Genomic DNA, 72089 nt, shown 5'->3' on the forward strand with positions numbered 1-72089 from the left:
AGGTAGAGTTTATCGCATAAGTTTTGCAGCAGATGCTATCACTCAGGCATAAGTTAGAAATAGGCCACCATGTTATTCAGCATATGGCAAGTACGAGTTTAGGGGTGTTCGGTCAGTAGTGATCTGGCACTCGTCATGGCCCATTGGTTTGGGTCGTGACAAAAGTGGTATCATAGCAGTTCGTCCTAGGGTTGTCTACAGACCGTGTCCGGTAGAGTCCTATTTATGGGTGTGAAGCGGGCCACACTTATAAACAAGAGGCTACGGGGCATTTAGGATTCATTGACCTTTCCTCCTATCTTAGATCGTGCGATAGAGCCGGAGTCTAGGAAAGATCGTTTCTGACCTTCTTTTCCTGTAGGTAGGTACAACCTGATAAGAGATGAAGAGATCGACTTCAGATAGTGGGGGTGCCAGGAAGGCCCCCAGGGTGGATTCGGGACCCCAAGTCCCAGGATCGAGTAGGGGGAGTCCTAGCTATTCTATTGAGACGGACCCTTCCGAGGACATCAAGACGATCCCCCTATAGTTCGTGACTTCCATAGAGGAGGATCCGTCGGAAGATAGTTATGAGACGGACCCGTCTGAGGGTTCGTATCAGACGCCGGTGGAGGAGGCTCCCTGGGCTATACCAGAGTCGACCCCTCCAGCTTCTACTATGGTGGAGCACTATGTTAGGGCAGCTACACCTGTGAGTGTTACCGATTATTCTAGCCCTTTATCTTGGCCTTCGGTAAATCAAGAGTTTCCAGGATATTGGTACCTCTCGGATTCGGATGGGAGAGATGAGAAGGGCTAGACCAGTAGATGGCGGGAGATTATTGAAATATTTTTTCATATGTGTACAATTATTGCAGGATATCATTAATAGTTGATAAATGGGAGTTTTAAAGGAACTGATAACCAAAGTAATTATAGATAAGTGCGACTAAGATGTTTTTGGCCACCACTAGGAAACTTAAAATTAGGAATGGAAAACAGTCGTGTGTGCTGATTGATCGTTGTTATTGGAGGTTCCGAAGACTAAGCCAGCATTTGCGCAGTCGGGAGAGTAAGGGACCTTTCCAATCCGGAAGGAGATGCATTATTGAATTTTTGTTGGGATCCGTTAGAACTTCAACTTGTTTTAGGTCAAAAAAAAAAACCACACAGCAGGACAGATGTGATCCTTATCAATAGGGGCACCTCGAGTTATTAGACAAAGGTAGGATTGAAGGGCAATAACAATGAATAGGGATATGAATGGAGAAATAATAAACAGGTTCTGCGAATATGCTAAGGGGTTTTTTGTTTTGTCTCTTGAGGGGAATCCGAAGAGGTGAATGCATGGTCATAATAACACGCCACAAGTACCATAGAAAACGGAGAAGCCCTTCCAAAAAGATGACTTAGAGATAAAATGGATTGTACTTCTGAAAGGATATTCTATGAACTTAAGGGCCAATGCTATAAAATGACAAGTGGAGAATAGCATTTAGGAGTAAGAGAACTCAAAACCCCTGGGACGAAAGTAAGAAAGGCACATTAATGGGTTAGTTGAAGGAAGTCGAGCAATCACCAAGGACAAGAGAGAGGATAATAAGTTAACAAAGCTGACCAGGAGGCAAAATATCAGTGATATGGGATAAAAACCTCTGTAAAGGGTATAAAGATTCGATCATAAAGAAAATAATGATACATGGGAAATATTTACAAATATGAGCTACCCGTAGCGACAAAAAGGAAGATGAAGGCTTGACCAAAAGAAGAAGGGAAAGAGTGTACTTTGTAAGGATTTAATGATAAGAACAAGAAGCGGTAGAACACTGGAAGAACTATGGTGCATAGCTTTGATGTAAATAAGTAGTTAAGGATAATTACGGGACAAATGAGCTAAGAAAATGAAAGGATGGGTCGTGGGAATGGATGGTGTGGAATGTTAACTTTAATGGTATAATATAGACGAAAATTAGAATTGGGAACCCAGAGCAAGAAGAATTTCAAGGGTGTTAAGAAGATGGTCGTGGAAAAAAGGCTAGGGTTGAAGGAGCGAGGTATATTCGGACACTCCATAAAGGGCCTAATTAATTCTGCTGTCCCTACTAATTTACTAGCCCAGGGAATTACTAGTCATGAAAGGTAGAAGTGAAGGGACAATAAACAAGGCATTTGAAGTGGATCTGATATGCACGAGTACGCCGATTGAATACAAAGACTTCAACTAGCAAAAAGGAAAATAAGTCAAACCATACGATGAAGGAACTCCGGTATTATAAGGAACGGAGGAGCTGAAGGATTGCTAAGGTTGACCAGGTAATTATCAAAGATGACTACTACCTAAAGGCTACTGGTGTATAAAAACATTCTTGAAAAGGTGGGAAGAGCACATTTAGTCCTGAAATGAATTATGACATTCCTAAAATTCCAAAGAAAGAAATGTATTAGCTTGAAGAAGCCAAAGTTTGAGATATACTAATATGTAGAGAATGTATCAGGAGGAAGCAGAAATGGATTGGAAATAAGTATATTATGGGGCAGGTACGGGAAAGAAAGTATGACAGAAAAGTAAGGGGATTAACGAGTCAAAGAGAATGATTCTCATTAATGTGAGATATGATGTTTCTAGATCGTAGTTCGAACCGCTCGTATTGGAGAAATACAACCGCATATAAATACGCAGTGATATATTCTGAAGAGTAACAAAGAGGATAAGAAAGGTTTGCAAGCCATCTAGGAAAAAAAATGAAAAATGAAATGAATACAAAGGACAATTGAGTTACAGCGAAAGGGAATCTTAGAGCCAGAAGAAGTGAGAATCTTAACAAAAAGGATAATTATAGGCAGTGCGGCGATCTCCAAAGAGGAGGAAGGTAGTGTGCTTATGGGTAGAAAGATAGCAGTACTGCCAGGAATTAGAGAGCATCTTATAGGTTGCTAGCGATATTGAATACGAGAGCATGCATTATAGATCTATATGAACAATCATCGTAAGGAACTGCCCAACAAAATGGTGTAAGGGCAACAAGGGAAAGCCAACGAAGAGTAAAGGCTAATTAAGTGATCACGGGTATAAGAGAATCAAGAATTAGTAGACTCGTGTTGGAAAAAAAATTGTGGTAAAGTAAGAGTTTACCTTAGTCTCATACTTATAGATCTACATTGCAAAATTTGAGGAGAAGAAAGTAAGGGAAAAGTTCCAATATGAGTTCGAGGATGTTTTGAGTCATGAATTAGTTTGAACTGTGATTATTAGCTTATCATAAGTGTAACCCTACTATGAGGATTAATAAAGATGGTAAGGGCACATTGTGTATATACGTATTTAAGAGATTGTGTGAGGGTATTGTTATGGTTAATCTCAGAAAGGAATTGGAATGGATAGTTGAGGTAAACAGCCATTAAGAGTAGGGATTCGTCGGCAATAAAAATACTATTGTAAAAGTAACTATGATGAGATTGTGAGGAATTAAGAGGCCTGATCAATAGACTACAAAGAGATGATGTGGTGCGTATACAAGATCGACGAGTATGAAAAGGGATGGCCCAAATTAGCACTAAAGAAGCAAGAAAAGGAAGGTGCCATAGTTGAACAAGAGAATTGTTTATCAACAAGTAAGAAGGGGTACTTGCAAGTCAATGGGTAGCCATAACAGTTGCGGGTTAGAACCACCTTAATGGAAGGAGAACGATAATCAAATATTAATTGATTCCTAATTGCATACATCAAAACAAAAGGCCAAAGAATTTATGGAAGAGTCCAATAAAGAGCTAAGAGAGAATAAGAAGAGGTTGACCAACTTATATTATAAAGATAAGGCGATCGGAGTCTAGGAGAAGGGAAATCACTTCAAGAAATCAATGAAAACGTCGTGGATTTACAACTACAACATTCGAGGACGAATGTTTTAAGAGGGGAAGGATGTTACACCCCGTAGTTCTGTACATTAAAATTCAAAAGTGCTGGTCGTTTCAAGTATGGACTTTGGAGTTGCCTTTAAGAGTATATATGATTGCATGCGTTTATCCTATGGTTATGAAGGCTTAGTTCATATAGTAAGTTGTGAGAGGATTGGAGAGCAAGTGAGTTGCAAAAACTAGGTTTGTTGGTCCAATTTGGAGGAAGAATATCTTTCAAAATATGATGTGTTTTGAGGCAAAGCAAAAGCCTAAAGTGAAGGTCATAAAGTCTAGTTTTCGACGCAACAAATCGCTCATCAAAACGGTATCGAAGTAAGGAGATATGGACGTTACAAGTTAGGCTGGCAGGCCAGAAAAATGGTCTGCGCGAACGCACCCCTAGTGGGTGTGAACGCGCTGAGCGATTTTTAGGTTAGTGCAGCCCGACCCTGGAACCTTATAAAAAGGGGTTTACCCCTTATTTCCTTCAAATCCCAAACCTTCTAGAAATTTCCTCCAACTTCCACATATCAAATTTTGATGCAAATCGAGTATAATCCCTGGATTCTGGTCCAGACAACATATAGTTGCTATTATAAAATCGTATAGCGACGAGTCTTGGCTCAAATTCAAGGTGGAAAGTGAAGATATTGCGGTTCTAGCGGAAGTAACGTATGAATCATCCTTTATTGATATTGAATTAGGTTTATTTACGGAGATAAAGTTATTAAATATTCGTATAACAAGTTGGATAGTTGAGGAGGTTGGAAAAACATCGTGTGGGATGTTTTATGGAGCATATTGGTATTGATAATGTTGTTATTGATGTTGGTATTGTTGTTGTTGTTTTTGTTAGTTGTTGGATTGTGATTTCGGGCTAGGCATATAAACAGGGGAGATGCTGTCCGACTTTCGGCAGGATATGAAGTGGTTTTATTTGAAAGTCTAGTGCAAGTATACGACAATAAGTCTAACGATAGCATGAATTCTCTCGAATGTTGATTTACAACTCAGGAGGATAAACGTTGAATCGCTAAGGAGACTGAAAGGTATGTTAAGGCTAGTCCCTTTCTTTCTAAAGGCATGATTCCTACGTTATGATTCCTTGCATGTCTTCCACAACATCCTTGTCCTGAAAAGCTAGAAGTTCCTGGTTCTCAAGGTTTTTATGATGTTAAAGATAAGATGTTTTCTATGATGACAATGATGACTCCTTTCTTGTGAATTCATACATATTTTCCCTGATGTCCTTTTTCCCACAAGCTAGAGATTCGTGATTCTTAAAGTTTCTTATGACGCTAAAGATGATTATGTTTTCATGATGATAATGATGATGATCCTATTTCTAAAAGTTTCAAAGTTTATGATTTTTAATGCTATGATGAGATTATTGAGTTTATTTCATAATTTCCTTGATTTTATTCATTGTTGTTGATCTCACCTTATAATAATTGTTACTTCAAGGTGAGGTATAGCGATGATGATTGTTCCATAATATAAATAGGAGGTTACCGACCTTACGTCACTCCGATAAAGTGGTAAAATTTATTTGGGCTCTCATGCATGCTGCTTATATGATAAATGTTTGTGATATATATATATAGACATACACACACACGTTTATAAGGGATATGGGAAAAGGGCGCGGTGTTATATACGCATAGCCACCTGATCCGTTGGTATATCATGACATCATCCCGGACGCGGGATATATGAGTATGGATCGGGCTGCACGTTCCGCAGTAACATAATATATTTATGGATCGGGCTGCACATTCCGCAACACTATTATGATATATGTACATGAGAAATGTTTTCTTTTGGAAGCTAAGCATGCATGATATCCGCCTTACGAGACAATCAGATGTACAGGTTATCTCTTTATCTCATGTTATGCTCCATACTTCTTGTTATGTTGTTATTCATGCCTTACATACGCGGTACACTGTTCATACTGACGTCCTTTCTTGCGGACGTTGCGTTCATACCCACAGGATCAGGTAGCTAGCCAGACGATCGAGACCAGTAGGATCACCCCTCAGCCACAGTCAGTGCGCTCCATTGGTCCGGAGCTATAGCCCCTTTGGTATGCTATCTTGCTATGTGGATATGTGGGTATGACAGGGCTTTGTCCTGTCTTTTCTACAGTTTATATTCCATAGAGGTCTGTAGACAGTTGTGTATAGTGGGAACGTCATATAGCTTGTGGTCTCTTATTTTATGTACAGTACATGTAGTGGCCATGTCGGACTGCGTTGTCATCCTTTGCACGTATGCCTATATATATATCTGTGTGTATAATTTATGAGTTTTCGAGGTAGAGTTTATCACATAGGTTTTGCAGCTGATGCTATCACTCAGACATAAGTTAGAAATGGGCCACCAGGTTATTCAGCATATGGCAAGTATGCGTTTAGGGGTGTTCGGTCAGTAGTGATCGGGCACTCATCACGGCCCATTGGTTTGGGTCGTGACACTCACCTTCTTAAGAGACTATCTTTATAGATCCGTACCCCAAGGTCGAACCTCAAATGCATCAAACCAGCCAACCGGAGATCTACATCTCCTACCATACAAAGCCTCAAAAGGCGCCATATCGATACTCGAATGATAGATGTTGTTATATGCAAATTGTGCTAACGGCAAGAATTGATCCCAATAACCGCCAAAGTCTATAACGCAAGCTCTCAACATATCCTCAAGCACCTGAATGGTCCGCTTGGACTGTCCATCGGTCTAGGGGTGGAAAGCTGTACTAAGATCCAATCGGGTACCCAACTCCTCATGAAAAGCTCTCCAGAAATGGGAAGTGAAGATAGTACCCCGATCAGATGTGATAGAAACAGGAACCCCATGCGATCTCATAATATCATAAACGTACAACTTCGCCGTTGTATAGGAAATATGAAGTGGAATGAAATGAGCGGACTTTGTCAACTGATCAACTATCACCCAAATCAAATCAAACTTACCTAAGGTCTTTGGAAGACCCACAATGAAATCCAAGGCAATCCTCTCCCATTTTCACTCGGGAATGGGCATTCTCTGAAGTACACCACCAGGTTGCTGGTTTAACTTGCTGATAATTACCACACTTAGCCACGAAATAAGCTATATCTCTCTTCATCCAACGCCACTAATAGTGCTACCTCAAATCACGATACATCTTAGTCGCCCCCGGATGAATTGAATATTGAGAGCTATGGGCCTCAGTCAAAATCAAATGAATCAAGTCATCAACACAAGGAATGCAGATGCGCCCCTTAATCCTCAAAGTACCCTCAGAATCAATCATGGCCTCCTTGGTCTCACCCCTCAGAACCCTGTCTCGAATCTTGCTCAACTGAGCATCCTCAAACAAATGAGTCCTGATCTGATCTAACAAGGATAAGCTCACCTCTACACAAGCCAAAACTCTGCCTAGGGCTGAAATATCAAGACGAACAAAATTGTTAGCCAGAGTCTGAACCTCTATGGCCAACGGACTCTCGGATATAACTAAATGGGCTAAGCTCCCCATACTTGTGGCCTTGCGACTCAAGGTATCAGCAACCACATTGGCTTTCCCTGTATGATAAAGAATAGGGATGTTATTGGTACACCCCTCGTGTTCGTAGTGGTAGAACCTATGGTTTCCTTGTCGGGTATGCCCATGGAATAGAGACCCGAGCCGAGTTTGGAGGTAGAAACTGTCTTACCCTATGTACGAGGGTACCAACAGATATTCTTGGCAATTTATAGAGTTAGAAGTTGAACGAATCGAATCGATGCGATCTGAACTGAATCAGAGAAATCTGCAGAATACCAGTCATCGTCGACGGGTCGTCGACATGGTCGACGGACTGTGCATGTACGGCGTCGACAGGGTCCCGCAACCTTGCATCTGCAGGCGCAGGTCAGCGGAGCAAGTCGATGTCGACAAGCCGTCGACCCGCTCGTCGAACCAAATCGCTGTAGCCTTTTTGGCTTCCAAGTATAAATAGGTGGTTCACGACCCTATTTCATATTTTCCTCATTTCCAAATAAGAAAAACCCTGATATATTCTCTCCCAATATTTTGCATCATATTAGTGAAGATTTGACAAGACCTGGACCCCGTAAACCCGAGCTTGTGAAGAAGAAGGTTGCTTCTAGAGTTTCTTCAAGGTTGTGAAGCTTAGGGAGTTGAAGTCGAAGTGATTCTTAGGATTTTTGACCCCTTAAGGTATGTAAATGATTTCTACCCTTGTATTTGAGTTTATTATCAAGAGTTTTAGTGATCTAAGTAAAGGGGAGGTATTTGTGGGAGTGGTAAGTTGATGAAGGACAAGATGGTGACATGGAGTTTTTTTAAGAGATGATCGGGGATAAAATTGAGTATATAATTATATATATATAAGCATTGTTATTGTTGTTGTGGTTAATGTTGGATTAAATGGGAAGTTGAAGAGTTGTAAGCTTATAAGGAAAATATTGTCTATAATTCGTTAAGCTCTATATGCATCTAAAGGAGGTTAGTAAGTGAGGTAAATAGTCTAACGAAGGTCTATGTTAACTTAATTGTAGACTTGCAAGTTCGGAGGTAGAAGTTGGACGATTGAGTATACTTCAAGGTATGTTAAGGCAATTCTTTCCTTCTTTTGGCATGATCCTATGATATGATCTAACAAGTGAGTAAGCGAGCTTTCATATTACTATACTTTTAGAAGCAATAGAAGTACTTCAGTCTTTGGTATTCGTGTAACCCGTTTATAAGTGATCCTTCTATTCATGGGTCCAGTCTTATGTAGCCAGCTCTGTGCATACAGTTTATTCATGCATTACATTCACTATATATTTATGTACATTGACTCGTGACCAGAAGGCATTATATACACGAATATTAAATATACGTAAAGTATGAAAAGAGATATAGGTGTTATACACGCATTACCACTATGATGATGATATTGATTATGGCCGGAGAGGAGCCGATATGATATGATGAGATGCTATAGAGGTTTTATAGGCGTTATGTACGCACACATATATAGATGCATGACCATCATTGATAAGCATGAGCATGCATATTATGTGCCCACAGAGGCATTGTCAGTTATACAGATTTATGCAGATTTAGGCAGCTACCAATTCATACAAGTACATGCAGTCAGTCATTTCAGTTTATGGTTTCAGATCTTATCCATGATTCTTATGTATCTATGTTGTTCTTACGCCTTACATACTCGGTACATTATCCGTACTGACTCCCCGTTGCTCAGAGGGTTGCGTTCATGCCCGCAGGTACAGGAGACAGACAGGTGGTCCAGCTCAGCAGGATCTCTAGATCTAGCAATGGTCAGTACGTTCCATTTGATCCGGAGTTATAATCAGTTTTGGTATGCCGCCCTTTTGAGATGTGTATGCATATGGGTATGACAGGGCCCTGTCCCGTCCTTTCTACAGCTTTTATTCCATTAGAGGTCTGTAGACAGTTGTATGTAGTAGTCAGACGATGTAACCTTGTCGGCTTCTATTCTTGTGTGTACAGTATATGTAGCAGCCTAGATGGCTTGCACTGTTCTTCCGCATGTTGTGGATATATATGCAGATTATACAAAATTCTAATGTTTCCCTCTTATGAGATCAGTTTATGCCATTTATGGGCCTTTGATGTTCCGTATACTTCAGATACGAGTTTAGGGGTGTTTGGTCGCTAGAGGTCAGACACTCGTCACGACTCATCGGTTTGGGTCGTGACAGAAGTGGTATCAGAGCAGTTTCGTCCTGGGGTTGTCTACAGACAGTGTCTAGTAGAGTCTTGTTTATGGGCGTGTTGTGCACCACACTTATAAACCGGAGGCTACAGGACATTTAGGATGATGTCATTCTTTCTTTCTTAGACTGTGCGATAGAGCCCTGTGTTAAGCGTTCGCTTTCTGATAAATTGTTCTGATTTCAGTGATGCCCCACAAGAAAGCTACAGCCGCCCAGGATGATATTCAGAGTGAGGGGTCGTTTCAGACGTCGCATACCCCGCCTCCAGCACCAGTCCCAGTCCCTCAGCCGGATGCAGAGGGCCAGGCTGTGCGGGATGCTATACGGTTGTTGACCAGATTAGTAGCCGCCCAAGCACAGCGGCAGGGAGTTGGTGTTGACCCAGCAAACAGGGCCAGTAGTTCAAGGGTTAAGACCTTCCTTGGGTTAGGTCCTCTCGAGTTTTCTGTGGTAAACCAAAATATGGACCCCCCAAGATTTCATTGATGGTATGCAGAGGACCTTGAGGGTTATGCACACGGATGAGGTTGAGTCGGTGGAGTTGGCTTCATATAGACTCCGGGATATTTCGATAGGGTGGTATCAGACATGGGAGTTATCTAGGGGAGAAAATGCCCCTCCAGCTGCGTGGCGAGAGTTTTCAGATGCTTTTCTCCACCATTATCTACTTCTAAAGGTCCGACAGGCCCGAGCAGATAGGTTCCTACGTATTGAGCAGGGCAGCATGAATGTGCAAGAGTGTTGTGTACACTTTGATTCCTTGGCTAGATATGCTCCAGCCATGGTGGCTGAGATGGAGGATAGAGTTCATCGCTTTGTGGCCGGTCTAGGGCTACACTTGATAGCAGAGTGTACGACTGCTGCATTACAGCCAGGCATGGATATCTCCCATATACAGGCGTATGCACAGAATTTGGAAGATCATAAACGCCAGCGGAGAATAGAGCGCGAGCGTGACCGGAGCCGTGGTAAGAGGGCTAGATCTTTTGATGTGGTTGGTGAGTACAGGGGAGGACAGAGGCAGCAGCAGCATTCCAGAAATTCTTATCAGGTAGCAGGGAGTGCACGTCCGTGGTTTCCAGGTTCGAGGTTTGACCGGTCTTCTTATTCCGGAGCGGGCTAGAGTTCTAGAGCGTCAGGCTCTCAGTACCGACCAGAGTCAGGACAGATGAGCCCCCCTTTGCCGCAATGTACCCATTATGGCAAGTTACATGCAGGTCAGTGTCGGCTGGGCTCGGATGGTTGCTATCCGTGTGGGCAGTCAGGCCACAGGATGAGGGAGTGCCCGTTGGGAGGTGGTACAGGTGTGGTTCGGCCTACAGGGTCTGTGGATGGCTCTTCTTCTTCAGTACGCCCCAGAGGGCATGTTTTTCAGATGCCAGCAGGGCGAGGTAGGGGGAGGAGTGGAGCATCCAGCTCGAGCGGTCCTCAGCACCGCATATATGCATTAACTGGTAGACAGGACCGCGAGGCGTCTCCTGATGTTGTTACAAGTATATTATCAGTTTCCTCTCATGATGTTTATGCACTGATTGATCCAAGTTCCACTTTATCGTATGTTACGCCCTTTGTTGCCGGCAAGTTTGGGATATAGCCCGAGTTGATTAAACCTTTTGAGGTGTCTATGCTAGTTGGTGATCCGGCTATAGCTAGGTGAGTATACCGAGACTGTGTTGTCATAGTTTGTGACCGCTATACCGTAGCAGATCTGATTGAGTTAGATATAATTGATTTTGATGTTATTATGGGCACGGACTGGTTGGCTTCTTGTTATGCTAATGTTGATTGTAGAGCAAAGATGGTTTGATTCCAGTTTCCAGGCGAACCATTCCTAGAGTAGAAGGGTAATGCTGCTTCGCCTAGGGGTAGGTTTATTTCCTACCTTAAGGCAGAAAGAATGATCAGAAAAGGGTATATTTTTCACCTAGTTCGAGTTCAAGATGTGCAAGCAGAGTCGCCGACTCTTCAGTCGATTCCTGTGGTTAATGAGTTCCCAGAAGTATTTCCAGATGAGCTTCCAGGCATTCCCCCAGAGAGGGAGATTGATTTTGGTATTGACCTATTGCCAGACACTCAGCCAATATCTATCCCTCCTTATAGGATGGCACCTGCGGAGTTGAAAGAATTGAAGGAACAGTTGAAAGATTTGCTCGAGAGGGCTTTATCAGGCCTAGTACATCACCGTGGGAGCACCGGTGTTATTTGTAAGAAAGAAGGATGGCTCTTTGCGAATGTGTATTGATTATAGGCAATTGAATAGAGTGACTGTAAAGAATAAGTATCCGCTCCCTAGGATCGATGATTTATTCGATCAGTTGCAAGGCGCTAAATATTTCTCGAAGATAGACTTGAGATCAGGATATCACTAGGTCAGGGTCAAGGAAAAGGACATTCCAAAGACAGCATTCCGTACTAGATATGGCTACTATGAGTTTCGTGTTTTGTCGTTCGGGCTAACTAATGCCCTAGTTGTATTCATGGATTTGATGAATCATGTATTCAGGCCCTTTCTAGATTTGTTCGTGATTGTGTTCAATTCTGGTTTATTCGCCGTCAGAGGCTGATCATGCAGAACATCTGCGGACAATGCTTAGGATTCTTCGAGGTAAAGAGTGGTATGCCAAGTTTTCTAAGTGTGAGTTATGGTTGAGCTCTGTGGCTTTTATGGGTCACATTATTTCAGAGGAAGGCATTACAGTGGATGCCCAGAAGATTGAGGCTGTGAAGAATTGGACAAGGCCCAAGGCACCAATGGAGATACGTAGTTTCTTAGGCTTAGCAGGTTATTATAGAAGGTTTGTAGAGGGATTTTCCTCTCTTTCAGCCCCATTGACTAAATTGACTCAAAAATCAGCTAAGTTCCAATGGACAGATGCTTGTGAGCATAGTTTTCAGACGTTGAAGGATAAGTTAAATTCAGCACCAGTTTTGACTCTTCCGGAAGGAGCAGATGGGTATGTGGTATATTGTGACGCTTCAAGTGTTGGATTGGGCTGTGTGTTGATGTAGCATGGTAAAGTTGTCCCTTATGCTTCTAGACAGTTGAAGAAGCACGAGAAGAATTATCCAACCCATGATCTTGAGTTAGCGGCAGTGATACATGCCTTGAAGATATGGAGGCACTACTTATACGGTGTCCATGTAGATATCTATACTGATCATAAGAGTCTCCAGTACATCTTTAGGCAGAAGGACTTGAACTTGCATCAGAAGCGATGGTTAGAGTGGTTGAAAGACTATGATGTGGATATTTTGTACCATCCTGAGAAGGCTAACATAGTAGCCGATGCCGTCAGTCGTAAATCTATGGGTAGCTTGTCACACGTGTCGCCAGAGAGAAGAGAAATGGTCAGTGAGGTTCATCGATTGTCTAGCCTCGGAGTTCGATTGATAGATTCAGGTGATGCAGGAGTTACGGTTCAAGACACAGCGGTATAATCCTTGGTAGTAGAGATAAAGGAGCGCCAGTATGAGGATCCTGTTTTAGTTCATTACCGAGATATAGCACCTCAAAAAGAAAAGACACCCTTTATGATTACAGGTGATGGAGTACTCAGGTATCGAGGCAGATTATGTGTCCCTAATGTTGCAGGGCTCCGTCAGCAGGTTATGGGGGAGGCACATTACTCTCGCTATTCTATTCATCCAGGCTCAACAAAGATGTACCATGATCTCAAAGAAGTTTATTGGTGGGATGGTATGAAGAGAGATATAGCAGAATTTGTCGCTCAGTGTCCAAATTGTCAGCGGGTCAAAATAGAGCAACAGAAGCCTGGAGGTCTATTGCAGGCTATGGAGATTCCGACATGGAAGTGGGAGGTAAATTAATATGGACTTTATTACAGGGTTGCCCCGTACTCAGCGGAAGTGTGATTCGATATGGGTTATAGTTGATAGGCTTACAAAGTCAGCTCACTTTCTGCCAGTCAGAACTACATATGCAGTCGAGGATTATGCAAGGCTTTATCTTAAGGAGATTGTACGACTTCATGGTGTTCCTACAACCATTATTTCAGATAGGGGAGCACAGTTCATAGCCAAATTCTGGAAGTCTTTTCTGCAAAGATTGCGGACTCAGGTGAGTCTCAGTACTGCGTTTCACCCCCAGACAGATGGACAAGCAGAGTGCACTATACAGCCCGTTGAGGATATGCTTAGAGCTTGTGTACTTGACTTTCAAGGCAGTTGGGATGATCATTTGCCTCTTATCGAGTTTTCATATAACAACAGTTACCATTTCAGTATTCAGATGACTCCTTATGAGGCCTTATATGGGCGGAGATGTAGATCTCCCATAGGTGGTTCGATGTCGGGGAGAATCAGTTAATAGCCCCAAATTTAATTCAACAATCATTTGATAAGGTGAAAGTGATTAGAGAGAGATTGCTAATAGCTCAGAGTCGACAGAAATCCTATGCGATAATCGACGACGTAAGCTAGAGTTCGAGATAGGTGATTAGTGTTCCTGAAAGTTTCACCTATGAAGGGAGTGATGAGGTTTGGCAAGAAGGGTAAGTTGAGCCCTTGATATATTAGGCCATATAAGATCATTCGTATAGTGGGCACAGTGGCATATGAGCTAGAATTGCCTTCTGACTTAGAGTCGATATATCCAATATTTCATGTATCTATGCTTCGTAAGTGTATCAGAGATCCTTCAAGAGTGGTACCAGTGGATGATATCCAGGTGACCGAGCAGTTATCATACGAAAAAGTTCCAGTGGCTATATTGGACAGACAGGGCCGTCGGCTGCGGACCAAGGATGTAGCCTCTGTTAAAGTCTCGTGGAGGAATAAGAATGTTGAGGAAGCGACTTGAAGAGGCAATGAAGATTGAGTTCCCGCATTTGTTCCCAGCAGTGCAGGAGGTTCGGTCTGAGGCATCATCGCCCCCAGGTATTATTTCATTTCAGTTATCATGATTGGTCGTGTGAGGCCATGGTATTGTGTGTTATAGTATGTGGCCCTGTGTGGCATTATTTTGGGTTGTTGTGTGCAGGTTGGATTGGTATAAGTACAAGAGAAACTCTTCCGAAATTTTTATAACCCAGAATTGTTCGAACATTCGAGGATGAATATTCCTAAGGGGGGAGAATGTTACACCCCTCGTGTTCATAGTGGTAGAACCTATGATTTCCTAGTTGAGTATGCCCATGGAATAGTGACCCGAGCCGAGTTTGGAGGTAAAAAGTGTCTTATCCCGTGTACGAGGGTACCAACAGATACTCCTGGCAATTTATAGAGTTAGAAGTTGAATGAATCGAATCAACGCGATCTGAACTGATTCAGAGAACTCTACAGAACACCATTCATCATGTCGATGGACCGTCGATGTGCGGCGTCGACAGGGTCCCGCAGCCTTGTATCTACAGGCACAGGTCGACGGAGCAAGTCGACGGGCAATCGACACGTCGATGGGCTGTCGACCCGCTCGTCGAACCGGACCGTTGTAGCCTTTTTGGCTTCCAAGTATAAATAAGTGGTTCACGACCCTATTTCATATTTTCCTCCTTTCCAAATCAGAAAAACCCTAATATATTCTCTCCCAATATTTTCCATCACATTAGTGAAATTTGACAAGACCCGGACCCCGTAAACCTTAGCTTGTGAAGAAGAAGGTTGCTTCTAAGGTTTCTTCAAGGTTGTGAAGCTTAAGGAGTTGAAGTTGAAGTGATTCTTGGGATTTTTGACTCCTCAAAGTATGTAAATGATTTCTATCCTTGTATTTGAGTTTATTATCAAGAGTTTTAGTGATCTAAGTAAAGAGGAGGTATTTGTGGGAGTGGTAAGTTAATGAAGGACAAAATGGTGACATGGGGTTATTTTAAGAGATGCTTGGGGGTAAAATTGAGTGTATATATATATAAGTGTTGTTATTGTTGTTGTGGTTAATGTTGGATTAAATGGGAAGTTGAAGAGTTGTAAGCTTATAAGGAAAATATTGTCTACAATTCGTTAAGCTCTATATGCATCTAAAGGAGGTTAGTAAGTGAGGTAAATAGTCTAACGAAGGTCTATGTTATATTAATTGTAGACTTGCAAGTTGGGAGGTAGAAGTTGGACGATTGAGTATACTTCAAGGTATGTTAAGGTCATTCTTTCCTTCTTTTAGCATGATCCAACAAGCGAGTAAGTGAGCTTCTATATTACCCTACTCTTAGAAGCATTAGAAGTACTTCAGTCTTTGGTGTTCGTGTACCCCGTTTATGAGTGATCCTTCTGTTCATGGGTCCAGTCTTATGTAGCCAGCTCTGTGCATACAGTTTATTCATGCATTACATTCATTATATATTTATGTACATTGACCCGTGACCAGAAGGCGTTATATACGCGAATATTAAATATATGTAAAGTATGAGAAGAGATATAGGCGTTATACATGCATTACCACTATGATGATGATATTGATTATGATCGCAGAGGAGCCGACATGATATCATGAGATGCCATAGAGGCTTTACAGGCGTTATATACGCACATATATCAGTAGTTATACACGCACACATATATAGATGCATGACCATCATTGATAGGCATCAGCATGCATATTATGTGCCCACAGAGGCATTGTCAGTTATACAAATTTATGCAGATTTAGGCAACTACTTGTTCATACAAGTACACGCAGTCAGTCATTTCAGTTTATGAGCTCACATCTTATCCATGATTCTTATGTATCTATGTTGTTCTTATGCCTTACATATTCGGTACATTATCCGTACTGGCTCCCCGTTGCTCGGGAAGCTGCGTTCGTGCCCGCAGGTACAGGAGACAAACAGGTGGTCCAGCTCAATAGGATCTCTAGATCTTAGCAGTGGTCAGTATGCTTCATTTGATCCGAAGCTACAGTCAGTTTTGGTATGCCACCCTTTTGTGATGTGTATGCATATGGGTATGGTGGGGCCCTATCCCGTCCTTTCTACAGCTTTTATTCCAGTAGAGGTCTGTGGATAGTTGTATGTAGTAGTCAGACGATATAGCCTTGTCAGCTTCTATTCTTTTGTGTACAGTATATGTAGCAGCCTAGCTAGCTTGCACTGTTCTTGCGCATGTTGTGGATATATATGCAGATTGTACAGAATTCTGATGTTTCCCTCTTATGAGATCAGTTTATGCCATTTATGGGCCTTTGATGTTCAGTATGCTTCAGATGCGAGTGTTGGGGTGTTTGGTCGCTAGAGGTCAAACACTCGTCACGACTCATCAGTTTGGGTCGTGACAGTTATAGTCCTTCAGGAGCTCTATCCATCGGCGCTGCCTGGAATTAAGATCTCTCTGGGTAAACACATGCCGAAGGCTATGGTTATTGGTGAAAACCTCACAATGGACACCATACAAGTAATGCCTCCAAATCTTCAAAGCAAAGACTACGGCCAACAACTCCAAATCATGAGGTGATTCTTCTCATAGATCTTCAACTAACTGGAAGTAAAGGCTATGACTCTACCCTCCTGCATCAACGCAGCACACAAACCCATACGGGATGTATCACAATAGATTGAGAAATCCTTACCCTCCACGAGTAATGCTAGAATCGAGGCTGAAGTCAAAAGAGTCTTTTAACTTTTGAAAGCTTTTCTCACAATCATCGAACAACTGGAAGGGAACATCTTTCTGAGTCAATCTGGTCAAAGACGAAGCAATAGAAGCAAGACCCTTCACAAATCGATGGTAGCAGCTAGCCAAACCCACAAAACTACGGATCTCGGTCACAGTAGTGGACCTCGCCCAATCCCTCACAGCCTCAATCTTCCGAGGATCTACCATGATCCCATCCTTAGACACAACGTGGCCCAAGAATGCCACATACTCCAACCAAAACTCGCACTTTAAAAACTTAGCAAACAAGCTATTCTTCTTAGACAACCCAAGTACAGCGCGAAGATGGCTCTCATGCTCCTCTCTACTCTTGGACTACGCCAAGATATAATCAATAAACACAATCACAAAGGAATCAAGGAATGGCCTAAAGATGACATTCATCAAGGTCATGAATGCAGCTAGGGCATTGGTAAGCCCAAATCACACCACCAGAAACTCATAATGTCCATATCTCATTCTAAAGGTTGTCTTCAGTCTCAGCCCTAATCCTCAGCTGGTGGTAGCCTGAACGCAAGTCAATCTTCGAGAATACTGAAGCACCCTGAAGCTAGTCAAATAAATTATCAATACGAGGCATAGGACACTTGTTCCGAATAGTAACCTTGTTCAGCTGGCGATAATCAATGCACATTCTCATAGATCCATCTTTTGTCTTCTTCACAAAAAACACATGAGCACCCCAAGAGGAGACACTCGGTCTAATGAACACCTTGCTTAATAAATCCTGTAACTGCTCCTTACAGGTGTCATTCGGTATGGTGGAATAGAAAAAGAGCGAGTGCCCGGGTCCAAGTCAATACAGAAGTCAATATCGCAATCGGGTGGCATACCCGGCAGATCGGACGGGAATACCTCCGCGAACTCGCTCACAATGGGAATGGACTCAAGGGATGGAGATGCAATAGTAGTGTCACGCACATGAGCCAGATAAGCTAAACACCCCTTGTTGACTAATTTCTTCGCCTGAAGGAAGAAAATAATCTTCTTCCGAGCAGAGCTAGGGGTACCCCTCCATTCAAGTCTAGGAATGTCCGGCATGGCTAAAGTGATTGTCTTGGCATGGCAGTCCAAGATCACATAATAAGGAGAAAGCCAGGTTATAACCAAGATAATGTCAAAACCCACCATATCAAGAATCATCAAATTTACCCGTGTCATACCCCATAAAAGTAACCAAACACGACTGATAAACTCGATCAACCACAACAGAATCTCTGATTGGAGTAGACACATGAACAGGTACAACTATGCTATCACAAGGCAACCCCAATCAACGACATGATATGCAGACACATATGAATAAGTGGATCCAGGATCAAATACCACAGATGTTGCTCTATGTCGGACAAAAACGGTACCTGAAATAACGGCATTTGAGGCTTTTGCCTCGGGTCTACCTGGGAACGAGTAACACTAAGCACTACCACGTCCAGACTGAGATCCACCTCTCGAGCCCTGGGACCCACCTCTACCAACCTGAGATCGACCCCCAGAAACCTGAGCACCTTCTCCGCTACTTGAAGATACTAGAGTCCTGTGGGACTGATGACCTTTCCTGGGTCGGGGACACTCTCTAGAAAAATGACTAAACTCTCTATACGCAAAACAGCCCTTAGAGGGCAGAGACTGATAGAATGAAGCTGAAGATGCGGCTGGAACAACCCGGCCTGCTGGTTGAGAGAACGAGCACTCAAAAGCTCTCTGTCTTGGTGGCCCACTGGAGAAAGCCTGCAAAGCTGAATATACAGGACGGCCGAAATATGGATGATACGGCCTAGAAGACTGACCGGCGCCTCTCGATCTAGAACCACCATAGCTCCCAACCTGTCGCTGCCTCTTCTCACTAACCCCACCAAATGCACGGGCCTTAACGGCCTCAACTAAAGAAGCATGTTTAACGATGGACTAGAAGGAAGCTGTCACGACCTAGCTGGGGGCCGCGACGAGTACCCGGGGCTAACCACCGAGCACCGCTCGTGCTATCATTTCCTTAACCCATTTAATAATCATTCATCGATTCCTTGTTAACCTAAAAAAAATCTGGTCTTCATTACAAAATATAATGCTCTAACAGAAGAACATATTTCAATATACTCATACACATACATATTATCCACATCATGGAACCACATAGCCCACATCGAGTATCTACGAGACTTTATAGGATGGCATATACCAATATACACAAAAGGATCAACCGAATAGCACCTCCGAAATAGTGGAGTGCTCTTGTAAATCTGTAGATGGGTCCTACGGATCTGCAGCTCTCCCTGTCTACCTGTGGGCATGAGCACAGCATCATAAAAGAAAAGGATGTCAGTACGAACATTGTACTGAGCATGTAAGGCATACATCAAGAAATAAAGGAGATAATAAGAAGATAAAGTAAGTGCAAGAAGATAACCAGTAATTGCTTGCCTCTTAAGGCGAATTCATGCATGCATACTCACAAAAAATCGTATCATATATTGTTGCGGAACGTGCAGCCCGATCCATATATCATCATATATCAATACAATGCCGTGGAACGTACGGCCCGATCCATCACCCATAAATCCCGCGTCCGGGATGAGATCATAATATTCCAGTTGGCCAGGTGGTTATGCGTCTATAGTGCCTCACCTTTCCCCATATCCCCTGAATACATATACATATCATATACTTATATAATATACATAGCATGCATGAGAGCCCAAGTAAAAGCTATGGCTCTATCGGAGTGACGTAAGGTCGGTAGCCTCCGACTATATTATGGATTAATCATGATCGTCATGTCTCACCTTGAAGGAACAATTATTATAAGGTGGGACTATCAATGAAGAATATAGATATGAACAATAACATCAAGAGGAAACATAAAATAGGGTCATAATCTTATAAGAAGTCAATCCATATGTTTTTGGAGTCTTAGAGAAAATGTAGTCATCATTCATGAATAAAATCGAGAAGTCAATAGATGGTTCAATATTCTCATGTCGTCTTTGAAATCGTAACATTGGAACCTTTAAACATAAAATCGTTCTCATCATAATGATATTCTCATTTTTGACATCATCGGTGTCATGGAAGAACATATCCATCGTTTTTATCATAAGAGCTCACATAATCACAAACTTTGGTTTGGAGAATACGAATATCTTGGGAAAACACTTATGGATTATCAGGAAGGAAATCATAGGCTTTTTAACTTTTGATAACAAGGAAAATATGGAAACATTTATGAAATCATAACCTAGGGATCATGCCTTTGAAAGAAGGGACGAGCCTTGACATACCTTGGACGTTTACCATTCTTATCGCTTGCTCATTTCCTTTATGTTGCACTCGTGTATACCTTCAAGAGAGTTCATGCCATCGTTAGCTAAGCAATTATAAAAACGGGCTTCCATTTCTAGGGAAAATTGGGCAGCATCTCCTTTGTTTCTATTACGTTTCTCATATTCTATTTCAGTCCCCAAACATTCACAACAATAATCACAATATAGAAACCAACAATCATCGTTTATATACATTTAGCAAAATCCACCAATTTCCTCCAATTTCTCCACATTTAGTGGTTTTCGCCTATCATCACATCTCCTCATACGTCACACTTATCCCATGGTCTAAACGTTAATTATAATGTATTCATGATCACAACATATCAACATTCATGATTTCCATTCAACTACCATTCAATTGTGACACTACTCATCCTTTTAAAAACTCATTTTCCATGCTTTTCTACAATCCAAGCATCTTAGACTTCCAATACCTTAAGCAACATAGTAAAATCATGAAACATACCTTAGATGATGGTGGAACAAGCTTTGAATGGAATTCTTCCTCTTGCACCAAAGTTTCACTTCGCCTCCTTAGGGTTTTCTTGAAGAAGATGAATCCTACTTGAGTTTCATATGCTTTGCTCCATGGATTTTATGTTGTTGATATTCAATTCCCCTTGAATTTTTCTTATGGATGAATGTTAGAGTATTCTCTAGAGGGTTCTTGAAGTGAAGAGTGGAAATGAAATGAAAATAAAATGGAAAGGGTCCCTTATATTTAAAATTGAAATCTGGCCGACCTACTTTATACGGACCAACATACGGTCCGTATAATTTTTACTGACCGTATGTTGGACCGTATGTTTGGTCCAGTGAGCTATATTGTGCTGGGACAAATCCACGGTTGGACATACGGTCCGTGGATTTTATACGGCCAGTATGTCTGGCCGTATGTTTGCCCAGTTTTTCGAGACTTGTTCTCGTCGACTCGTTTGATCTCCGATCCTTATAGAACCTTCTTAGTACTTGCTTAACACCTCATTACCAATCTTAGGGACGTTATAACATGTCTCTAACCATCATTATGCCATCACATAATCGTTACCCATTATTTTCATCTGATACACAACATATGGTTTGCTTTTCCTTACTAACTTTCGTTCCTCATCTCGGATGTCTTGATAATCTTAATTAGGGCCATTTACACCCTTATTGCTTGCCAAAACATCGCATATGTTATGTCCTTCGCTCACCCATTCACTGTACATTTATGGAGGATTTCCAAGGTGTAACATTTTTCCCCCCTTTTGGAACATTCGTCCTCGAATGTTAAAATACTCGGGAATTCTAGGAAAATTTTGCCAGAGTTTCTCCTGTAATCTGGCACTACCAACCTGTCACAACAATCCACAATAACACTGCCTCACAGGGCTACAACACAGCATAACATATCTATGGCCACACACGACCCAAAGAGTAAAAGTAAGCATGCATACCTTAAGATCTCGGCGTGTCATCGTGAACTTCTCCTGGAGATTTGAATAGGCACGGGTATTTGGCTATCTATATTCTCTTCTGCTCTCCAAGTCGTTTCTTCCCGGTCTTTGTTTTTCTACCAAACTTGTCTCAAACTACCTCCGTATTCCGAAGTCTTCGCACTTGCCTATCTAGTGGTAATGGGTACCTTTTCATAGATCCCCTTCTCTGTCGCTTGGGCACTATTTATTGACATGATTCTAGTAGGATTTCTAACATATTTAGGAAGCATCAAGTTATAAATGGTAGATCTAATTCATAAGCTACCTTGCCTACTGCATACGATCTCGTAAGACCTAATATACCGGGGACTAAGCTTCCTCTTCATCCCGTGATCTTATAACTTTCGTAAGTTGTCATATCCCAGGCTATTGTAGTAAGCGTACAGCATATACTTATGTCGTATTCCAAGTGATTGTCCTATTTGCCCTTAACAATAATCCCCACTCAACGTTCCAACTTAGTTTATCATATGTTTTCCTGGCCGGAGTATTATGACTCCATTATCCCTGTTTTACCTCTTACTCCTCATCTAAGTACTCACTTGACTTCATTGGCGACGCGTAAATATCTACAAGTTACATAATCTTTGTGTGATTCGCATTCGTACACATCTATCCATATACATGTATCCTTACCCATGTTCGCATTCATAATCATACTCATTCGCACATCGTATCTATGGTCATGTTCATATAGATATCAATATCATTCACAACGACTTTCCCGTCAATGTCTTTGTCTCAAGAACAGGGTAACCCCACAATAAAATCCATGTTAGTCTCATGAATTATTCTGTGTCTCAGGCCGGCATGCCTTCTTCTTGTGACTACCATCACCCTCTATATTTACAACATTCTCCGGTGTCATATCTTCATTTGGGCTAGAAGAGTATTTAATCCTGGAAGCAATTAAATCAAATATGAGGACAGAGAAATGAGAGTTTCCATTATACTGAAAGAGTAAAAAGTAACCACAACCAATTGAATAGCACTCTTTAAACTAATTCCAGCTCTTCCTCAGCCATGTCACACAATCAGAGTTTTACAGTTTTATTCCCCACTTTGCGCCACTTAGAACCTTAAGGGACACAACGTCTCACAGATCGGCCTTATATTTCTCTAAAAATTCATCTGAGATTTGTAATTTAGAGGAACGAGGAGGTGGTATAATCTTCAAGAACTGTGGGTCCACCCCCACCTGTCATCGATGCTTTACCATCTTTGCCGACTCACGACCCTTCTTCTTCTTCTTGCTTTTGGGTGTCACCTTATTCTACTGCCTTTAGTCAATACACTCCCGTAGGGTTCATTATTTCAACCCTTCACACTGGTATCCTCTCTATTCGCTCCCCCCCCCCCCCCCTTTTGGGTTCACTCGTACTTGTAAATCTTAAATTCACGTACTCCTGACTACACTACGTCTTCCTCATACCGTTCCCCACAATCTATGGCTATAACAGTTCATGTGTGAAGCCTTAGCGTACTCACCTTATAATCTTGTAACCAAATAATGCACCCGTTATAGTAATCCGAACAAACATGTATTTTACTTGGCGCGTCCAGTAATTATGAGTCAATATCTAAATCCGCTCCAATTAGCAACTCCCTGCCCCATAGGGATGCTTACATTAGTAGTAGGTCTAACTATCCATGCCACCCATCTAATGTCACTTGCCCTCTTCTTTAGCGCTCAAAATTTGCTTGTAACGCCATCTTCGTTTCTTTAGGGCTTAGGTCTCTTACGCCGCTAATGCGCCCCATGCCTCCTTATTCTTTTACTCCGATTTACTCTTGGCACCGATTTCATAACCATGTTGTACCACTATCGTTATTAATTATGACTCTGCTCCATTGATTCATCGTCATACAGTAAACTCATAACTCATGATCATATTTCCTCTTCAACTCTTTACTTCATATACTTCACTCGTTCTAACTTGATATAGGACCTTCGTAGGAAATACTTTCTCCTTTGACTACCACACAACTATTCTTCAGGTACGCATACTTCGTATATTTCCTTTTTGCTATATTTTCGCCCTTATTCCTTCCTGCTCGACTTACCTCATTCCTCCCGTCTTATATTCGATCCTCGACTCTTCGTATGAGGAACCATATTCTTAACTTAGTACCGCTTTGTCCTTTAGGATGTACCGCCCTTGCCAATCCATCTCTTACTGCCAAAACTGACTCTGTTCGTTCTGATCATCCTCTCTCACTCCTATCACGTTGACCCTCCTCCTACTAATTGTCCTACTTTCATTATTTATCCTCACCGTAGTCTTGATCTTTTACGCCCAACTAAAGTATCATCCATGCTCTTAATTATGCCAATTACGGCTACTGCTACTCCGCTATATCACTTTACTCTGATCCCCTTTTCGGGTTGACTTCCCCCTTAGTGCTGGCTATTATCTCAATCGTTGAGACATTCCTGCGCCGAACTTTCCCCAACAAGGTCCTTCAAGCTTTCTCATCTACTGCTCCCGGTTCGTTTGCTGGTTTCACTCTTGTATTCATATAGAGCTTAACATTCCCTTAGGCGTCTCCTCGCTATACTTTACATTACAATTCTGGTTACGTGCTTATTATATCCAGATCATAATCTACCCTATGGAGTAACACTTCTTGATCTCATTCGCAAGCCTGCTTATAACATAGGCTAGCCTCATGAAGCAGGCATACTCAACCTGTTATCCCTTTAGTCAGTCACATTACATTTACCATATCGATTATTTGCCCACGTATTCGCATTAATCACAAAAGGATGCTAACAATATACCTGGAGTAATATCAGGGGAAGAATCAGGATATGGTCGTTCGACTAATGCCTGGATATGATGCTGGGATCCGCTTGGACTGGGCGTTCTTCGGTCTCTACCACTGCTTACTAGCATCTGTGGCCCTGGCCTTGGAGGGCGTGCCGATGATGAAGAGCCAGTCACCACTCCCGTAGTCTGAACCTCACCCTTACCACGTAACGATGGACAATTATGCTTTAAATGGCCTGGCCGAGCACAGGCATAACACACATCCGTGCCCCAGCGACACGGTCCCCGATGTAACCTGCGACACTGAGTACATCGCGGTACCGAGGATCTCTTCTGGCCAGAATCACTCCAAATTCGAGGACTAGAAACTTTGAGACTCTGGGGTGACCTTGAATAAGTGGGTCCATCAACTCTGGGTCTAAGAAACTGCAGAGGAACGCCTCTAAACTCATGATCAGACCCTAAAGAATTAACTCCCTTTCTCCAACCCCTGTTATCGTGGCCCGCATCCTTCCGCTGAGCCTGAGCGGCTACCAAATGAGTCAATAACAGAATAGTCTGTCTCATCTCTTGGCCCGCGGTATCTTGCGAAGGAACGGGGGGTACTGGAGCTAAGGTCGAGGCCCCCCTCCGATCCTCAAAAGTGAGCGAAGTATGGGAAAATCGAGGTAGGGCCTTATCCTGGGGTTCGCCCTCCTTCATATCTATAGTCGGCTCTCGATCAAGCCCTTCTTCAACCGCCATCTTGCCCTCCCGGGCCGCTGCAGCTTTTCCTTTCATCAGCTTTGCTGAAATTATAACGCACCGTTAGGGGAGGAATAATCTTACAACACAGCTCTATCGCACGATCTATTAAGAAGAAAGATGGTCATCTTTCCTAAATGCCCGGTAGCCTCCTGTTTATAGATGTGGTGCACAACACACCGATAAACAAGACTCTATTAGACACGGCTCGTAGACACTTCCTAGGACGAACTGCTCTGATACCACTTCTGTCACGACCCAGTTGGGGGCCGCGACGAGTACCCGGGGCTAACCACCGAGCACCGCTCGTGCTATCATTTCCTTAACCCATTTAACAATCATTCATCGATTCCTTGTTAACTTAAAAAAAGATTTGGTCTTCATTACAAAATATAATGCTCTAACACAAGAACATATTTCAATATACTCATACACATACATACTATCCACGTCATGGAACCACATAACCCACATCAAGTATCTACGAGCCTCTATTGGATGACATATACCAATATACACAAAAGGATCAACCGAATAGCACCTCCGGAATAGTGGAGTGCTCCTGTAAATCTGTAGATGGCTCCTATGGATCTGCAGCGTCTCCCTGTCTACCTGTGGACAAGAGCACAGCATCCAAAAAGAAAAGGATGTCAGTACGAACATTGTACTGAGCATGTAAGGCATACATCAAGAAATAAAGGAGAGAATAAGAAGATAAAGTAAGTGCAAGAAGATAACCAGTAACTGCTTGCCTCTTAAGGCGAATTCATGCATGCATACTCATAAAACATCGTATCATATATTGTTGCGGAACGTGCAGCCCGATCCATATATCATCATATATCAATATAATGCCGTGGAACATACGGCCCGATCCATCACCCATAAATCCCGCGTCCGGGCATCCCGCGTCTGGGATGAGATCATAATATGCCAGCTGACCAGGTGGCTATGCGTCTATAGCGCCTCACCTTTCCCCATATCCCCCGAATACATATACATATCATATACTTATATAATATACATAGCATGCATGAGAGCCCAAGAAAAGGTTATGGCTCTATCGGAGTGACGTAAGGTCGGTAGCCTCCGACTACATTATGGATTAATCATGATCGTCATGTCTCACCTTGAAGGAACAATTATTATAAGGTGGGACTACCAATGAAGAATATAGATATGAATAATAACATCAAGAGGAAACATAAAATAGGGTCATAATCTTATAAGAAGTCAATCCATATGTTTTTGGAGTCTTAGAGAAAATGTAGTCATCATTCATGAATAAAATCGAGAAGTCAATAGATGGCTCAACATTCTCATGTCATCTTTGAAATCGTAACATTGGAACCTTTAAACATAAACTCGTTCTCATCATGATGATATTCTCATTTTTGAAATCATCGGTGTCATGGAAGAACATATCCATCGTTTTTATCATAAGAGCTCACATAATCACAAACTTTGGTTTGGAGAATACGAATATCTTGGGAAAACACTTATGGATTATCAGGAAGGAAATCATAGGCTTTTTAACTTTTGATAACAAGAAAAATATGAAAACATTTATGAAATCATAACCTAGGGATCATGCCTTTGAAAGAAGGGACGATCCTTGACATACCTTGGACGTTTACCATTCTTATCGCTTGCTCATTTCCTTTATGATGCACTCGTGTATACCTTCAAGAGATTTCATGCCATCGTTAGCTAAGCAATTATAAAAACGGGCTTCCATTTCTAGGGAAAATTGGGCAGCATCTCCTTTGTTTCTATTACGTTTCTCATATTCTATTTCAGTCCCCAAACATTCACAACAATAATCAGAATATAGAAACCAACAATCATCGCTTATATACATTTAGCAAAATCCACCAATTTCCTCCAATTTCTCCACATTTAGTGTTTTTAGCCTATCATCACATCTCCTCATACGTCACACTTATCACATGGTCTAAACGTTACTTATAATGTATTCATGATCACAACATATCAACATTCATGATTTCCATTCAACTACCATTCAATTGTGACACTACTCATCCTTTTAAAAACTCATTTTCCATGCTTTTCTACAATCCAAGCATCTTGGCCTTCCAATACCTTAAGCAACATAGTAAAATCATAAAACATACCTTAGATGATGGTGGAACAAGCTTTGAATGAAATTCTTCCTCTTGCACCAAAGTTTCACTTCGCCTCCTTAGGGTTTTCTTGAAGAAGATGAATCCTACTTGAGTTTCATATGCTTTGCTCCATGGATTTTATGTTGTTGATCTTCAATTCCCCTTGAATTTTTCTTATGGATGAATGTTAGAGTATTCTCTAGAGGGTTCTTGAAGTGAAGAGTGGAAATGAAATGAAAATAAAATGGAAAGGGTCCCTTATATTTAAAATTGAAATCTGGCCGACCTACTTTATACGGACCAACATACGGTCCGTATAATTTTTACTGACCGTATGTTGGACCGTATGTTTGGTCCAGTGAGCTATATTGTGCTGGGCCAAATCCACGATTGGACATACGGTCCGTGGATTTTATACGGCCAGTATGTCTGGCCGTATGTTTGCCCAGTTTTTCGAGACTTGTTCTCGTCAACTCGTTTGATCTCCGATCCTTATAGAACCTTCTTAGTACTTGCTTAACACCTCATTACCAATCTTAGGGACGTTATAACATGTCTCTAACCATCATTATGCCATCACATAATCGTTACCCATTATTTTCATCTGATACACAACATATGGTTTGCTTTTCCTTACTAACTTTCGTTCCTCATCTCGGATGTCTTGATAATCTTAATTAGGGCCATTTACACCCTTATTGCTTGCCAAAACATCGCATATGTTATGTCCTTCGCTCACCCATTCACTGTACATTTATGGAGGATTTCCAAGGTGTAACAGAAGCCCCCATGGCCTCAAGCTAAAGGCAAGGAATCTGAAGGGAACCAACAAGCCCACTAATAAAGCGCCGAATCTTGTCAGGCTCCGTAGGAATCAAAAGAGCTGAATAACGAACCAAATGCAAGTAGCGAGTAACATAGGCCTCCAAAGACAATCCCCTCTACTGTAGATGTAGAAACCCATCCCTATGAGCCTCTCTCAAAGCCCGGCGTAGATACTTCTCAAGGAAGGCCCGATGAAACTGTGTCCAAGTCAGTGGAGGAGAACCCTCAGGTCTGCAAGCAATAAAATACCTCCACCAAGTCTTCGCGTCTCCGCGAAACTGGTAGGACACATAGTCAACTTTATGGGACTCAACAATCCCTATCTTATGTAACAACTCATGCATGTCTAAGATGAACTCATACACATCCTCTCCAGAAGTACCCGTGAACCTAGGCGGCTCTAACTTTCTAAACCTTCCAATTAGATCCTGATCAGTCAGGGTTATGACAGGGCCCGCCACGAGTCTAAGCTCATCTCTCGGGGCTGGCACTGCATCCATCCGGGGACACATAGCCGCGGCAGGGTGTGCTACACGAGTCGGTCTCTTCTCAGGGGTCTGTGCCCAAACTCTAGTCTGTGATCCTCCGCCCATAGAAGTAACACTAGTGGCAGCCTGCGGGGCATCCAAATGGAGTAGAACACAAGACATAGTATCCTTCATCACCTGGTCTGAAGTGGCCTTGGGGTGTGCCCGTGCTGGAGCCACATCATCCTCGACAACCTGGTCTCGAACCTGCTGAACCTCAGGCTCTGGAGATGGAGATCTCTCATGCCGATGACCTACCGCAGGAGCCCTGCTCCTGGCTGGGGCTGCCCCGCGGCCTCTAGCTTGACCGCGCCCTCTGGCCATCGCTTGCCCTCTGGTGCCAGCCATAGCTGTAGGCTCTGGCACCTGGTCTCGAGCTACCGTAGCTCGAGTCCTCGCCATTTGTGAGAGAAGAGATAAGAGTAAAATATTCGATTATTTCATATACCAATTAGAATAAAGTAGCATGAAAGAATAAAAAAAGTCAAGTTTCCTAAATGTCCTATAGTCTCTTATAGATAATCTCGGAGCTCATCATACCGATCCATGAGACTCTAATAGAAACACTCTTGTATTACAGACCGGGTAACCTAGCGCTCTGATACCAACTTGTCATGACCAAATTTCACTAAGTCATGAGGGCACCTGTCTTTCCCACCTCGGTAGGCGAACGTTTAACCCAACAATTCATAAGCAATTAAAAAGGATAATAATTAAGCGGAAGAAATAGAAATATGTAAGTCTGACGATAATGATATAGAAATATTACGGAAGTATGGAGTACAGCCTCTAACTAGAATCTACAAGTCTAGAAATAATAATAATACATCAAAAGTCTCAATATGTCTCAGAATATCAAATAAGACATAAATAAAGGTAGAATCTTCAAGGCGGCAAACTTCCTCGTGCTCACCTTGTAAGTCTCTAAACTGCAACCCTCGAACTACTATCAGCCACGAGGAGTAGAGGCTGAACCGACCTGGAACTCTGCATTCATAAAAGAACGCAGCAAGTGCAGGTCAGTACAAAAAATGAATACTGGTATGTATCATAGGCCGACTAAGAATAGCTAACATATATCAAGGCAATAAAGTAAGATAAACAGGTAAATCAACAAGGTATAAGTCAATCATGAGCTAGTAACCAAGTACACGTCATCACCTATGTTGTAACATCTAAACCCAAATGTCCCAAGTCTCAATATACTCAATCTGAATCCGTATATCACAAGTACATCACAAGAATATCACAATATAAGCCATAGTACAATGAAATGGAATGATGTATGAAGTGTGAATGCAATGCATATGCACTGTACACATGTACTCCGAAGATGGAATATCACATCTCGGCAACACAACCCATAGAGGACCCGCGAAGTCCATGTACTCTCACGATTCCGACAACAACCTCGGCAATCGCTACCAGCACTCATCCTCGATTTCAGGATAAATATCGGATCGACCCTCACATTACTCTCATCCAACTGAGCCCAGCTCATAACAGTGTTTCCATAAACATCATTAATGTATCAACAATATATCATGAAGGATGAGAATGCGTGCAATGTATGAGTTCAATGTCAATAATCAAATCAATATAAAAAGTACCACATAGGCACACCAACAGTATCAATAAAAGGCTACACAATAAGCCATAATAGAATCACTATCCTCGTCTCAAACGACAATAAGTAAGATGCTACAATATCAAAATTAAGATATATCAATAATCATGTTACACCCCGGAAAATTTTGCGTTACCAAGACTGTCGACGGCTTAGTATGAGCTCAAGGGAGAGCAAAGTTATACAAGGATTAGGGATGAAGATTATATTATCTGAGTATAAGAATATACATATGACATTTGGAGATCGTATGGAGTAAATCAGTTAACACAAGGTGGGGCCCACATGTCGGGTGTTATGTCCCGTATTTCGTATATTCGAATATTTTAAGGAAGTCGTGGTAAGTTAAGGGCAAGACTATTTTTCAAAATTATTTTAATGCACAAGTTGTTTATTAGTATGGAAATATCGAGAAAGGCTAAGGGTAAAAAGGAAAATTCACAAAGTGGTTCATGGTAATATTGTGAAAGGCTAGGGGCAAAATGGGAATTTCACAAAAACTCAAGAAAGTTCTTGAGTGGCCATGTGGCCGTCCAAGTTGAGGCCTTGGCCCACATGGATGAATTATGTGTGTGTGTGTATATATATATATATATATGACTTATTAGTCATATTTATCATTACCATTACACTTAGAAAATTCAAGAAGTTTGGAGAAGAAGAAAAAGAAAGAGAAGGAGCCATGTTCGGCCATGGCTATCAAAAATTGGTTCCATGGAGTTGATCAAGAAAAATTATTTTCTTCTAGTATTCCAACTAATTGGAAGGTCCTCTTTAACATGGAGTAATTGTTGGAGTAAGCAAAGTATTCATTGTGCGAGTTGTGGACTCTAGCCGAGGAAGAAGATGTGTGGAGAAAGGTATGTGTTCAATCTTCTTTTACATGTGTTATGGATGATTTGTGAATGTCGTAGTATGTAGAAATGGATGAAATTCATAAAAATATGTATGTGTGTGGTATGGCTGAATAAGATTGATGATGATAGGATGTGATGAATTGATTTTTATTTAGTATTTTGATTGTTGTAGTTGTGGATGAATTGAAATGAAGTTGTAATCGTTGAGAAATTATTGGAGGAATTAATGTGATTCTAATATGGTTTCTTGTAATTATGAGAATAATGTTGCTAGTGTGTGAATTATGGTATAGTTCATGAATTGAAGGAAGGAAATGTGTTGTTATTGTTATTGTTGCACTTTGGAGGTTTCGGATGGAATGGCATATTGGTTAGATTATTTTGAATATTGTGTGAATTGTTTGAAGTGTTCTTGAATCATGTTAGAATGATTTTGGATTAACACTTGAATGTGAGATCATTGGTGTTAGCTTGACTATATGTGATCAAATTGAATATAAATGAAATGCCGCCGAATTGTGTAGGAAGGATTGCTAGTGTTAGAATGCACTTTGAATTGATTGTTGGAGTTGGAAATATGATGTTGTTGATAATTTGGCCGAGTTGAATTCTCGGATTGTTGTTGATAAATTGGCCGAGTTAGATTCTCGGGGATGGTTGTATTTACAGGGGAGATGCTGCCGAAATTTCGGCAGATTATAAATGAATTTGTTTGAAAGACTAAGATAAGTATGTGATGATGAGTCTAATGATTGTATAAATTCTCTTGAATGTAGACTAGCGATAGCGAGCTTGGACAATTAAGCGTAGCTAATAGGACGTGGGACAGGTATGTAAGGCTTACCCTTTTTTTCTTTTGGCATGATCCTTGTGAAACGAACAGACGATATGTATATGATTCCAAAGAAACTCCTATTCTTAGAGCCACTAGGATGGCTAACGTTCTTGATTTCCATAAGCTATTTTATATGGTTTTGATGCGTATCTATGATGTCCGAAGTTCTATTTGATATGTTTCCGCATGGCATTCAAGAGACAATTGATATGACTAATGTCTTGATTTTCAAATGATAGCACGTTTGATTATTCCATTGAGTCTTTGATATATTTTGACACGTACATATGGTTCCAAAAGTTCTATTTTGATTTGATCCATAGCGATATTCGAAAGGTACTTGATATGATTATTGCTTTGATTTTCCAAAAAATAGCTTCTGAAACGTTCGTAGAAGGTTCTGTACTAAAACGTCCATAACTTTTTCACACTAACTCGGATTGACTTGAAACGTGTTTATGACCCTCAAGTGTCGATTTATGTACGTACCCATCGAGTCTTAAAATTTGTTTTATATGCATATAGTTTCTCACTACTCTGCTCGTGCATGCCTCAATATGTCTTTCACCGAGTCCCGAGCCGGGTATGTTATCGTGCGCTCTTCACTGCATTGTTCACCGCGTCCCTAGTTAGAGGGTCGGGATCTGTTATATGCATATACGTTTGAAGTATGATGTGGTATATGCATTCTGAAGTATGATGTGTTCTGGAGTATGATGTGTGACGGAAATATCCCCTATTCCGAAGTATGATGTGTTATGGCGCCAGTGATGGGGTGGCGACCATGTTCTGTTCTCCGAGTCCTACAATGGGCCGCATATGGCATGCATGATTTGTGTCTTGAAAATAAACATTTTGGTATTCTGGATGATTTGCTTATTTTCTGTACTAATTCTGACATATGACATCGGCATACATGATTTGTGTTTTGAAAATAAGCATTTTAAGCATTCTGGATAATGTACTTACTTTTGAAATGTTTGTTTCGATTATGGTTCTGTCTTCTGTATTCCATGTCTTACATACTCAGTACATATTCCGTACTGACCCCCTTTCTTCGGGGGCTGCATTTCATGCCACGCAGGTACACCCAGATGAGTAGAAGGCTTTGCTAGAAGGTGTTTCAGCGGGATTGGCGAGCTCCACTTCCTTCCGGAGTGTTACCGAGTCAGAGTATATATGTTATGATTTCTGGTTAATGTTAGAGACTTTGCAGACAGAGTCGTGGGAATAGAATGTCAGTATTGTAAGCGGCTCCATCAGTCAATGTGTCATTTTGCGATATGTTATAAATTCCATATGATTACAAATTTTGCTTGATTTGAGAACGACGAAAGGAATGTTCCTGAAAGCTCTTATTATGTATTTCATTTTATTTGAGTTAAAAGTCCAAAGCGATTATGTGTGTAGTAAGAGTCAGTGGGTTCGATCGGCTCCGAATATGAGATCGAGTGCCCATCACACCCTAGTAAGATTAGGGTGTGACATCGGGATTTTATAAAGGACATATGAAGGGATATATGGTAGTACATGTGAAGTTGAGCAAGTCTTAAGAAGGACCCATAAGCCGAAAATGAGTGTAAGCCCTCCAAAAGGACGATTTAAGAAAACGTTTTCGGGTGATCTGACTTCGAAGGGCCAAAATGGTATGATAAGTTTGGAATTTTTAAGGCAGAAAGGTTAGTGGGCCAGGCCCAACCCGAGCCCAATCGGATCATGCCCATTACCCACACCTTTTTAAGTGAAATATCAGCTTTATCTCCTCATTTTTCATACCAAAACACCAGAAAATTCTGGAGAAAAAGAGAGAGGAGAGCCTAGAGAGAAAAATCAATTTTGACCAAAATCTGAGCCCCGAATTCCGAAGCCCATGAAGAGAAAAGTGTCGTACGTGGCGTTGCCTTCAATTTGAGCCAAAAATCAACTAAGAAGAAGAGGGTGGACGTGGTGGCTGTACACTTGAAGTAAGATTAAGGTTCCTTTTCATTGTTAACAAGTTTATTCAGAGTTTTAACGGATTAGAAAGGAGAGAATAGTGTGATAAATTCGGTTGTTGGTGTTGTCGAATTATGGATTTAGGCTTGAAGAGAAATTTGGATAAAAATATATGTATTTATTTTGTAGGATGTTGAAGATGTTGTTATCGATGTTGCTGGTATTAATTTCGGCTTCTTTACGGAAATAAAGTTATTAATTAGTCGTATCGCAAATTGGTTGGTTGAGAAAATGGGAAAAATGGTGTGTGGGCTGCTTTATGGCATATGTTGTGTTGGAAATGATGTTATTACTATTGGTATTTTTGTTGATGTTGTTAGTTGCTGAATTGTAATTTTGGGCTAGGCATATAAACAGGGGAAATGCTGCCGAAATTTCGGCAGATTATAAATGAATTTATTTGAAGGACTAAGACAAGCGTATAACGATGAGTCTAATGATTGTGTAAATCCTCTTGAATGTAGACTAGCGAGCTTGGACAAATAAGCGTAGCTAATAGGAGGTGGAACAGGTATGTAAGGCTTACTCTTTCTTTCTTTTGGCATGTCCTAGAGCTAAATAAGGTATGATATGCACCTTGGGGTGACTCTATTCCTAAATTCCGAGCTTGTTTATGATTCTTATTCACTTCTTGACATAAGCATGCTTAATGTGGTCAAGTTATTGTATGATGGAATAACGAGTAAAGCATAGATAGTTCCTGTTCCTAAAAGAGTTCTATAAGGATTAATGTTTCTAACTTTCATAGACGGTCTCGGATTGTTTTGAAACGTTCATAAAGGTTTTTGTAATGATTAATGTCCATAACTTTCATATGCTAACTCGGATTGACTCGAAATGTGCTTATGATCCTTCAAGTGTCGATTAGTGTTCTTACTTATCGAGTCTTAAAATTGATTTGTATGCATATGGTTTCTCACTACTCTGCTCGTGCATGCCTCAATGTATCTTTCACTGAGTCCCGAGCCAGGATACGTTCTCGTGCACACTCTACTGCATTGTTCACCGAGTCCCTCACAAGAGGGTCGGGATACGTTATATGTATATACACTCTGGAGTATGATGTGTTTTGGAGTATGATGTGTTACGGAGTTATTCCCTACTCTGGAGTATGATATGTTATGGCGCCAATGACGGGGTGGCGACCATGTTTTGTCCACCGAGTCCCATAATGGGCCGGATAGGACATATCCCATCGACATGCACGATTTGTGTTTTAAAAGTAAGCATTTTGGTATTCTGGATAGTATACTTACTTTTTGTGTTTCTTGTTCCGATTATGGCTCTGTTTACTGTATTTCATGCTTTACATGCTCAGTACATATTCCGTACTGACCCCCTTTTTTCGGGGGCTGCGTTTCATGCCACGCAGGTGCATACAGATGAGTAGAGGACATTGATAGGAGATGTACCAGCTGGATTGGCGAGCTCCATTTCCTTCTAGAGTGTTGCCGAGTCAGAGTATTCAGGTTTTGATATCTTGATTGATGTTAGAGACTTTGCAGACAGAGTCATGGGTATAGGATGTCAGTTTTGTAAGCGGCTCTGCAAGCCGACGTATCATTATGCATTATGTTACAAATTCCATATGATACAGATTTTACTTGATTTGAGAACGACAAAAAGAATGGTTTTTGTCAAGTTTTTATTATGCATTTCATTTCGTAACTTAAGAGTCCAGTGAGGTTATGAACATAACGAGAGCTAAAGGGGTTCGCTCAGCTCTGAGTATGGGGTCGGGTGCCCATCATGCCCTATCAAGATAGGGTGTGACAAGTCACCAATATTTACTATCTCCACGTGGCATCGACCCAACAACAATAGAACAAGATAAGTCACAATAAAACGGGGTGGCTAAGCCCAAAATCACACAATAGGGCCCAACGTAAGAGAATATGCAACCCAATTTCATACTCAAAGGTTTAGAGGCTTTCTCCGATAATATCGTCTAAATATATGCTTCGCTAAACGAAGTCTCACAATAGGGTAAACTGTAACCTACCTGGAAGAACGAACAACAAGGTCTCGACAATCACACCTTAGTCTTCCCTTTCCTTTGAGCCTCAAGATAAAGAAATTCTAAGCATATTCAAATCAAGAAATTAGAATCAAGAAGAACATTTATCAAACCTTACTTCTATTCAAGACCCTAAACCCTAAATTCATATTTTAGGCAAAACCCCCCAAATTTGGGTATAAACCCTAACTTCCAATCCCATAAATTAGCCACTAATTAGGAAGAAATTATGAAATACAAGATTCTAATCATCAATTCCATGCTTAAATAAGCTAACCCAACCAATAAATCAAGATTACAAAGCCTAGAAGAAGAACTCATTGAACCTTCTATTAATTCTTCAACTCTAGTGAACTAGCATGATAAAGGAATCCTAAGATGATAATGAAATCTTGGAATAGGAAAAAAGATAGAAGGACTTACCACCAAGATTCCCCCCAAAGAATCACCTTGAAATGCTCCCAATAACTCAGATTTCGGAATAGTAATAAATGAGGGACTTAGGGCTTTTAACACTTCATTTAATGAAATTAACTTCCCGACGCCTGCTTCCGCGACCATCAGACCACTTCAACGTCACCGCTTTGGCGGTCCCATGACCACTACAGCGGTCATGCCCAAAATCACATTGGCCGCTTCAGCGGCAAGGTGACCACTATAGCAGTACCGCCAAACCGGGCACCAGACACAAGAATTCCCAAGATTTTCACAACTCAACCCGAATTTTTAACTATCTCACAAGGCCATCTGCTCACATACCAAATATGCAGACATATATAAAAACACGCTACAAACGCACTTTGTCCTCGGAATTCCCAACGGAGGTCTCGTTGACCGAGTCAACCCCTGATACCTCAACTTCAACTTCCCAACCCGAGTCCTGAAATGCACCCGAGTGCATTGGGAACCGAACCAAATATGCAAATAGGTTCTAAAAGATCATCCGGACCTCTCGAAATCGACATATTTTCGAAAAAAGGTCCGTTTACCCAAAAGTCAACTTTTAGTCAACTTTTTTTCTCTTAAAGCCCAATTTTCCCAAAAACATTACCCAAATCAAATCCAAACACCTCGAGAAGCATGTCAACGGTCCCCTCGAGTCAAATGTGAGCTAAACAAGCTCGGAAAAAGGTCAAAAGTGCCAAAAAGACTATAACGACCAAATGGGTCGTTACATTGAGTTTAAGTGGGATTTCTTTTGTTTTATTATCTTTGTGCAGGCCAAGGCCCAAAACGGTTTTTGAAAACAACTTGAATCATTTTTCTTATGCAAGGTTTCAACTATGTTCTAAGGGGTTTCAATAATACACAAGTATTTGCAAGTATACATGCTCATACAAAACGAATGTAAACATATTACGGAAAAAGGCCAAAATTACCCCTGAACTTTGAAAAATAGTTCATTCATACCCTTCGTTATACTTTAGGGTCAATTATACCCTTACAGCTATACTATGGGGTCAATTATACCCTTATGTCTAACTGCTGCCACGTGGCATCATCCCAGCCCTTCAAAATTATTTTACCTTCAAATAATTTTTTACCCACTAAAATAATTTAACCCGACCCGAAATTTTTTTCCAGCAAAAATAATACGGAATTATTTTTATTTTATTTTGCTAGAAAAATTATCCGTATTATTTTTGCTGGAAAAAAAAATTCGGGTCGGGTTGAGTTATTTTAGTGGGTAAAAAATTATTTGAAGGTAAAATAATTTTGAAGGGCTGGGATGATGCCACGTGGCAGCAGTTAGACATAAGGGTATAATTGACCCCATAGTATAACTGTAAGGGTATAATTGGCCCTAAAGTATAACGAAGGGTATGGATGAACTATTTTTCAAAGTTCACGAGTAATTTTGGCCCTTTTCCGAACATATTAAATTAGCTTGGTTATACAAGAATAAAGGAAAGGGGAAGACGATTTATCTTTTTCGGCCTTGGGCCCAAATCGTTAGCAATCCATGCTCTTCTAGTTCTTCGTACGAAGCTCTAAGCAGCTAATCCTTTTACTTCATCTTTGAGCTTTGCTCTCCATACTTGTTTTATTTGTACCTCGCACAATGAAAAGAAAAGTAGTTAGTCAAAATGGTACGCCACCCCATAGGGTGACGTTTATGAACATAAAAATAATATCTCTTGGACTCGTATCAAACTTTGAGAGCTTTGATTACGGAGGCTCAGACTAATGTTTCCGAATGTGGCAAAGAAACCCAATACATGTGTTGGCTGCAAACTAGTGGCGATTCTAGTTTCCTCGCCAAATGCATGTTGGTTCCTATCTCTTGATATTATTATGAGGGCATCGTCGCCTAAACAGAGGGATAACCTTTCTGGACAAGGCATGGCCTAAAATTAAATGTTCTCATCGGCTCAAGTGTAGTATCCTGTTTGAATCAGTAAATACCAAATAGAGGCAGCATCTGTTTCTTTCTAAAATAGCCTCTGTTTGGATAATAAACATTTCCCAAAAATGAAGCATCAAAATATAGCAGCCAACTTCAAAATGAAGGCAGTACCATATGTTTAAACATAGCAGCAATTCTTATCAACGTATAGCAGAGGTTTCAGCCAACAATAAGTATCGAAATGTAGCCGTAACTCAGCTAAAAAAATGCAACAACCATCTCCTCAAGGTAGTAGCTATTTGTAGCAGCAGTTGCCTTAAAACAAGCCAATTATTTATAGCAAAGTGCAGTAGTAGTCTGTTGTTTTTGACAGACTCAGCAAATTTTACCATAACACTGATTCATCCACAAGTGAGGCATCAACAATATTAGCAGAACGTGGCATAATGCAACAACTATTTTGTGAACAAGTGTAGTATCTTAAGTGTGGCAACAACTTGAGAATGAGGCAACGTCTCCAATACAACAACAATTTATCAAGAAGTGCAGCAACCATTTCTCAACCAATGTAGCAACTAAAAAGTAACACTCACTAACATTTTCTGAACTTCACAATGAAGTAGCTGTTGTTATCAAAGTATCATCCATTTTTCCAAGCAAAGGCAGCAACTACTTACCCAAAATGCAGCAACTCATTTATCCTTCGAAGGTGTAACAGTCATTACTTACCTCAAAATGCAGGAACTGTTTGCGTTAAAGTGCAGCACAGCAGCAAGTAGCAGCAAAAGCAAAATGTCAAACTAGTAGCAACTCACAAATATACCTTGAGAGCAGTTGGGATTTGCAACTCCCCGAGTCATCCAAAGAAAAGAAGGGTGAAGAATGAGTATCCAATCAACAATTTCCAACAAAAACAATAACCAAACGAAATAAAGGTTAACCTCTTATTAAATGAATTCACTACTGAATATTAAAAAATAAAAATAAAAGGTAAGGTTGATCTAACAAGTTTGACCTTTAGAAAAAGTGTATAACTGAATTAAAGTTTAGAGAAATTATTATCAGTTTCTCTTCAAAGGCCCACAACAAATCTTAAACAAGAAAATAGCTCTAGATCAACAAATATCAAACTTCGGATGGTAATACCAAGCTAATGATATTGGCACTAATTTCAAGCAAAGCTTAACTTATATGGGAACTTGAATCTAGTTGCACGTGAAAGAGACTACCACAACAATAATAAAACAACCCATAAGATCACATTCCTGTAAGCTACTCCGCAAAAATCCCAACTAGAATAGATCTCATATCTAAACTAGCTCCACTTAAAAACTAATTCAAATCAGTGAAAACCAGAATGGAATTGCATAACCACTGAACAAACTAACAAACATCATCCAATCACATTTTTGTGTATCATAACAGAGGCAAAACTAGATTTTATTAGTCCTTTTACCTACTTATACTGACAATTGTCACCAAGGATATTAACATATGGTCTCGGCACATATTGATTTATCGGATTTCGAGCTCAAGGATAACATCTCAAACGCATTGATTACCTACTTAGCATAAAATCAACAAATACATTATAGAAGACAAGGAATCAAACTAAACATGAATAGAATGAGCCAATCAGACAATCCTTATTCTAAAGAAAAGCAAGGATCAGTCACTTATGCCTTATCTTGGTGGAGAATTAAAGAAAGAAACAACTACACACAAAATCCATATTTCTCTAAAAGAAAAAAAACGAGTAAGTAAAAGGGAACATTACTTTATACTTCACATACCAAAACTAGAGACAAACTGAATACCTAACAAGAACTAAATCGAACCCAACGGAATACAAATCAACAGGACTAAAGAAAACTGTAAAGATGTAGAAATAAATAAAGAAAAGGGAAGTTTCCTTTTTGTCGAGCAACGACGGGAGCGACGAGAGCCGACAAACAACCTTTCACCTAAACTAGCTTTCGACGAACGGAAACGAGACCCAAAAATTTAACTGTGATCGAGAACTTCCTTGAAACTCAAGGATGAGCCGAGTTTCTGAGTGTTCAAACTCGTGTAAAAACCCATTGTGGTTGTGAAAAACCAATTGTAGGTGTCAAAAACCCATTTTTAAGAATGAAGAAATGGTTCTCTCTTTATAAGAGGCCAATTCTAGGGTTTCTTCGGTCCAAAATCGATGTGGGACAGCTATTAAAGTTGAAATTCATTGATAATTACTTGAAATCCAAATCATCCGTCAGATGTAAAGAAAAAATCAAAAAACAAAAATGAAAAGGAGTTATTATTGTCGTTTGAGTTGGCTGTCAATGTGAGAAGATGACAAAGCTTCATTAATGACCTTGCCCGAAATGGTGAGGCAAGGACTGAGAGAAAAGAAATGCGTTGAACCTTTGCCTAATTTGGTCAGAGATGAGCTCTTTGAGAGTGTGAGGGAGCTTAAGGGATCGTTTGGTGCTGTGTGTTTTCTTTTCTAAAGAATGAAAAAGAAAAGAAAAGGGAGTTGGGACTTAAGCATAAGTGGGCCGGGTTAACCCGAATTTTTGGGCTGGACTGATCTGATTCTTTTTTTTTAGGGGTGGAATTAAGAAGAGGCCATGATTGTATTAAAACATATCCGATTTTGTTCAATTGTAGACAACATTTGTTTAAATATCCAATTTGAGATGAATTAATTATTAAATTAATTAATTAAGCTTCTTGGCTTAATAAAGTAAATTACTTCTTGGCTTAACAAATTAAATTACTTTAATTTGATAATGGTACTTAATTAAAATACTTTTTCTTCATATAAATGGATTTTTTAAATTGATAAAATAGACATAATTAATACTTAAAACATACATAATATATATTAGGGAATTTTGCCAATGAAAAATGGAGAAATATCACCAAAACTAGTTTAGCAAGTATTTTTTTTATTTTTGAATAAATATTTTACTCTATTTCCAATTCAAGAAGCTTGACTAGTTAATTTGAATTTTTTTAGGGCAAAAATTGAGTGTCAACAAAGGATTTATTCAAACAAGAGAAAAATCCTTGAAAACCAGAGTTCGAGGTAAGGGTTCTGGTGATTCCTCGAGAAAGGTGTTAAGATACCCCAATATTAAGAATACGTAGAATGCAGTTGACCTTCGAGCTTTAATGTGTGATTTTGTAATTATTTGCTTATATTAGTTTAGAATATTGTATAACTTGTCATGGCATATCATTTTGGAATGTTTTTGGCCAAATCCCTTTTGTTTTGAAGAAGGAAATTGAATTCCTTTTAAACTGCATATAAGGTTAGAAGGGTCATCTCATTTCCGGACCAAAAACGCTCAAGATTTCTCTCGAGTAGAGTTCCACTTAATTTGGTCCAAATCTTATGTCCTTTTATAAGTTCTCATTGAAAAGTGTCCAACGTATAGCTCATTTGTAAAAAGTGCCATGAGAATCATACAATGTTTGAAAATGTCTCTTTAACTTCAAATCATGAGTCCTGTCCATTTTTATTGAAGGTCAACTATATTCCACTTAGAACCCCTTCCTCTAACTTGGATCCAGATAGAATTCCTTTTGTTTTATTTCAACTTAAGGTGGGCTTGGCCCAAAAGGTTTTGAAAAAAGCCTTTAAGTAGTTGGAAAATCATTTAAAGCCCATTTCATTCATTTTTCACAAATCAAGTTTTGTTCATCTTCTTTTGAAAGCTTCTTAAGTTTGAAAGAAGTTGCACTTTCCTTCTAAAAATCCACTGTTATCGCTTCCAGTATTGCCCGAAAATTTCAAGTTAGGAAAAATCAACTTTCCTGAAAATATACTCCACCGTTTAATTTCTAGTTTTTCAAAGAAGGAGATTACGAGAGTATTTCTTTTCAATTTGCGTGAAATGATATTACCTTTCGTAGGGTTCGAGTTTGAATAAACATTGGGTTCCTATCCATTCTAAATGATATATGTATCGTTTTGCCTAATTTGTCTAAGTCTAATCAATCGGGTTTCAATATTTACAAGCATTCTTACATATGTTTTCACAAATACATATACGAAAAATAAAGAGAAAGGAAGGTTGGTGAGCATACCGAGCCCACCAGTTAACCATTTTCACACATGGTTGGGCCTTCAAAGATTCTACCCGGACTCGACGAAATGAAAAGGATGTTGGGCCTCTGGCCCAACAATTTGGCTTGTGCCAAGTTGGCCCAAATGGCCCGCGTTGTAGATTCCATGCAAAAGAAATTGGGGGGGGGGGGGGGGGGAGCGGCGAAGGAATATAGAGGTTAAAAGGTATCTACACTTAGCAAATTAATTAAACAAGAATTAACTCTCAAATAAAATCTAAGTATAATCATGCACATGTATGAACATATAAATCAAGCACAATTTCGTATACTCACTGAACAAAATTGCATAGTGAAGGCCCAAAACAAACTTGGCGAAAGAAAACAGAACCAACATCTTAAATACACAATAGAAAAAACAAGAAAGCCCAAACAAGACAACATATAATAATAAGCAAGACAAGGCCCATTGATTTAAATGAGTATAGCATTAAGGAGATAAGCCCAATTCAATTAATAACAGTTCCATCTTATACACAGTAGTATAGTATACCATGGGTATACGTGATATACAATCCAATATACATCGGGGTATATATATGGAGTATATACCTTGTATACCTAGTGAACATCCAACCACAACAGTATCATATGAGAAGAAAGAAGAAGAGGAGAGGCAGTGTGAGCAAGCAGGGCATAGCATTCATTTTAAATCAGTCTCAAACACACATGTATACACATATACAGAGGATATAAACCAATATATACTCAACATATTCATTCTTTATAGACTATCATAATATTTATTAAAGGGACTTGACACACATCAGTTGAGATTTTCAGTTTAATTTAGGAAAAAAGGGAATGGGAATAGCAAGTTGACTCTCAAATTATAGTTCTCTTTATAGTTTCAGGCATAGAATTCTTAGTGGGTTGGAAAAGCCAACATTTTATGTTAATGGTGACCTACTCACGACATTCACTTGATATACAATACTTCAGGTCATGGTTCCCTACCTCTTTCAATATGCAAGTCCCTTAAAATAGTATCACTCCATACACTAGGGCTAGGGCACAATTCCTTAAAATCAAGCAAACTCATTTTTTAGTCATGTTAAACAAAGGCCACTCTTATTTCAATTCACACACCACACTAAACTATCTTATGAATCCTAGTTGATTCAGTCACACATTTTATCCCTTTTACATTTATGCAGACACAGTAGGACTCAAAGGGGTATGAGAAGTTTTTAGGTAAGAAGATAAACGAACAGAGTAGGTTCATGGCCGAGACTATCATACAAGAATAAATGATACTTTAATCCCATAAACCACAACATGAAGTAACTCAGAACAGGATGCAAGACTAACACACTGGAGAAATAACCAGAATATGCACAGATATACTCATTTTCCTACAACACAGACCTCAAACTCTATTCATATCATGTTATTCACGTAATTCTCTTCTCTTATTCTTACAAGGACCTTAGAGGGTCCCATGAAATTGTAACTCCACAAAAGGAACCCCAGCAGCCTGGAATAGGTAGTACTAGGCTGAGTGGGAGTTCAAGGCCTTTCCTAAACTCTCCGTAGCCCTGGGTAAATCATTCCACACTTTCTTACAAGTCAAGTGACAACCTCATAAGTTCCCTTTACTTAGGTGATCTTGGATAGTTCCATTATTTACTCTTAAGTGAACCATACCCAATTCAATTTATCATGGCAAAGTAAACATTTAACCTCTTATACTCTTAACTTGAAATAACAACTTTCACTCAGGAAAGAGAAAGCATAAAGCCAGTTCTAGATAACTTAAGCTTATCTATATACAAAACATACATGAGAGTATTCATAGTTAAGCACTATTTGGATAAAATAGAGATGCATACTAACACACTTAACCATCCCAATGAATCAAGGTCAATTAGCCAATACAAAAAAAAAAAAAAAAACACATCTACATTTGTAAATACTTCAAATCAGAGTAGCTCTTTGAACCAATTAAACACATTTGAACAACACTAGACATGTTGAAATAAGTTATTTGCAGTTCAATTAGAACAGATGAGGCACAATCTCTCTCTATGGTCTAGCTTAAACCCTTTCATATCAAGTTAGTGTTATCATGCTTAGAGATAGTTGTCCAAACCTAGATTTCATATTCATACCCTCTCAAGTTGGTTTTTAATATGCTAATACATGTTAGGAACTCAGACTAAGATACCATTCTTAAACCATGGGTCGGATTTGATTCACATGTTAAAGGGATAAGTCAAATAAGTTTGCAGGCTTATCATAGACCAATTAAACTACGCCAGACCAATCTGATTCATACTTGACTAAGTGGCACAAACATACTCATGCCAAATAGCTTAACAGTCAATAGCTAATCTTAATAAGGCATAGAATTACATTTAAAGACCTGATGATAGCCTAGAATAAAAATGGACAAACACAGGTTAGGGCAGTGATAGGAACTCAACTCAACATGCTTGCACTCACTCTAACTAGGCACACCATTAGCCATAAGTTAAACCACATCAAAGCTACACAATATGCTAATGATTGGACTAGTTATAAGCTAAACAGGGATTAAACTGAGCTACCAACATGCTGATGATTAATATAGCGCATACTCAGTTAAACAGCATGCTAGATTAGGCAAAATGGACTAAACAAAGTGGGACATGCTATCCATTAGCTAATTAACAAAGCTAATCTGAAATAAAGCAACTCAAACCATATAGCACCCACTATTGATTAGATTATCCTAACAAGTATATAATTAAGCAGTATTCAAATTGAACTACACATGTTAATGAACTAGCATAAAGTAACATTATTCAAACTACCAAAGTCTATAGGCATGATATTTAACTGAATTAACACAAATCTACCAAACTAAACCACTTGAACAACTAATCCTAACCTAACTAATTAATTAAACTAAAACTAAACTAAGCTAACAATTAAACTAACATAGACAAACACATATTAAAAAACATCAAAAATTACTAAAAATAAATAAAAGGAAAGAAGTTTACCTTTTCTTTGCGCAGCCTTGTCAAGAATGAAATCGGAAGCTCCTTACCCTTCTCAACCTCGAAACTCAGCCACAACAAAAAGAAAATTAATATTTTAAACTAAAAACTCAAATAGTTAAAGGTCCCAAGGTAATTTGAGTATTTTTTGCTCTTCGAAACTTTGTGTATCGATTTTGAGACTTGTGAAGGTGTGTATGTTGTAGACAAAGGGGTTCTTTATATAGAACCCCCAAGGTCTTCAGATTTCTCTTGAAGTCGATGTGGGACTTGTGGTTTTCTACTGATTCCTTTTTATTTTTTCCTTTCTTTTTGAAAGATTTAAACTGTTATCCAATGAAAATCATTGTTTTTTTCAAATCAATAAGATAAATGCCATAAAATCTTACAGAAAGGAAATAAAGAGAAATAGATGTGGGTTTACCACATCTACGACTGAGATTCGGTGGTGAAGAGTAGAGAGGGCAACATCATTAATTGCACTTGCCCAAAACGGATGAGCCAACAAAGAAAAGCGACCGTACTCTGCTTTTTTGCAATTTCCGGTAACAATGACAAGGAGAGAGGAATTCTTCCTCTGGCGGCTAGGGTTTTGAAGGGTGTAGAAACCCTTTCTACACAAATAAATGTTAGGGATGTGTTTAGTATATTTGGTACACTTATAAGCGCATATGGGCCAGGTCAGGTCCGATTTTGAATGGGGCTCGGCCAAAAATAAAAAGGGTTGACCAAAAATTTGATTTAATAGGATTATCCATAAAATGGCCAATTATGCAATCTGGTTATAACTAAAATCTTAATTTAAATAACATTTCAATTGAATCCATTTTTGAAACAATTAATCAGTTCTATTATAGCCAATTAAAAGTGTGGAAACCAATAAACCTTTTCGAATATGACCATAATTGACATGTAGAAAGAGTAATTGCTTATTTCAATTATAGCCACAATTAAAGTATAGAAAACAATTGACTATTTTGATTATGACCATAATGAACTAATGAAAAAATTAGCAATTTACCTTCTAATCAATTGTGAAAGTAATTGCAATTACAACCAAATAAATTATAAAATTGAGACATAATTGCTTATTTACTCAATTAATCGAACTTCTTAATTTAACGGAGTAAAATATTTATCAGTTGAACATTAATAGTTCAAATTAATTAAATAATTGTTTTAAATATTTTTGAATTAAAATATTGATAAATATGTTGAATTAAAATATTGATAAATATGTTTTAAATTCTTAAAAATACACTAAATATACAAGATGATATACAATAGTATACTTGATGATATTTTGCCAAATGAAATGGCAAAGTGTCACCAAAACAATTTTGTAAAATCATTTTAGCCTTGTAAAATGCATATTTCACGCAGTTTGTGACTCAAGAACTTCAAATAATTAAATAAAATTATTGGAGGGCAAAACTTAGGTGTCAACAGTCACTCCTTTGGATCATTCCATTAAGTTGTCCAGTGACGTGGGTGTTTTACTACCTGATCCTAGTAACTATAGGGGACTCATCGGTAAGATGAATTTTCTTTGGTATACCAGGCCAGATATATCATATTCTGTTCAGCACCTCAACCAATTCCTCCAGGCTCCTAATGTAACGACTCACTAAATTGTTTTGAACCTTTCACCTAGAATTCTCCAAAGTACCCTTCCTGAGGTTACTTTGGTGTAATTATGACTTGCGGGGATGGGTGGTATGGTTCCCGAGGCAATCAGCCGAGTTTCGGATCGATTTTAGTAAGTTAGAAGTTTTAGTGTTATAGAAATGGAAAAGTTTGACTAAAGTCAACACCTGGGATAAATGTGTCATTTTCGTAATTTTTTCGATTCCATTACGTCCGGAATGTCGTTTATGAATTAGTCGAGATTTGGTTTTGGGTCTCGAAGCATTCAGGTGTGATCCGGGTCTTTAGTTGGGAAGTTGAGTTTTGGAAGTTTTGGAGTTGACCTTGGTCAACCCCCGGACAACGTGACCTCTTTTGGAAAAATTCGAGTGTGCGAACGAGTTCGTAGCATGTTTTCTGATAGAAACACACATTTGGTTTGTGTCCGAGAGGTCCCGGGAGATTTCGGGTGTCGAGTCAAAGGTTGGCAAACAACAGAAAAATCTGGTGTGACTGAGTCTGGTTTGGTCGCATTTACGAGGTTCTATCCGTTTTTACGAACTTGAGGGGAAGTGGGAAGCTCGCATTTGAGGGCATCCCTTTTGCGAGCCAGGGGTCGCAAATACGAAAACCCCTAGCAGTTTGGGATAAATTCCCAAATTCAAACCCAATGTTTCATTCACCCATTTTAGAAGTTCTAGAGCTCGGTTTTGAGAGATTTCAAGTGCCAAATTCAAGTTTCTTCTTAGGGGTAAGATTCTAACCTCGATATTAGTGATTATTAATGATGCCTTTCATTATTTTATCACACTTTCCATGATTTCCAAAGTATTAAGTTAGGGTTTTTCATGAACTTTGGGTTTAGTCTTAAATAGTGAAATTATGGATCAATTGGGATTAAAACTTCATAATTATTAGGATACCGACTATCTAGAATATGGGCAAGACGATTTTAGGCTTAAATTCTAATTTTACCCTTGTGAGTTTGGGGTTATCGTTTTGGGTTTTCGGACTTAAATAAAGCAATATGGGTGTTATTGGATTCGTGTGACCTTGTAGATTACTAATTTGACCATATTGAACCCGGATTCGCGATAAATTGTTGTTTTAACCTTCGGGGTTTGCGACGGGATTTTAGGTTGGCTTTTTGGACCCGAATTCCTTATATGGCTTTATGGGTATCGTTAGACACGTATTCTCATGTGAATACCATATTTTGAATAGAGTGGGCTCGTTTGGAGGCTCAGAGGAAAGGAAAGGCTGTGGAGTGACTCTTCGGCTTCAGATTCAGGCAAGTTGAGACTTACTAGACCCTTTATATAGTGTTATGTGTTGATAAATATAAATAAGGGGCGTAATGGGGAATTAGGGGTCCCGTATTGGTGATGTGACGATCACTTTTGCGGTACCGGTTTATATGTATGGGTAATTAAATTATAAAATTGTGACAAAGATTATTTATTTAGCCTTCGGGCTATAAGGATGGTGAATAAATCCATTTAGGATCGTATGATTGTTGTTTATTTGGACCATGAGAGCCATGATTGACTGAATACTTGTGATTAATGACTTGAGTTGCATTTCATCACTCCACGTCTCGTCTGAACTATGAAAAAGGACTTATAATCTTGATATTGACTTGATGATTGTGCATTTGCATAGTGTACACATATACATTCATACTTCCATGATATTATTAGCATGTGACTGGTAAATCACAAGGCAGGAGCATGGGAGGTCGGATATTGGATATGGCACATGGTTTGTAGTGATGATGATATTTAAACTAACGGTTGGGACCCGAAGTGATCTGGGAGATTTGGTATTCCGGATGGGTATATGGACCTCACCTGTCCCACATGGGTCATGTGAAACCTAATGCAGGAGCGTGTGTATACATGTACATATGGCCATTACATTGCATACTATTAGCACGCATTCTTTTTTATTGTATACCATATAACGATTTGTCTTGTTTTCATGCCATATGTGCTTAAAGTATATAAAGATGGGTCTTTATGCTCATACCTGTACTAACTGATATAAAGATAGGATCTCTACTCTTGAACTTGATTTAACTAAGGGAAAGACTGAACCTTTACGGCTAAGCTGGAATAGAAATGGATTGTATGAAGTGATGTAGTGTACGCACCTTCTATACTTATTGAATGCATATGTATTGTGGATTCTAAACTAACAAAGCAAGAAGAGGAGTATCGAAAGTACCAAGCATCGTCATCACTATAGTTTAGGGTCCGTCAACGATACTGCTGGGTACACGTGCTTCCCGTATTCGCTCTACACTTGTTGTACCTTTTGTGTGCAGGTACAGATATGGGTATGAGTTAAGCAACCTGGTTCTGCGACTGTTAGAGAGCTTTCTTGGAGTTCAGGTTATGTTGATGAGGGTCTCATAGCACCGGACTTCACTCTATCATTTATCTTCTGTCTTTCTTTACTTTGGACAATTTGTGTAGTATTTTCAGACTGTATCCGGATTTAGTTGCTTATGTATTGTGACTTCCAGGTTTTAGGGGATTGTATTGACTTAGACTACTTATGGCGTTGTTCTATTAGACTTAGTAGGAGACTTATTATGTTTTCCTTTATTTAATTCCGCAACTTAATTATGTTTCGTTACTTAGCCTTGTTTAGGGATTTTGGGTCGTGACAAATTTGGTATTAGAGCTCTAGGTTCAATGGTCTCACAAGTACATGAGCGGTGTCTAGTAGAGGCTTACAGATTGGTACGATGACGTCCGTACCTATCTTCGAGAGGCTATAGGTGTTACACCTCAGAAAAATCCTCCATTGTTGTCCAAGTGAATGGACCCGCGAGGAGTCCGAGTATCCGATGTTTTCATGAGTAAGAAATAACATTTGACGACTCTAAGTAAGATTCCGAAGGCAATTGCAATAAGAGATAGGTTATGCTCCATAATGAATAATTATAGGTTCTAAAAATGTGGAAAGTTGCAGATCTGCATTTTGGTCAGTTGCACGTAAAATAAAATACGGACCGTAAAGTGGTATACGACCCGTAAACTGCCATGTCATATTTTGGCTTCCAAAACTTCAACTTTCTGCCAAATGATCAAATGGTTAAATACGACATGAAATACGGACCGTAAAGTGGTTTACGGCCCGTAAACTGTGTCCGTAAATCACCACGTCTCAGCCTGAGTTTCTGGTTCTGTTATGATTAAATACGACCACGAAGGACGGTCCATAAACTGGAATACGGACCGTAAACCAAGTTTACGACCACTGTACTGTTCACTCCAGACCAGATTTTAAGTCATTAAATAAGGGATCCAAGTTTATTATTTCAATTCCACATTTCATCCCTTCTCTCTAAAACATCTCTCTACATCTATTCCACAAGATTTCAAGGATTATTAGTCATCAACAACACAAATCAAGTGAATTAAGTGTAAGGAAACCCATTAAGATTATTCAAGTCAAGAAAATCTTATTGAAGGGAAACTAGGGTTTTTGCTCAAGTGAAGTATTTCGACCAAGGCTCGTTCCTACAATCTCTAAGGTAAGATTTATGGTATTTATATGTGGTTCAAGGTAGTTGATAGTTAAAATTCTTGGACATTAGATGAATATAGAAAAATGGGTCATGAATGATGAATAGTGACATTTTGAGAGATAGTTTGAATTGAACCATGATTATTGTTGTGTTGTGATATGAATGTGTTATAAATGATGTTAAGATCATGAAAATGGGAATTGTATCTGAATGGACGAAGTCGGGTGATATGACCATGAACATGGGTGAATTGGGGGCGAATTGAGAAATCTAGATAATGTGGTTAATGTAAATGATTAATGGCCATTGTTATGGTATTGTGAATGTATTGTTGACGTTTGGGAGTTGAATTACGATATGGAGGAATGTTGTATAAATAAAGGAGATGCTGTCCGATTTTCTCTAGCTTTAGCCATGTGTGCTAGTTGTCGATTCTAACGATAGTATGACTTTAATGAAAGTATAAGCACAACCGTTGAAAGAGAACGTGCAAGTGGTAAATAGTCGAACGAAAAGGTATGTAAGGCTAACCCTTCTTTCATAAGGCATGGTTCTTTGGCCAAACGTCTAAACCTTCTATAAGACTATGATTTCTTCAAATGATTTGATCTTCCGAGCTAGTAAACTCACGATGCTTGATACGTTACGGCTGTACCAAGTTCCTCATATGACGAGTAGGCCTATAAGATAGATGTAATGATAACAACGAAGATAGTGATAATGATAGTAATGATGATGAGAATAATATGATGTTAAAGAATCCTACGGGCTATTGTATGTATGTGTGCCTATGAAGGGCTATAATAATACCCCGAGCTTATGATGCCGGGTAGGATGTATGTATATGAATATGTATAGAGTATGTATATGATTACGTAACGCGCGCACACTTCTGCAGAAGGTACGGATAACCCTGAAGCCTTGGTAGGGCCAGGTATGTATGACCTTGAGGCTTGGTTGGCCAAGTATGTATGAAACACCGATCCCTTATGGTCGGGTACGCTATACAAAAACTATATAAAAGCTATATATATATATATATATATATATATATATATATATGACATCAATATGAGTACGAATATGCTAAGGATATGTAAATGTTGTGCAAAGGCTATGTATAAGGCAATGTATATGGGATGTAGATGCTAGGAATATGAATATGAATGGGAACATGAATACGAATACGAAAACGAATGTGAAGGTAAATAAGTACGGATATGGATGTATGTACACGGATTCGCAATAGAATTGGGCTGTCCTTGTGGAAAAGCAAGTAAGTGCCATGACGACGATATTATTATCTCCCATCCTATGTTGTCTCATATGTTGTATATTATGCTTCTATATTGTTGTTGATCATGCTTTACATACTCAGTACATTCTTCGTACTGACGTCCTTTTGTTTGTGGACGCTGCGTCATGTCCGCAGGTGCACAGGGAGACAGGCTCGATCCATAGCTACATTCTCAGAGACTACATAGCAAAGCTCCATTTCCTTCGGAGCCATAGCTTTTGGGTACTTATTCTTTTGTGTACATAATTATGGGCATAGCGGGGTCCTGTCCCGCTTATGTGATATGTTATACTCTCCTTAGAGGCTCATAGACATGTGTATGTGGTTAGATGTGGTTGGCCTTGTCGGCCTATATTTTGTATACCATTTTGTTGGCCTCGTTGGCCCATGTACATTGATGTGGCATAGATGCCTATGATGATATAAAGAGGTTGTTGTCCAAAGGGACTAGTATGATTGATGGATAGAGATGTATGTTTTTACTATGTGGCTCACCTAGATGTTGTGTGAAAGTATGTCAAGGGGTGCTCGGGTGGGATAACACCGGGTGCTCGTCGCGGCCCCCTAGTCGGGTCGTGACAATAGGGCACTTAGGAAATTTCACTTCTTTCATCCTTATAATGTGTCCTTGACTTTATGGAATACTAAGTTATTGTTTCACTCTTTCTCACAGATAGTGAGGACTAGATTGATCGCGGCTGAAGAGCAGGCGCTCGCACCTGCACCTGTATCCGAGCCCGTTGCTAGGGCTGTTGTTTGGGGCATGGGTAGGGACATGGCAGAGGCAGAGTTTGTGTAGCAGTACTAACCCGAGGTCGAGCACCTGTGGCACCTCAGGGTTGTGCTAAAGCAGCATCTCCTGAGCATGAAGTTATTGAAGAGGATGAACCAAACCATGCTGAGGAGGTTGGACCAGGATAGGCACTCCGGGTTTCATTTCTACGCCTGTGCTCCAAGACACCTTAGTTTGTATGTTGGGCTTCCTAGAGAGTATGGCTTAGGAGGGTGTTCTACCGGCTACTTCTGATGGCTCACAGGCTGGAGTGGGAGGATAGACTCCCGACCTTATGAATGCTTCAGGATTTCAGACTCTGAGGGCTAGGCCAGCACCTACTATGGCTCCCCGATTCATGGGTATGCCAGTATCTAGTTTTTCTTCACCCGCAGCTGCATAGCCAACGATATCCGTGGAGGAGCAGAAAATGTTTGAGCATTTTAAGAAGATAGATCCTCCTAAGTATGATGGAGACCCCGAGGATAACGCATATGATTTTTTTATCAGGTTTCATGAGAGGTTGCATAACCTTGAGTTAGTGGAGTCTCATGGTGTGGATTATACTACTTTCTAGATCGTTGGCCCCGCTAAGCAGTGGTGGAGGTCATTTTTTGAGTCTAGACCAGTAAGGTCCCCTCCATTCACTTGGCTTTCATTTACCCAGGTTTTCTTGGAAACATTTGTGCCTCGTAGTATTTGAGAGATGAGGAGGGCTCATGTCACGACCCGACTAGGGGCCGTGACGAGTACCCGATACTTGTACCGAGCACCCCTTGGTTATCATGCATAAACAGTGCCATATTTTTTTTTCCACATTAACATTAGCAGTAATCTTTCTAATATCGCGTCACACCGGAGCGCGAACCATTCAGAATACAATACATTAAACTGTACATAACTGACTGTGTATATCTGTCTACGAGCCTCTAGACATAGTACATTTATACATAGAAAGGGCCGAGTACTGTCGCGCCCGAAAATACATACACAAAATAGTACCAATGATATGAGGCTCCGGAACGACTGGAGCGTTGTACAATGCTGCAGATAGAGCCCTAGAAACCCGGTCCGTATACCTGCTGACCTGCGCGGCATGAACGCAGCGTCCACAAGAAGGGACGTCAGTACGAATAATGTACCGAGTATGTAAGGCATGGAAAACAATGCAAGCAGTAACATAGAGTGCGATCAATAATAATATCACGGAGTCATAGCGCGTATAAGGAGGCAAGAACGTAACCTGTACATAGGGAGGCCCCTTTTCGGGCCGGCTGTCATGTAGACTTGCCTTTCCGTCTTTGAAACGTTTCTTTTCATAGGCATAGGAATCAACATTTTCATATTACTTATTCTCGTGTACAGAAATAAAACAGTACGTTTCAGTAACAGTATCTTTTGCTCACGTTTACGGACGCTGAATACAATCGGCTCTCCCAACCCCCTCCCCAACGATGACCCAACATAGTACATCACATATGTATCACACATTATATATATATATATACAGACGCCGCGTACGGCTCATCCCATATCCCGCGTCCGGGCATCCCGCGTCCAGGATTGAATCCAGCTGATCAGGTGGTGATATCACAGTGGCCCTTCCCTTTTCCCCATATACACATACATATACATTTACTCATATTTTATGCATATACCTGTCTCATATACAATTACTTTATCTTATATATATACATATCCATACACGTATACCCGTTTTATATACATATATCATATAGGCACACAAGAGAGCCAAGGAAAATCATATATCCATCGGAGTGACATAAGGTCGGTGATCTCCGATTACTTTACGGAATGCTAGTGATAGCTTTGTCTCACCTTGAAGGAACAAGTATTTTAAGGTGAGACTATCAACGGAGAATAATGTTACAGTAACCAAAAATGAAATCGTAGGCATTTTAGATGACAATCATAGGTTTTGGGAGTCTTAGAAAATAAAGTTATAACTAGGAAATATAAATACGATTTAGAAATTAGTTTATCAATTTCATATAACATTAGATCCTTAGCTTAGAGATTTCGGTCGTAGGATCATTCCGGTCGTACTTATCATAGCTACCTTCTCTTATCTGACATTGTCGTTATCATTATCGTCATAGAACACTCTCGTTGGAGTAGCCACAGTACTTATCACTTGGTGACGAAATCGGGATCAGAGGCCCCTTTGGATTCACTTCAAGTACGTTAACCAAGGCTATAGAAAGATTCGAGAGTAACGGGCCCACCTCGGGCCGGATGAGGTAGCGTATACAATTTACCCATATTACGTGTCATAACGTTACTTGTACGAGTCTTAGGGTAATCGGGTCCCACTTAGGCAAGTTATAGGGGTCTAGAAGGTCTTTTCATCATTTTGCACACTTTCTACTTCAATTCAATTGAACGAAAAGTTGAAAACTTTAGGTGCGGATTCCGGGGATTAGGGTTGTCCCCGAGGCTCGTACCCGACTTCTTTTAGTTAAGACATGCCATAGAAAGAAGGGTGAAGCCTTACATACCTCTTTCCGCTCCTTTATCTACTCCAAATTCACGTCACAATCTCGTCGAAATCTGCGAATTGGTCATTTTTACCAAAACTTTCATTAGTACACTTTGAGTTAGAATCTTAAGGAAACACTTGGCTACCGAAATTTTGGCAGCATTTCCTCTGTAATTATACCATCCTCGACATTCAACATATTCAAATTCGCATCAATCACAATCCGGGAATTCAAACCCGGCCAAACTATCGATATGAATTCAACGACTACACTAGCAACTTCCATATTCAAACAATTCACTACTTTTTTTTTCAAAAACCGTCCAACTTCAATAAAATCAATAACGAGCTCATGTATACGTTCCAACGACATCACACTAATCATATAGTCTTTCATGCATACAAAGAAACATTACATTCCATTCGTTTAACTTCTAAAGCAAGTCTCCACCATTTCAACTTTGCTAAGGTTCATAGATAATCATTAACACAAAGAATCCGCAACATAACGACAATCAAAGCACTACATAAAATTGACTCGTTCTCCTCCATATTATACCACAACCACACGGCCACACCACTACACACAACACACGGCCACATGCATGCATACTACAATCTCTCCTAAAATTCATTCAACTTCCATTTTCCACATTTCATTCACAACCATAACAACCAACACTAGGCAAGATAATTAAAACACACTTTCTACACACATATATATACATATACATACACGGCCATGCTTCATATTCCTCTCCTTCATGATTTTCATCAATTTTAACATACTACTACACATATAAACCATGCATAACTCATAAAACAAGATCAATACTCACCTTTCTTCTTCAACTTCTCACTTGCCTATCTTTTGGCAACTTGTAGGATTATGAGTTGTTCTTGCTCCAACAACAACTCCACCTTGTTAAGCACCTTTAGCTTGGTAGGAAATGATTTTTGGAAGAATTTTATCAATTTTCCTTGGGAAATTTTTCTATGGCCGAAACCCCCATGGTTTTTCTCCTTCTCTCTTTGCTCTTCTTTTTATTGAAATTTCTAGAGGTTATGAGATAATTATGGACCTTCTCCTCTATTTAATTCAAAAAAAATAATTCCCACATGGGCTTGGACCCCTATCAATGGCCGTTTGGGCCTTTAAATTTTTGTCCACAAAGACTTTCAAGCCCACTTATATTTTTGGCTAATTCTTGCAATTTTTAAAAACAATTTTTCCGACTTCCAAATTTGCCCTTCAGCTTTCTCCATATTTCCACGAGTCATGTCATGAATTCCCCTTTATGCTCTTAACCAATCTCATTGTCTTTACTTCTAAATCTTTCATAAACACTCATGTATCCAACAACATAAGATATTGCTTTGCTTGTCGTATTCCCGCGATTATCTTGAATTATCCAATTTCACAAAACGCGGGATATAACAGCTCAGTTCGAGGGGTGTATGTCTGTGAGCTCAGTTCGAGGGGTTACACAAGGGGTGTATGCCTGTGACAGAGTATGAGACCATGTTCCACGCCTTATCTCGCCATGCTTTAATGATTCTTCCTGATGAGGTCGAGAGGGTGAAGAGGTTCACTAATGGGTTTATTTTCTCCCTTCACCTGATTGCGCCATAGATACCTACCATAGGGTGTTCCTTTCAGCAGATTGTTGATGTAGTTCAAGAGGCTGAGTTCATTAGGCATGAGGATTATGAGGAGCGTGTGGTCAAGAGACCCTATTTTGGTAAGCATGTGGGTACCTTATTAGGAAGTAGAGGACATTTTGGCGGAGGTCATCACCATCTAATTGCTAGGCCAGTTGTTGCAGCTATGACAGTTTCTGAGAGGCGTCATCGTGTACTTCTTATGGGATGGGGCAGTTGTCTCAGAGTTCTTATAGGCCATCTAGTCGTGGTGGACATTCGGGTGCCAATTCTTCTTCTCAGTGAGCCACCGTTCCTAGGGGTTATTTTGAGTGTGGAGACCTTGGGAATTTTATGAGGGATTATCCCAGACTTTGGCGCAGTGGTTAACATATGAGTTCCTACACTCCCATGCCTAGGATAGCTGCACAGTCGGCTAGAAGTGGCACTCAAGGTAGTAGAGATGGTTCTCAGACAACTAGGGTAAGTACTTAGCCAGGCCGAGATAGTGGTCACAGGGGTACTCAGACTTCGGGTGATTGTGCTCATTGCTATGCTTTTTCATTAAGACCTAAGGCAGAGGCCTACGATGCAGTTATCACAGGTATACTTTTGATTTTTCATCGTCTCGCAACGATGTTATTTGACCTAAGCTCCACCTATTCATATGTGTCTGCCTATTTTTCCTTGAGTTTGGATTTAATGTATAATTACCTAGATTTTCCCATTCATCTTTCTACTCCTGTTGGGGATTCCGTAGTGGTAGATCGGGCATATAGACCTGGTATAATTCCCTATATAGCCATCGTTCCCAGGGGTTGTTTTGAGTGTGGAGACCTTGGGAATTTCAAGAGGGATTGTCCAAGACTTTGGCGCAGTGATTAGCATCAGAGTTCCCAGACTCCCATACCTAGGATAGTTTCACAGCCAGCTAGAGGTGGCACTCAAGGTAGTAGAGGTGGTTCTCAGACAACTAAAGAAGGTACTCAGCCCGGTTGAGGTAGTGGCTGCGGGGGTACTCAGATTTTGGGTGATCGTGCTCATTGCTATGCTTTTCCGGGTATATCTATGGTAGAGGCCTACGATGCAGTTATCACAAGTATACTTTCAATTTTCCATCGTCCCGTAACGATCTTATTTGACCCAAGCTCTACCTATTCATATGTGTCTGCCTATTTTGCCTTGAGTTTGGATTTCATGTATAATTCCCTAGATTTGCCCATTCATGTTTCTACTACTATTGGGGATTTCGTAGTGGTAGACTGGGTATATAGATGTTACGTAGTTACTTTGATAGGTTACGATACCCAGGTAGATTTGAAAGTCATAGAAATGGTGGATTTCGACACTATACTTGGGATGGATTAGTTATCTTTGTATCACACGATCTTAGATTTTCATGCCAAGATGGATACCTTAGCCATGCCAGGTATTTCTCTCTTAGAGTGGAAGGCTACTCTTAGTCAGTATCTGAAGAAGGTGATTTCGTTCCTTAAGCCTCAAAGGATGGTGGAGAAGGGTTGTCTATCTTATTTGGCTTATATTCAAGACACTAGTGTGGAGACTCCTCCGTTAGAGTCAGTTCCGGTAGTATTAGATTTTCTAAAGGTGTTCCCTACTGTCACGCCTTGAACTATAGCCTACGCGTAACACGACACTCGGTGCCTGACTGCATGTGACCGAGCGAACCAACTGACTGGCTGAATCAACATGTGATATCAAAACGTACTTGAAACGGAAATAACATTAACACATGTTGTTCTACTAAAATCTGACTGAGATATCATAAATGCAGAAATACTGAATAAGTCTGAAAGTCTAAGTAAGTAGCCGACAAGGCTGACACCAAAAGCTGCTAAACATCTAGTTGACTGGACTGTAGTCTACGAAGCCTCTAAAGAGTATTGAACTGCTAACTATTTACCAGAACAAGGCCCCCGGCATACCCCACTGACTGAACTACTATAAAGACTAATAGTATGATAACGCCCCGAGAAAACTGGGGGTCACCAAGTAGCTGATACGAGAATGTCCTAGCAAGAAAAATCGTCAACCTGTAAATCGTTACCTACATCACGAGATGCAGGCCCTGGGCAAAAGGGATTTCAGTACATTTGAATTGCACTGGTATGTAAAGAAACTGAAAGAAAGAACTGTAAGTACTAAAACAAACTGTAAGTACTGAAATTGAAACTGATCTGATAATTGAAGTGAACAAAAGAAATAAAGATAAGAATACTTCTTATTCTGAATGAAGAATCACCTGCTTACTGTGGCCTCAGGCCCAATATAAGTGCACAAGTTTGTGGCCTCAGGCCCAATATAAGTGCACAAGTCTGTGGCCTCAGGCTCAAGTATATATATAGATAACTGTGGCCTTATACCTAAAACATAGGTGTTTAACATTAAACAAGTTATATAAAAGAACTGAGAATCATGCTGAAAAGTACAACACCGACATACTGAGCAATGACTCACTGAGACATATATTCATGAACTGATTATGAGACCTGAAGCTTTAACCATTTATAAACATGCTGAGTATTCTAGACTGAGGCTCATAGGTATCAAACACGAGTCTCTATCGATTATGTACTGAGCTCACAACGTTCGGAATGAAAGTCATGAACGAATTACTAAATTAGAGAATAGAAGTCCTGCAACTATTCAAGTAACTAAGCTTAACTATATTTCTGAGGCAATTAGTAACATTGTAAAAGAATGTGGCGTAGGGAGAATCATTAATATACCCAAACATAGAGATTTAGCCTCACATACCTTAATTCTGGCCTTTGAGCATAATACAACGTTCGTCACCCCTTTCAACTTTAATCTATAGTAATACAAGTCAAAGGGGCATATTAGCAATACTACCTATGCTTTGGTCTTCTAAGCATTTTATCAAACACTTGGTGGGCATGAAGCTCCACAACGTTCATTAATGGTGTTTTCTTCACCCAATTCCCATTCTATTACTTCTAGCTGATTTCACAATCTCAATTAGGTGTAATTAACATCATTCTTCATCACCCCTATGATTACAACAATCTCAAGTCAACAATCCATACCCTAGCATAGTTCATAAGATGTTCTTTATCAAAATCATTTACTATTCTCCCAAGAATTCATCAATTCACAACTATAGGTGATTAAAGAGTAGAAGTATTACCTTTTTGAGGTTCTATCTCCTTGAATTCAGATGCTAAGGTTTCCACGTCCAACAATAATGTTCCAATCACAACTCTATGGATTAGAAGGGTTCACTCAAGTTAGAAAGGGATTAGAGACTTGAAATCAACCTAGAATTATTGGAGAACTCACCTTGGAGGGTTCTTGAGGCTTAGGACTTGTTCTCGCTTGCCTTAGGATGATTTTTCGTGAATAGGGGTTTTAGTAAATGAGCCCCAAGCTTAAATATAAGTTAAAATGTGAAAACCCAAAATTTGACCCAAAAACCCGACCCTCACGTGTTGGGCCTCGAACGCGTGGCCAATACAGGGGCTTGTTCTGCAGGCGAGATTTTGCAGCTGATTTTCCCGCATTGGGCCTGCGACGTATGGCCGACACGGGTGGACTGTCCCTCTGAGCGTTTTTGCAACGCTCATAACTTGTTGCTCTGATCTCTGTTTCGCCTGATCTTTATATGGATGGAAAATTATTTCTACGTAATACAACTTTTGTTAAGGGCACTTTCCCAAATTCTCAACTAATCAAACGGTTACAACTACCCGAAATAGGCCTATCAACTATTTTAGCAAAATGTTCAAATCTTCAGATTTTCCACTAAAACACGATACGAGTCTAACCTTAGTTCCAAGATACGGGTTTTAATACCTACAAACCTTCTAGGTGTTCCACCCAATCGTGATATTGACTTCTGCATCGATTTGGAGCCGAGCACTCAGCCCACTTCTATTTCGCTATATCGGATTGCACTAATCGAGTTGAAGGAATTGAAGGAACAGTTGCAACTCTTTTATCAAAAGGTTCATTCAGCCTAGTATTTCTCTATAGGGTGCTTCCGTGTTGTTCGTAAAGAAGAAAGATGGGTCGATGCAGATATGTATTGATTATAGGCAGTTGAATAGGGTGACTATCAAGAACAAGTATCTGATCCCGTGCATTGATGGTTTGTTTGACCAGCTTCAGGGTGCTTCTAACTTTTCCAAGATTGATTTGAGATTCGGCTATCACCAGTTGAGGATTAGGGCTGAGGATATCCCTAATATAACTTTTTGGACGCAATATGGCTATTATGAGTTCTTGGTGATGTCTTTTGGGTTGACTAATGCTTCCACAACCTTTATGGAGTTGATGAATGGAGTATTCAGGCCTTTTTGGATTCGTTTGTGATTGTCTTCATCGAATATACTCTCGGAGTAGAGAGGAGCATAAGTAGCATTTAAGGATCGTGCTTGGGATTTTGAAGAGAAAAAGCTTAATGTTAAGTTCTCAAAGTGTGAGTTTTAGCTTAATTCAGTGCCATTCTTGGGGCTTGAGGTGATAAGGATGGTATTATGGTAGTTCCTAAGAACATTGAGGTGGTTTGATATTGGATTAGACGTGCTTCGGTCATCGAGGTTCGGAGCTTTGTAGGCCTCGTAGGGTATTATAGTCATTTTGTGGAGGGATTCTCATCCATTGCATCCCTGTTGAACAAAATGAAGAACAAGGAAGTGACTTTCTATTGGCCCGATGAGTGTGAGGCGAGCTTCCAAAAGCTCAAGACTTTGTTGACTACCGCTTCGATTTTGACCTTACCTATCAAGGGAGAGAGCTTTACGGTTTATTGTGATGCTTCTGAGAAGGTCTTGGTTGTGTTTTAATACAGAAAGGGAAAGTGATAGACTATAGTTCAAGACAGTTGAAGGCTTATGATAAGAACTACCCCACTCATTACTTGGAGTTCGCGGCGGTAGTGCTCGCTTTGAAGATTTGGAGGCATCATCTCTATGGGTACATTGTGAGGCATTCACGGATCATCGTAGTCTTCAGCATACTTTCAATCAGAAGGACCTCAATTTGAGACAACGTAGGTGGTTGGAGTTTCTCAAGGACTATGACATGACCATTCTTTATCATCCAGGTAAGGCCAATGTGGTGGCGGATGGCTTGAGTAGGAAGCGATGAGCATGGGTAGCTTGGCATTATTGCAGGTAGGAGATCGTCCTTTGGTGCTGGACGTCTAGTCTTTGGCTAATCGTTTTCTAAGACTTGATATTTCGGATCCTAGTAGGGCTCTAGCTTGTGCGGAGGTGTGGTCTTCCTTATTAGAGCAGATTCTAGCTCAGCAGTTTGAAGATGTAAAGTTGTGCAAAATTCAGGACAAGGTGTTACAAGGTGAGGCTAAGGAAGCTGTTCTTGATGGTGATGGAGTTTTGAGGATCAAGGGTCGGATTGTGTCTCGAGAGTAGAAGATTTGACTAGATTGATCATGAAAGAGGCTCATTGTTTGAAGTATTCTATTCATCCAGGGGCTACAAAGATGTATTATGACGTGAAGCAACACTATTGTTGGTGTCGTATGAAGAAGGATATAATGGAGTTCGTGTCTCGGTATTTGAATTGTTAGCAAGTGAAGTATGAACACCAAAAACCTGGTGGTGTGATTCAGAGGATGCTCATACCTGAGTGAAGGTGGGAGATGATTGTTATGGACTTTGTGGTAGGATTCCCACACACTTAGGGCAAGTTTGATGCTATTTCGGTCATTGTGGATAGATTGGCCAAGTCTGCCTATTTCATTCCAGTTCAGGCTTCTTACAATTCAGAGAGATTTGCCAAGATCTACATTCAAGAGATAGTTCGTTTGCATAGGGTGCCCATTTCTATTATTTCGGACCGAAGTACTCAATTTACATCACATTATGCAGAAGGAATTGGGTACTAGAGTAGAGCTTAGTACAACTTTTCACCCTCAGACTAGCGGACAGTCAGAGAAGACTATTCAGGTTCTCGAGGATATGTTGTTAGCTGTGTGATCGACTTTGGTGGTCATTGGAATCCGTTTCTACCTTTGGCAGAGTTTTCTTATAACAACAACTAACATTCGAGTATTGAGATGGCACCATTTGAGGCTTTGTATGGTAGGAAGTGTCGTTCTCCAACTAGTTGGTTTGATGTTTTTGAGGTTAGGCCTTAGGATACAGATTTGTTGAGAGATTCGTTGGATAAGGTTAAGATGATTCAGGATAGACTTCTCACGGCTCAGAGCAGGCAGAAAAGTTATGCGGACCAGAAGATTTGTGATTTTTAGTTCATGGTTGGGGAGCGAGTTATGTTGAAGGTTTTACCTATGAAGGGTGTGATGAAGTTTGGGAAGAAGGGGAAGTTGAGTCTGAAGTTTATTGGCCCATTTGAAATCGTTCAGCGTATTGGGGAGGTGGCTTATGAGTTCACCTTACCTCCGGGTCTTTCGGGTGTTCATCTAGTCTTTCATGTTTTGATACTGAAGAAGTACCAATCATATGGTTCTCATTCAGATGGGCTTCGGTGTTGCTTGATTAGAATCTGCCATTTGAGGAGGAGCCGATAACTATTTTGGACAGACAGGTTCGGAAGTTGAGATCAAAAGAAATAACTTCAGTGAAAGTGCAGTTGAGGCATCGTCCAATTGAAGAGGTGACTTGGGAGACGTAGTTTGATATGTCGTCTAGATATCCCCAGCTTATTAAGGATCCGTGTATCTTTTTATCTTTTACCGTTTGAGGAGGAACGTTATTTTAAGTGGTATATGATGTAACGACTCTCTAAGTCGTTTTGAGCCTTTCACCTAGAATTCTCTAAAATACCCTTCCCAAGGTTACTTTGGTTTATTTATGACTTTCAGGACAGGTGGTACGATTACTGAGGCAATCGGGCGAGTTTCGGATCGATTTTGGTAAGTTAGAAGTTTTACAATTATAGAAATAGAGAAGTTTGACCAAAGTCAACACTGGGGGTCAATGTGTCATTTTTGTGGTTTCATCGATTCCATTAGGTCTGGAATGTCATTTATGACTTAGCTGAGCTTTTGGTTCAGGTCCCGAGGAGTTCGGGTGTGATTCAGGTCTTTGGTTGGGAAGTTGAGTTTTAGAAGTTTTGGAGTTGACCTTAGTCAACCCTGGGTCAAGGTGACCTCTTTTGAGAAATCCGAGTGCGCGAGCGAGTTCGTGGCGTGTTTTATGATAGAAATGCATATTTAGTTTGTGTCCGGGAGGTCCCGGGTGAGTTTCGAGTGTCGAGTCGAAGGTTGGCAAACACCAGAAAAATCTATGGTGACTGAATCTGGTTTGGTCGCGTTTGCGAATGTTTGGCCGCATTTGCAGGACTAGCATTTCCAAGGTTCTGTACGCTTTTGCGAACTTGAGGGGAAGTGGGAAGCTCGCATTTGCGAGCTACTGCTCGATTTTGAGAGATTTTAAGAGATTTCATTCCCCAATTTGAACCTATTATTTCATTCACCCATTTTAGAAGGTCTAGAGCTCAATTTTGAGAGATTTTAAGTGCCAAATTTATGTTTTTTTTGGGGGTAATATTCTAAGCTCATTCTTAGTGATTATTAATGATTTCTTTCATTATTTTATTACTCTTTCCATGATTTCCAAAGTGGTAAGTTAGAGTTTTTCATGAACCTGGGGTTTAGTCCTAAATAGTGAAATTGATGGAACGATTGGGATTTGAACTTCCTGACTTTGAGGATATTGACTAGCTAGACTATGGATAAGATGATTTTAGGCTTAAATTCTAGTTTTACCCTTGTGGGGTCGGGTTACCTTTGGGTCTAATTTAGGGTTCCAGACTTAAATATAGGAATATGGGTGTTATTGGATTCGTATGACATTTTAGATTTACTAATTTGACCATGTTGAATTCGGATTCGCGATAAATTACAGTTTTATCCTTTGGGATTTGGGACGGGATTTTAGGTTGGCATTTTGGACCCGAATTCCTTATATCGCTTTATGGGTATCATTAGAATCGTATTCTCATGTAAATACCATATTCGAATAGAGTAGGCTCATTTGGAGGCTAAGCGGAATGGAAAGGCAGTGGAGTGACTCTTCGACTTCGGATTGAGGCAAGTTGAGACTTACTAGACACTTTTATGTAGTGTTATGTGTTGGTAAATATAAATAAGGGGTGTAATGGGGAATATGGGGTCCCGTACTCGTGAGGTGACAAGCACTTGTGCGGGTACCGGTGTATCGATATGGGTAATTAAAATATAAAAGTATTATAATTGTGATAGAGATTATTTGTTTAGCCTTCGGGCCATAAGGATAGATGATAAATCCATTCAGGTTGGTATGATTGTTGTTATTTGGGCCATGCGAGCCATGATTGACTGAATACTTGTGATTAATGACTTGAGCTGCATTTCATTACTCCACATCTCATCTGAACTGTGAAAAAGGACTTATAATCTTGATATTGGTTTGATATTGTGCATTTTCATGGTGTATGCATACCTATTCATACTTCCATGACATTATTATCATGTGACTTGTAAATTACAAGGCAGGGGCTTGGGAGGTAGGATATTGGATATGGTACATAGTTTGGAGTGATGAAGATGTTTCAGCCAACGACTGGGACACGATGTGACTTGGGAGATCTAGTATTTCGGGTAGGTATATGGACCGCATGAGTCCCCCATTGGTCACGTGAAACCTACTGCAGGAAGGTGTGTATACCAGCGCATATGGTCTTGCACTGCATACCATTCACTTACATTTGCACGCATTCCTTTATATTGCATACCATTTATGCGGTTTGTCTTGTTTTCATGTCATATGTGCCTAAATTATATAAAGATGGGATCTTTATGCTCATACTTGTCATAACTAATGTAAAGATGGGATCTTTATTCTTGAACTTGATTTAACTAAGGGAAAGACTAACCATTTACGACTAAGCTGGAACAGAAATGGGTGATGTAGTGTACGCACCTTCTATACTTGTTGAATGCTTATGAATTCTGGATTCAAAACTAACAAAGCAATAAGAGAAGTAGTGGAAGTACCAACCCTCGTCATCACTATAGTTTAGGGTCGGTCAACGATGCTGCTGAGTACACATGCTTCCTGTTGACACCTAATTTCATCCCTCCATTATTCCAATTTATTTCCTTGGGCTTCTAAATTTATTGACGAGCTAAACACTTTATTTTTCACTATTATTTTTATTGCTACTACTATTAATATCGTTACTTTCATTTTCACTATTTTACTATCAACATTACTAGCATTACTTTATCACAAATTTCAAAATGGTTCATCATCATTTTATTTTCGGATTTTGGGCTCATTAAATCAATTATACTTTATCAAGTCCTTTATTTTCTACATATTAATCACTAATTATCATAGTATATATTGTACTAGTTATTAAATTAGAAGCCCAAAAATAATTAAAATAGAGGAGGAAGGATCAATATTTTCCAGCCAATTAATGGCCCAAATGATCAAGCCCATTATCCATCAGTTCACCCGACCCGAGTAGCCCATCACCCTCTAACAACCTACCCAGTCCAGCCCAATTAATTCCCCAAAGCCAACGACCCGACCCGGCCCACTTTCTTTTAAACCTATTCATCTTCTATAAGCAAAAGAAAAGGAAACCCTAAACAAAACGCAGCCTCTGCCCTCTCTCTACTCTCTCTCTCTCCTCTCTCTTCGTCATCTTCTTGTCTCTTCCCCTTCCATTTCCATGAAATACGGTTCTCTGTCAAACCCTAGCAGAAATTGTAGCTCCATTTTAGGAAAAACCTTCTACCTTTTCGTGTATCTCCATCAACATCCAAAAAAAAAAAACGTTTCTCTCTCCCCTTTCAAGCCAAAATCAATTTCACAGCCACGGCAGAGGGCTTGACAGTTCCATTTCCGTGCAAACTTCGACTATAGTCAACACAAATGGCCAAGGGTACTTTCTGAATTTTCTGAAACAAATCAGCTTTGGAGATTCAAATTTTTGAATTCAAACTGCTCCATGAACTTTTGTTTGGAGCCAAGAATCTGAAATTCGAACGAAACCCTAGGGATTTCTACTATAAATATTCATTTATGACCCATTTGAAGCAGCTCTTTCAGCCGCCTATATCTCTCTTGAAAAAATATCGACGTTCTTGAATCTTAACTTTTTCGGGTAGCTTATTTCTAAATTTGATAGCCTCACTCTAAAAAAAAGCAAAGAACAGCCATTGCCTCACTCTAAAAAAATAAATAAAGAACAGCCAACATATTACTCTATTTTCACTTTCGGTTTGAAGCTTCGGTTATTTTAAGCGGATTCGGGTTCGTTCGTGTTCGAGCGTAAATCCGAGATCTCGACGCCCCGTTCACTGCACCCGAAAGAGGTGATTTTCTTTCCTTTTAGTTTATTTGGTATTTTATGTATTTGATGGTTGTGTGTGCCGAATTACTGGTGTGTGCATATTTGAGTTAATTGCTTTTCTTACACAGTCAGATTAGTTGTCTAATTGTTAGTTTAGGCATGCTTAATTTCTATAATTCCATACCATGGTGTTGGTTGTTGTTTAGTCCTTGTTTAATTTAAGTTTAGTATACTTATGCTATTTCATGGATAATCTGGTCTTCTGTATGTTGTTTGAATAATGTTAGTATGGTCATGGTTTATTTAAGTATCTAACTGTCTGCCCTCTTAATGAACTCATGAGAATTTTTAAACTCAGCAAAGGTGTTCAATGTATTGTTTAAACTAACTGTAAAGAGTCCTACATGTAAAATGAACTCGAGGTAGCATTTTAGGATTTCAACATGACTGTTCAAGCTTGTGATTTGCCTAGTTTAACATGGTAACTGCATTGAGTTGCTTAATACTGAGTTAACATGCCTAGGTCTTCTATTGAGCATTCTCTATTTGTTATCCCCTGTTAGTCTGAAATCTCCTATGGTCTACGACATATCAGTAATGGTATGAGGTGTTTAAGTTGTTCATATGTGTTTGTTTTGCATCCGTTGAGATAGTCCATAATTCATTTGAAGTAAAAGCATGATTTGTTGTCATTGTGACCTATTATGCCTCCTTTTGCTGTGCTGTGAAGTAATGGATACAAACCATAAAAAGGCTCACCATATTAAATATGGATTATTTTCCCTGAAAGTGGAAACTTGTTTGGTTAGGTGTTGCACAATCCTAAATCTGTTCACTTTTTTTTATGACTTCGTATGTGTTTGATTAAGTCAGTTCAGCCCCTGTTCCATTCAATAGCTTTTTCTGTTTGTGCTCTTCTATTATTCCCTACTTGTATTGAAGTTGGTAGATGAAATCATGTTTGGACATAGTAATCCCTTATCTAATTCTAGGCTCTGATTTGCCATTAAACTTCAGTGTGTTGTGTAGTTTAGATTCCAGTTTTTCTCCCTGTTTAAGTAAGTTGTCTGAGTGGAAAATATTCTATAGGCCCATCTCAATTCGATATTCTGAAAGAGTATGCTCGTGTATTGCATTTTGGTGTTATCCTTAGTTTGGCATCATATCCAATTCATTTTGTTAAATTCTGGATTCAGCTGTTCGGGTGCATTTTGTATGCCCATGCATATACGTTGGTTACTCATAAGCCTAGGTGTCAGACATCATGATCCAAATGCATTTATGCTGTTCACTCCTGGTTTGCGTTGAATCACTATATGATAAGTTTGGTTGGATTTGTTTTTTAAAACTTTGAAACATATTAGGTATGGCTGTAAATGTGGCAGCTCCATATTATTTTGGCTATAGTACCCATTGTTAGAATCTAATATGCCACTGAGTTCTGTTAAATGACATTCATTTTGCTTTTACTTATGTTCGCACGTATTGTCAATACATATATGTGGTAGTTGAAGACTCATGTCAGTCCTAGTTTGCTTTAGTTTACATTTTTTTTCGTGTTTGACAATCAGATTGCTTCTCTAATGCTTTTTCCCTGTTTTTATTTTCTTTGTTCACATGGTGTATGGAGCCGCAAGGAGTCTCTCTATTAGGACTCGATGCCGCAGCTAAATCCGATCACATCTCCTCCTCATTTCCCTCATCTACTCCTCTCGCCCTCTCGAACTACAGCCACACAGAGAACGAATGAGAGGGGCAAAACAAACAGTGGATATCTGTTAATAGCTTTCAATATTCTTATTTTTATGCACTGTTTATGTGGTTTTCTTTGTCTATTTGGATAATTGTTTGATCATGATGTTAAACCTTGTGGTAAGATTATTTTACCTAGAGCTTGACCCTATAAGAGTTAGTCTCAAATGATTAATTTTAAGAAGCAATAACCAAGGTGTTTTAATCATAATATTAGTCGTAAGTGAGAAAATACTTTTAGTAAAAATGGCTTTTATTTCAAGCAAGTTTCAACTTTAAAAATCAGTTAAACAATTGGGAGTTTCACGAGTTAAGGCACATTTTAAACCAGCTGAGTTTTCAAAGAAAAAAAGTAATTTCAGACAAGCTTAACATTCGGATTTCATTAGGGTCCAAAGTCGTTGAAATCTAATGGACTATTATCAAATTTTCCTAAGTCTTTAAACCAAAGTCAGTTACTTCCTTTTGAGATATATAACTATTTTCAATAGGTTTAATTTTTTCTCAACTATGGCACTTTTTGTTTCTTTAGTATTTTTCTATCATCTATGTATAAGCCTTATAATTTCCACTCATATTTAGCATCAGTTAATTATTTTTCTCAACACTTGGACTAAAAAATATTTATATTTTATCTTTTACTAGCCCTAATTAATTCACCTAAGTCCGGTCGGTTAACTATTTATAAATGGATCTTAAAGGGTGCCTAATACCTTCCCTTTAGATTAATTGAACCCGTACCCAGAATCTTAAGTTAGTAGACCTTAAAATGGAGTTAACTTTAAAAATAACTTTAATGAACTTTAGGTGTCCTAATTCACCATAAATAATTAGGTGGCGACTCCTTAACTTTAAATAACCCCGGAATTACCGAAATGTTGTAAACTATTTTAACCCCGGTTAAAATAGGGTATAACACTTCCCGTACTCACTATACACTTACTGCACCTTTTGTGTGCAAGTACAGATCCGGGTACGAGTTGAGCATCTTGGTTCAACGACTGTTGGAGTGCTTTCTTGGAGTTCAGGGTATGCTGATGAGGGTCCCACATCACCGTACTTCACTCTATCATTTATCTTCTGTCTTTCTTCATTTCAGACAGTTTATGAAGAATTTTCAAACTGTATTAGGATTTAGTTGCTCATGTACTGTGGCTTCCAGGTTTTGGGGGATTGTATTGACTTAGACTACTTATGGCCTTGTTTCTATTAGAACTACTAGTTTTTAGTGTATGCGCTTTGCGCGTGTCCCTATTCAATCACGATATAATTGAAAATTAAATAAGTAATAGTAATAATACGGAAAAAGTTCTTGGTAAAGAATATTTTACCTTTAGAGTGAATCTACCAAGTAGATCCGAATTAGTCGGGACTGGTTAAACAAAAAAGCTAATTATACAGGGTAATTTTAGAATGATTATAGAGAAAAATGTCACATTTTATCCACCAGAACAAAAAATTTAGAGTTTAACTAATATCCACTGAGGTGTAAAAAAACTTGTTACAGGTAAGTTCTCAAGTATTTATACTCTACTTTTCATTATTTAAATTATAACTAAGAAATATACTACTCACCAGAAGGGAAGTTGAACTCTACTGTTATTCTACCCAAATGAAGACCTTATTTATCAAAAATACAAAGGATTCCACCTGTTCTTCATTTTCATCCATCATTAGTCGGTTTATGCATTTTGTTTCTTCCTAACACCAATTAAACAATCAGTATCATACACCATTAGAGTAATCACCAACTCTATTATATGGAAACTCTTCATATAATTTTTTCAGAATTTAGAGATGGGGAAGTCTTATGGTTGATAACTTGATTTGATGATTTTAATTTTCAAGAGTAGAGAACTTTTTTTAAGCAGCTAATCTATTGTATGTGCATTCATTCTGTATGTACGTGCCTCGCAAGTAATACTCCCGACATGAGAAGGGAGAAAATAAAAAATGAAACATTAACGTAAGGTAGTACAAGAATTATAACAATGATAAATTGGTAATTTTGGTTCAATTACCAACCAATAAGAACACATTACATCAGAAAATTTTAGCCACTCAAAAAAGTAAAGACAACCATACGGGCAGGACCCTTAACCTAATAAAATTCATCAACTCAAGCTTAACTAAAATAGACATACTACTACCGAATATTTCGAGAGAGATGAAAGAAGAATCGACAAACGGATCTTCAAGGACTCAATGTCTAAGTAACTTCTACAACATCACCTACTTTGAATTAATACAGTAATAAGTACATAACATATTAACTAATCAATCTAAGTAGTCCATCAGATCACATATCTATAGCAACATGGTTCGTGCTATGTGCCGTTGTGACCAGAAGCTGAAGCTGGTTCATAGTCTGAAGCAAGTCAATACCTCCAACTCTTCAACATTGTCGTCTTTCCCTATTCAAATATCTTCAAAGCAAAGTAATCATATATTAGACCAAAAATACATAAAAGTGTCCTGCATTACGATGCTTCTATTAGTAATCCCATTACTTGCAAGGTTCGTCAGAATAAGTTCACGGGAATTGGGGAGTATCTGAACTGGTACAATAGTGTGTCTCGGTGAATCGCTCACAGGTAAGACATAACATCTTTTATAGTATATGTGTTATCCAATAAAAGTTGTCAGTGTTCCGGGAGAACTCACACGAAAAATTCAATATCACTAATATCATAAAAGCAAATCCCTGCTTTGAAATTTGAGATATTGAGAAAAGGGTGTGTAGACATTAGGGTGGCTACAAAGTTTATGAACTCTGACTTCAAAATCTTGAAACGAAACTCAACGTCATCAGGTGATGATCTGGTCACATAGTAAGACATTAAAAGAAAATAATTTTAATTAAACT

General features: G+C 39.6%; 1 long non-coding RNA gene across 2 annotated transcripts; it reads right to left on the bottom strand.

Moving 5' to 3' along the window:
- Positions 1-19238: 19238 nt before the first annotated feature.
- On the bottom strand, positions 19239-41208 carry LOC132603421 (uncharacterized). 2 transcript variants are annotated; one of them, XR_009568249.1, is made up of 3 exons: positions 29922-41191; positions 26072-26142; positions 19239-19492 (listed from the first exon to the last, which is right to left on the bottom strand). It is a non-coding gene; the product is annotated as an uncharacterized LOC132603421 (long non-coding RNA). The 2 variants fall into 2 exon arrangements; XR_009568248.1 differs by lacking the exon at positions 19239-19492 and having other exon boundaries at positions 25892-26142; positions 29922-41208.
- Between the last annotated feature and the right edge of the window lie 30881 nt (positions 41209-72089).

The sequence above is a fragment of the Lycium barbarum genome, chromosome 7 (genome assembly GCF_019175385.1).
Source record: "Lycium barbarum isolate Lr01 chromosome 7, ASM1917538v2, whole genome shotgun sequence".
NCBI lineage: Eukaryota > Viridiplantae > Streptophyta > Magnoliopsida > Solanales > Solanaceae > Lycium > Lycium barbarum.